The 72089-nt window shown below is 41.0% G+C and overlaps 2 protein-coding genes across 3 annotated transcripts; one reads left to right on the top strand and one right to left on the bottom strand.

Annotated features, from left to right (window-relative positions):
* Positions 1-21998: 21998 nt before the first annotated feature.
* LOC111223737 (cytochrome b561) lies at positions 21999-32362 on the top strand. 2 transcript variants are annotated; one of them, XM_022747994.1, is made up of 6 exons: positions 21999-22057; positions 23754-23961; positions 28162-28260; positions 28493-28596; positions 29117-29274; positions 29388-32362. In XM_022747994.1, the coding sequence occupies exons 2-6, from the start codon at positions 23757-23759 to the stop codon at positions 29578-29580; spliced, it is 759 nt and encodes a 252-aa protein (XP_022603715.1). In that variant the 5' UTR covers positions 21999-22057; positions 23754-23756; the 3' UTR covers positions 29581-32362. The 2 variants fall into 2 exon arrangements, with proteins under 2 accessions (XP_022603715.1, XP_022603714.1); XM_022747993.1 differs by lacking the exon at positions 28493-28596.
* Positions 32363-34499: 2137 nt separating this feature from the next.
* On the bottom strand, positions 34500-50349 carry LOC111223729 (protein TANC2-like). Its single transcript, XM_022747978.1, has 22 exons — positions 50333-50349; positions 49883-50025; positions 49196-49427; positions 48930-49102; positions 46366-46446; positions 46067-46267; positions 45845-45979; positions 45468-45664; positions 45266-45374; positions 44027-44149; positions 43790-43927; positions 43571-43669; positions 42996-43187; positions 42769-42862; positions 41727-41857; positions 41451-41577; positions 41025-41200; positions 40752-40884; positions 39836-39927; positions 39539-39673; positions 39168-39268; positions 34500-38510 (listed from the first exon to the last, which is right to left on the bottom strand). Exons 2-22 carry the CDS (start codon positions 49925-49927, stop codon positions 36632-36634), a joined length of 4593 nt encoding a protein of 1530 aa, XP_022603699.1. The 5' UTR covers positions 49928-50025; positions 50333-50349; the 3' UTR covers positions 34500-36631.
* Between the last annotated feature and the right edge of the window lie 21740 nt (positions 50350-72089).

A 72089-nucleotide genomic window follows, 5' to 3' on the forward strand; every position in this document is an offset into this window, starting at 1 on the left:
GCTGAGATGTGATGGAAGGGATCGGTTCAAGAGCGGGAGCCGCTGCAGCCTCTTCGCTGCTTCCCACAGCTCACAGCACAACAAAAATACAGAGATGAGGAGAAGCCGAATTCCCCTGCTCTTGGTGCATCAAAGGATCCTCATGCTGTTCTCCTCCTGGCCGACGAGAGGGAGAGGAGAGGAGAGGAGGAGGAGGAGGAAGAGGAGGAGGAGGAGGAGGAGGAGGAGGAGAGGCAAGGACGTAAATAGCTTTGGGAGAGCGTTCCCCGAGGTTCCATGCTTCCAAAATTAGAACGAAGAGCTGAGAGAATGACAGTGAGAGGGAAATGGAAGGAAGGAGGGAGAGGGAGAGAGCAGTATTATAAAGAAAAAAAAAAAAAAAAAGAGGAAATGTGAGGAGAGGAAGGCTGAGCTGGAGAAGACGAGCAGCGCGTTCGAATCCTTCCTCCAAGAAAAATGAACAGCACAGGGATCACACGTTGTCCTCCTATCCCTTTGCTTGAAAACACACAAAGAGGACGAGACGGGCGACCAGAAACAGCTGCTGGTCAGAAAGCTAATATTCACTGTCTCAGAGTCACTGGCAGGTTTGTGTGTGTCTCTGTGTGTGTCTGTGTGTGTGTGTGTGTGTGTGCGGGCGTGTGTCTGTGACGCTGTTTGAGCTGCTGAATGAATGCCGAGAGAGAGAGAGAGAGAGAGAGAGAGAGAGAGAGAGAGGAGACAGAGGGAGGAGGGTGAGCGAGCGAGAGAGACTGAAAGTAGATCACTGGGTGGAAAGGAAGTTAGACGGATGAAGAGAAAGTCAACAACAGCTCATTTAATTTTAGTAAGTGTCACAACATCAGCAATGAAAGAGAAGGAGTGTGGACACTCCCTCCACGACCATCCCTCCATTCACCTTTTTTTTTTTTTTTTTCCTGCATGCTACTGATGTGACATTGGCTGCTTTCTTTAAAGATTAAAAGAGAAGAGAAGAAAAGAGAAGCATTTACTAAGGCAGGAGATGGGGGGTTAATGGAGGGACTAGAGCTGAAAATAGCCTGCCAGGGAGGAGGAGGAGCCACAGATAAAAATAGACAGAGCGAGAGGGAGAGCAAGAGCAGTAAGCCTACAGCTCTTGGGTGGGGTGGCGGAGGTGTAGGGGGAAGGGGGAGGGGGGAGGGGGAGGCTTTCAGCGCTGTCATGTTTCTGTATTGCACTTCACCAGAGATCATCTGTCAGTCAAACAGCGTGGGCGGTTTCACCAGATCGACATTCATGGTCCCCGGTGAAGTTTCCGCCTCACGCCATCATCACATCTAATGTTATATTAGTCCAACACTACCTGCAAAACTAATGACATTCCCATCAGCCTCAGCTGCACTTTGTGTTCACTGCTAGGATGCTAATGTTAACATGCTTACATGCTAAACTAAGACTGTGAGTAGCGCTGGGTATTGCCACTGATTTCCTGAATTGATTCAATTGGATATCGACTCAGAGATATTTCAGTCACAATACCAATTTTGCTCAGATATGAGTGAGATTATCAGAGAACCAATAATGCAAATTGTACCTAGAACCTGGTGCATTTTTTTTTAAATATTCACAATTATTAACATTGCTATCAGAGTATTAATGTAAGCAGTTTACACTAATGCACTTTTTAATTTAACGTGCACAACAGTTCAGAAAACACAGCTCAAGAAATAATAGGTAGGTCAGTAAAGTGCGTTGCTAACGTACCCTGGTGCAACGGCTACAGCGTGTACCAACAGGGATACACAGTTTCTTCTTGTATCAGCTTCTTCTTGCACATCTTGCATATAGCTTTACTTTTGTCCAGCTCTTCGCTGTCTTTATAGTTTTTAAATCCGAAATGCAATCACACTTCTACCTTTATACCAGCGACTTCACCGGAGCCACATCTGTTATTGTAGCACGTGACCAGATCTCATTGCATGAGACTAACGGGATTACAGCTTCACAAATCCACGGGAGACCATAAAAGATACATATATTAAAGGATCGATCTCAGGATTTATGAATCGATATCAGTTATTCAAAATGAAGATCGATTATTTTCAACCCAGCCCTCATTGTGAGCATGGTAAACTTCATGCCTGCTAAACATCAGCCTGATAATGTCACTGTGAGGTTGTTATCATGCTGAAGTTGGCATTTATCTTAAAACAATGCTGCGCTTTGTGCAGGCTCACAGGGTTGCGAGTCTTATTCATTTTGTAGCTCGATCAATAATGGATTTTTGTGGCCAATATCTGGGAGGGAACAGATACTGATATATTAAGCGATAGCATTTTTTTTAACTACATATATAAACGTAAAGAAAAAATCTTGATGCAGATCACTCAGATTTTTTTTCTACTTTAGTTAAGACTAAGCTTCATATTGACAAGAACATTTTAGTTCAGTGTTCTCTGATGGACAAACTATGAAATGGTGACACTGTTTCTAAATTATCTCTAGTTTGATTTTTCTTCACAACACTTTCTCTTTGCTTATTGGCTGACATATACATTGGTACTGATATTTCTGCAATAAGGCAATATCATGACATGTCATATGACGTGACATATCAGTTTATTTAATTACTAGAAGAAATCAAACCTTGTAAACAGTAACTCTTGTCTCTTCGCGGGCATCTGTACAAGAACGTCGCCTGAACAAAATGCATACTAAAAACTAGCAAGAGCCTTTTTTCATTAAGAAGAATATCAAAGAATATTAAAGAAGAATACTGATGCCAGTGAGCATTCATTCATTCAGCTCTCAGTCATAACTAAAGGTCTGCTCTCTTTGGAGGTTGCTGAAACCAGTATTCAGCTCTCAAATTTGTTTGGTACCAAAATGTTTATGTAATGTAATATAGCAAATTTTAAAAGGAAATTCAACAAACAAATCATTCTTAAATAAAAATAACTAAATGGAGTATCTGTGTTTGCTTCAACTAGTGAAATGAGAATAAAGGTACTCCATCACATTCATTCAGAAATTGGTCACAACTCATTAACTGGCAACACTGCAATGACAGATACTGAAGTGGAAGCTTGCTCTTTTCAAATGGCTGATTTTACATCAAACATCTATATCGTCTCACAGCAGATTCTGTCATATCACACAACCCGAACATGCGGGATGGCAACTTGTGTGTTTTTTTTTTTTATGGAATATTATACGATACGATATGACACGATCGACACAACACGACATGATACGATACGATACGATGCAACGCTTCCTAGCTTGGATTAGCATAATGACTGGGAACAGAGGGAAACATGTAGCTTAGTTCCATCAGATGGTAACAAACTCCGCCTACCACAGCCTCTAAAGCTCAGTGATTAATATGTTATATCTTGTTATTTTAATCAACCCTAAGATATAAAAACCAGTTTCCGCTCATGGTGATGACAAAACTCCAAGTACTGACTGTAAGTGAGCGTCGGCACACAATTTGTGCATAAAAAAAATGGAGCAGAAACCTCAGAAATTCTAAAAAAGAAAATACTGCAAATGGCAACTGACTGGAGACTTAGCACTATTAGCTGTTCATCTTGATGCCTGCAAGTCCTAGTATTCACATAATGGTGAAACCTGCATTACTTTGCTTTTCTTTTTCAAATTTTCTGCAAAACTTATCTTGTTTCCGGCACAACACGTAACCCTCAGTATAACCATGTGTCATTTTTTTACTCTTCAGAGGCAGCTCTCATCCAACAGCAGCATTTTAGAGATGCATTTCACCTGGGAAATGTCATGGAGAATCACAGAAAGGTAATTTTTTTTAACCAAAAGCTGCACTGCTCACTTTCGTGTGGATATTATTAATTGAAACTGCTGGCTGCTATTTATAGGAGTTGTTTATTCCATTCAGCAGCTCAGTCCTAAGTGTAGCTGTACAGAATAGGTTCCAGTGTTTTAACAGAGTGTAAAGGATGTCTCCGACTGCTGGCAAACCCAGCAAGCATGGATAACAAAAAAACTAAGGCTCAGAATGAATCAGGCTTCGTGTAACTGATGGTAATGCATTAAAAAATGTCTTGAATGGCTCCAGTGGATCAACTCAGGACAAATCTAATTCATTTTATAAGGTGGACGATTTGGACTCCTCTGTATCCATCAGCTTTTTGTTGCTGCCGCTATGACAGTTTCCTTTCCAGGAATGATAACATTTCATTGAATCATTTTATCATCACCTTTCATCCCACCTCCTCTTCATCACCTACATCACCCTCATCATCCTCACCTCCCCTCCTGTGTAACCAGCTCTGTGTGTCCTCAAGCAGATTTAGTGCTGCCTCAGTGTGACTCACAAGCACAAAGACTAAATAGATAGAAGGGAAAAAATGTAAATACTGAAAACTGGCCAAGCGTCATGGGACTGGCCAGGCAACATCTTAATGGTCTCACATACTAAACACATCTGCATCTGCTAAAGGTGTGTGTGTGTGGTGTGTGTGTGTGTGTGTGTGTGTGTGTGTGTGTGTGTGTGTACTGCAGTAGCTCAGTGGATGACTCATCTCTGCGTTTCTATTTGAGGCGCATCAAACCCTGGAGTCACACTGCTGTCTGTGTGTCTGTGTGTGCGTGTGTATGTGTGTAAGTGTGTGTGTGTGTGTGTGTATCATGTACTATATCTGTATCCATGACAACCAAATTACAGGCAGTCATTCAAACACTCAGTCTGAGACAAAGTTGTCAAAAATATACCTGAGGTAGCCTTAAAGGTATCTTGTTACCCAGTTAATTAATGTGCCATTCATTGATTGTCTACACACACACACACACACACACACACACACACACACACACACACACAGTACAGTACATAATGCATACATTACATGTTGATGTTACATGAGCTAAAAGAGAGTGAATTTTGGACTTATATTCGCCAAGTGGCCAGAAACACGAGTCTAAACAAATGTTAATGTTGCTCTGCAACTGCTGGATGTGTTAGAAGGTGATGATATGTCAATGTTGTGTTCACAACTTATTTTCTGCTGCCTGCAAGTAGTCAAAAAAAAACAGCAATTACAGATATAAGGTATATATAACTCTCATTGCATCCTCAACAACAGACAAACAGCTCCATTGGTTCCAAAGTTAAAGCCATGAGCATGCCAACATTATTACACCAACAGTTGTGTCAGAAATCCCTCCAGTGTCTGAATTCTGAGAGTGAAATTTAGCTTAAGTGCCATGAAAATTACAGAAATGTCAAAAAAGAAATTTGTCCACGTAATGGACTGCCACTAATGTCGCAATCCAGTGTGTCACATTTTATAAATGACAAAATTCTTGTGGTACAACAACAAAATTGTGAGTGAGCAGAAACTGATGACCACTCATGCATGACTAAATTTTTTTAAATAATAAATTCAATTAGTTAGCTGTGAGTACATAGTTTCCTTAGAATGGAGAATCAGATTAAAAGGAAAAGTTTAGAATTTAAAACTCTATAGACCTATAGAGCTAAATTATGGAAAAAATATTAATTAAAACATTTTCTGCTTCTATTTTCTGTTTGTATTCTAGTAGCATCTAGCAGGCAGAGTTGGTCAGTCCACCACTTTGGTCCAGACTGAAACATCTCAACAACTATGAGATTTGGTACAGACAATCATTCATATTATGACATAAATTATGTAGTTGCATACACCATAAAGACAAAAAAAACTACAGAAGACTGCCCACCACCAACATCAACACCAGTCAGACGCTCAGACTCGGCTGTGTTTGTAGCACCAGTATAAACCATGAGAACACGTGTCTCACTCCAGTTACACCACATCAGCTGTTTGAGATAGAGAGACAAATTGAGACTCACCTGAGGTGTGTGGTGAATTCATGAAGGTTGAAGCTGGATGTCTCTCCCCAATCCTTCCACTGTGTGATTGTGTGCGTTAAAGTGGGTCGTCTGTGTCAGCCATGTGTTGGAGGACAGACGATGAACAGGCAATGTTGGTTTTTCTGCAAAAGAGAAAAATTATATTATATTTTTTTAGCACTTAGTATTCACCTTTTTATATTTTCTTTCTTTTATTTTTATTCTATTTCCTTCCTTGTACTTATACTATTCTCTAAACCCCTGCTCCACACAGCACAATTGTCCAATCGTAGTTTAACAAGCATAACTTGGCACCACACGTCTGTCAAGCTTTGGATTTATGGGATGCTACTATACTGTGTCAGAATTTATACTGATGTTAGCAGCTCTGTCCTTCTCTTTCCACTAAAAGTTACCTGGTGCCTTCTCCTTAGTGTATATCGTTGTTTTGCCGTCTTGTGCAATTAAATTATGTAGGTGCTTTATCAATGACCTGCCTTCTATTGATGAGTCCAACTTAATTACAAATTAATTTACAGTTGCTTACATTTCTAAGTTAGCATTCTTACAATAGATTTTCACTTTCCTGCATCTACCCAATATACACTTGTCTACTATTAAATTATGAGCCTCATATTCAAACCATGTGTGTACCATGTATGTGCTGCACATGCATAGAAAACACATTTCTACAATGTCAGAATAGCTTATATACAGACATTTTCACTATTAAAAAATTAGGTGGCTCACTGGAAACCCATGAAAGTGCAGTTCGTGTATAGTGTATTTAGTATTCATACTTAAACCTACATACCCATACTGATATTATAAGCTTGCCATCAAGGCTGCTGGAGCTGAAGCACTGAATTTCTGGATTTCTTTCACACAAATATTTACACAATTAACTTATATATTCAAAGGTAGGAGTTGGCAATTAGGTTCAACAATCGGCCAGTTTTACCGTATTTTTGAAAAACAGATTTATAAAACCAGTTGTTGCAGGACTGTATCACAGGGCACACACATTAGTGAATTTGGACCAGCAGAGTTACAGAAGCTCATGTTGATATTCATTTGTCAAAAAATGATATGTTGTGAATCTGTATGTTGTGTCCTGAACCATCAGGAACTACATTAACGAAACAAGCTGTACCCTATTGCATAATGTGGCTGCCTGGTCCTCTGGCGCCACCAACTGGTCTTATATTGGCAAAGTGTACTTCATGTGCAATCGAGTATCAGCGAAAGGGGAACAGAATACACAGAGAAACATCACGCACTCCGACATCCTGAGTAACTATCTTGAATGAATATTAGAGGGGCTTTGTGTGTGTGGGTGTCTGTGTGTCATGAGTGAGCCAGTAAATTACCTCCATACAAGCATTTGTGGATGGTTAGCAGGGTTATATTCTCAATGTTTGTGCACTCGAGGTAACAGGGAGTTCAACAGCATTCTATCCGACTCAAATCCAGAATCAACTCCACAAACTGAATGTGAATCCTTTTGAATCCCTTATCTAATCTCATTAGGTTTACTGTTCAACATTAAGTGACTAAAAACCAAGATGTATAATCACCTTTTATTCGCTGCGGAGGCGGAAACACTGCAGTTTTTAGTGGCAGCCTAATTACAGCTCACATACTGAAAAAGAGGTGAGCAGCAAGTGTCTGGTGGCCGGGCCTTGACCCATGGGGCCTGGTCGGGTACAGTCCAAGGAAATCACATAGAGCTGCCAACCCGTAGGCTCCCCACCTACAGGGAGAGACATTGGTAGTCAGGTGCAGTGGAAGCCAGGTGGCAGGCAAAGGCGGGGAGGTAGGCGTGCCAAGCCCTGGCACTGTAGCTCTATGGATACTATGGATACTAAGAAGAATTTTGAAATACTATAAGTCTCCCTGTTCCTTTCACCAGGCCATAGTGACATTTTAAAGCTCCAACAATAATAATACAATACAATTTTTACCAAACAAACTTTTTAATTAGAAAGTAAATAACACCCCTAAAACAATGAGTCAGGTGACACATTAAACCTTCCCTAAAAACTCTGCAGCACAACAATGCTTCAGTCTACACAGCCTCTCCATTTTCACCATTTGAAGAGCCAAGTGTGTCAAAGAGTTTTTCTGCATCCTCACAGGTAATCTAACTATATACTCACCAGACTGCCATAACTAATTGCTCTTTGCACACAATACACTAATCAGACATTTCACATTTACTTCCAAATGGAGTATTTTTTTTTAATCACTCAACAGCCGTAGAAACAGGAAACTTACTTATATCCCAACTCCATTCCTGTGGTCTTAACAACAGGCAGCACAGACTCTTCATTTCACAGGCCAGTAAATCAACAACAATACACTCATGAGTTTACCACTCATTGGAAAAGTCTCACTGTGAGCAATCACATAGTTTGAACTTAATTTGGGTACACCAGTATAACCAGCAGAGGGCACAAAACTCTGTAAGGTCCTCATTCAGGTTTATACCCTCAAGTCACAATCAGTCTTCTGGTTGTATAGAAAAGTGCATTGACAGGCTGAAATACTACAGAGGAGGGTAAAATACTGATTTCAATCATTTCTGACCAAAATGTAGAGTTTTGTCCATAAAAGACAAAAGTGTAGATTTCTTTTCTTTTGTTGCATGTGGCCGGTCCAACTATGGAGAGAGCTCTGGGACTTGAGAAGGTTCGAAACGGAACGCAACATTCAGTTGGCGTTATTTCTACAAGATCAGTAAGTAACAAAACCGGCCCACTTATTAATACAACCAGGTGTTTTAATCTGCCTTTATCATGGCACCGGGAATGAGGTTTCAAGTTAAAATTGGGATTCTTACAGTTGTTTCATGCTTTGGACAGCAGCTAGGCCTAGAGCGGCAGCCATGTTGCTAACACTACCACTGATAATCTAAAAAATAACACATTTCCTGGTTGTGACCTTTATAAAAAGGGCAGTGGTGAAATGTACTATATTCTTCTTTACAAAAGTGGCGCTAACATTAATACCAGTTGGAAAGTTTTCTATTGCTACTTTAACCCATTACTCTCCATATTTTCATAAAACATTACTCACATGTAATTTCATGTGTGTCACAAGACTAATGCAAACTCGTGTCTAGCCTGAAAACGTTTTACTTTTGATGTTACTTTGGAGAGAGTAAATAGGTATTTATAGGTATTGCAAAACTGACATATTGAGGGTAACACTCATATTTTCTGAATCAAATACCCAACAGAACAGCTGTGCACGCCCTGAAATCAGCCATTAGCTGTGTCTCAATTCAGGTGCCACATCCTCAGAGGGACGCAGTCTACAAAGACGTGGCCCCTGAAGCCCACAGATGCCGAACCAAAATGGGACAGTCTGGTCTACGAAGAATTTCCTATTTATCCTCAGCCACTGTTTTATTCGTAGAATCCACTTTTGTCTCTTTTTGAAAAGTGAAGGATCCACCCATTTCGATCCTTTGTTGGCAAAGAAACAAAGGATGAAGGACCAACGTCAAGATGTAAAAATGCCATCACCAATAAGAGAGCAAGATTTAATATGCAAGAATATGCAGTCCATTGATATTTTTGCAGGAAAGGGGTTTCGGGATCTCATGGGTTGTACAGTTAATAAAGTACGAAACAACAAAAATAATGTGTTGTTTTCTGTATCACTTCAAATATGTTCGAACTTGAGCCGTAAGACTAACCAGCAGGCCAGCTACTGTATTAGCCTAATGACACGCACATAAACCCGCCCAAAGAAAGAAAGAGAAAGCATCTTTGAATACAAAACAGAACAAGCTACCACCTCAGTCATGTGTCTCAATGTTTCCAAAGCATCAAGAAATAAAAATCTCTCTTTCTCTTTCTCTCTCTTTGCCGCCTCCTCCTCCTCCTCTTCACACCATCATTTCCTAAAATACCTGGGCCCTCCCATTCTGGAGAGGAGCAGGAAGTGCTGCCTGGCAACCAGGGAGCTGGCTGCCGTGGTAACGGTTCACCTGAGCACCTCTTCCCTAAACAAACAGCAAGTGTGAGCAAGTGAGAGAGCGATGTGAAGTCAGTCATAGAAACTCTCCTACAATATTTGTTTATAGTCTCTTTTTTCTTGCTCGCTCGAACTTGTCCGTCACATAAACACAAACACACACATGCATGCATGCACACACACACACACGCGCGCACACATACACACACACAAAATCAGTCCTCTCTCAGACTGAAGGAGAAAGGAGACAAACATATATTCCAAGAAATACATGCAGATACATAATAGCTGTCCTCTAAGAGTTGACTTTAAAATTGTGTACAATAAAATTTATTTGCATATAATAAAAAATTACTGGAAAGCTGCATTGATTATTCAATTAATCAGCAAATTAACCTGTTACTATTTTGATAATCAATTAATCATTTAAGTCGTTTTTCAAGCAAGTATGACAAATCATCTGGTTTCTCCAATAGCTTCTCAAATGTGAGCATGTACTGCTTTTGCATGTTTTAAAATTAGAGTAAATTGAATTTCAAAATGAGAAAGGGCAGATCCTGATCAGCTTCATATAAGTAAATCATTTTCTTCAAGTGGGAGCAAGCAATGTGTGTTGCTTCATCAGGTTCCCTTGTCAATCAGGAGGATAAATCACAGGCAGTGATTGGGACACCCACAAGGGGTCACGGACTCACGTGACGGTCTTTGCCTCATTTTTTGTAAATTACTGTCTAACTTTATTTCGTCAGGGCTCTGAAAATGATTGTGTTCTTTTAAATTGATATGGTGATCATGTTAGCAAACACTTTACACATAAAGCAGTTACAGAGCAACATCATCATTCATTTGGAGTCCAGTTTCTGTCCACCCAATATATGAAAGTCCAATATTCACTCTCTTTTAGCTTTGTTTTGTTCTATATCAACTCCTGAGGGTAGTACCTGGCTTTTAGTATGTGTTTTTTTTTTTTAGATGAAAACAACCGTAGGTTAATTGCTGTTTTCACATTTTCATTTGATAGATTATAATTATATAGATACTGATTATAGCTGCTTTAAATAAGACAAAGACAAAAAGTATGGGACCTAAAATGAATCATGCAGCCACTACCTGTCCTGATTTATTTAGGCAGAAATATTGAAGTTACAGGTACAATATTCTCATACCATTTATTTTTGTTTTAAGAGTTATTAGTGGCTGTAATCATTCCTCCTGTCCATACTGGCCGTGAACTAATCCCTTACTGTAACTGGAGAGACAAAATTCCTAATCTTTTACGAATGCATTCAAGTTTAGCCAAAGCTAATATGAAGCTTCAGTAGTCTGAGCAAAATCAAATGGGTATCTTCGTGCACTGAAAGGAAGGAAGGAAGGAAGGAAGGAAGGAAGGAAGGAAGGAAGGAAGGAAGGAAGGAGAGGAGGAGGAAGGAAATTTAAATATAAATTTGAAGATGGAAGGACAAAGGAGAATTAAAGGATTAAAGGGTGAGGAGAGCCAGAATGCTGTGAACAAACAGCTATAAGAAGTATGAGATCATCTTGACCCGTTTGCTGTGATTCATTGCAGCATTTAAAATGAATCAGTCATTAAGTCTCACCTACTGAAATCAACATGTTCCGTAACTGAACATCTGCAAACATGCAAACCTTATATCAAGCAAAGAGATGTCTTTACATCTGGATTCATATTGCAAAAAAAAAAAAATTAAAAATCAGGAGATGGGCCTATCGAGATAAACAGCTGGTGGCGCTAATTCTTCAGTGGCGTGTCATTTAATCACTGCAGAAGAAGAGGACACAAGGAGATTATGTAATGAAAAGAGTGCCAATCAAAACCTCAGAGGGTGGAAAAGGATGTAGAAAACATGATGGAAATATGGCACTTCTCTCTCTTCAGTGGAGGTTTAAGTCACATTATTCATGTCTGCCATGATTTATTTGCTAATTCTGCAGCGTTTTGTTTTTATTGATACACCAACTCTCTTCTACCTCAGTCCAGTCAAACCTTTCTGTGATATTTGGACTTATTGTCAAATTTCGTGCATTTCAACTTTTTTATGGTGCCAATTGAAAATGCACATAAACACAGATATATATATATATAAACACACTTATTGATAGCACCTGCACTATGTGTCAGACTACTGCACTGAAACACTAAATAAAAGATCACAGACCAAGTCTGAGAGCGGCAGGGATGGAGTCTTAACATTGCTGTTAATAATGGCAAAGAACAGGTTCATATTCTGCGATGAGAGAGATGGTATAAGTACCGACTTCAAAATAAATCAACATGTCATCATTTTGAATCTATGTGAACCTCCAGGAAAAAGGAATATTAAGTTTGCCATAAACAAGATTCACAGCCTGTTGTAAAGAGCTGAGGATAAAAAAACACCAACAGCAACCAAAGTCTACAAAAAACATCCAAACATGTCCACACTAGTGCAGAAAAATATAAATAGGTTTTCAGTCACTATAAACCCACACTTTCCACCACTGAGCAATTCAGAAACACTCTCTCAAATGGACAAATAAAACTGATCTTGATCTCAGCTTGCCAGAAGTAACAGCCTCTGGAAGGAGAATATAAACTGTGCACATTTTTGATTTTATATGTACATGCTAAAATTTTCATCAAACGATGGGAAACTGAAAATGGGTGGCCTTCAGCTGGTACATGACGTACATAATTACATAATACATACTAAACTGATTTTTGTTGAAGTACCAGCTTCCATCACTACAGAGTTCTTGATGTTAGCAAGTTAGCAAGTAAACTAACATTTATTCATATGGCACTTTTCTGATCTGACATCACAAAGCACAATAGGAGATAAAGCTCTTTAGTTTTGCACCTGGAACGAGATCTATCTTAGAGACCTACTGGTGACACAAAGCTGCAGTAGACAGTCATGCAGGGCTCTTTAAGTAATCACAAGAAAGTGTGCTGCACCTCCAGAGCGGCACGTTGTGTGTAGGAAAAGGTATCTATATCCTCCCACTTATGTACAAATAGAGAATGTAGTATTAGTATAGTAAATAAGTACTGAAATCCCTACCAAGTTGTCATCTGCTGACTCCACAAGTTAGCCTGTTAATGCCACACTATCAGCTTCAACACAACCAGCCCACAGCAGCATCCTGGAGGTTTTTAGGGAAACTGCTGCAGCTGCACTGCTAATCATCATCAGAGGAATCTCTTACAGTCTGGGACAAACCTGAAGACGAGCTGAAACCTACAAAGTCTGGACAAACCAAACACAATCACTGTTTCCACCAGTGTGCACAGATGTTTTAGTCTTTCAGTCTGTCAGTCAGGACAGAGCATAAACTTTACAACTGAGTAAAAATACTAGACAACACACTGGACGACTTGTTAGTAACCACTGGAGTTCTGGTGGTAGATGACCCTGCAAATCTCACAAGAAGGCCAACTGCAGGTGAGTGTGAACTTTGCAAAACACAGCTAACTTCAGGTTCAGCGATGTCACTTTATTAACAGACATCGCTGGTCACAAATATCAAAACATGATTAGAGAAATCTCTTTGAGAACAACTGGCTGTAACTGGACATTAGAATCTTTTTATTGCACACTACATAGTTTTATCCGTCCGCTGTCAACACCAGTAGACCCAGACTGGCACAGACACTGCCCAACTAAGTCAGATCAGTCCTCGCATCCAAATCATATTCATAATCGACTCAACATTCCCCTTCACCGAATGTCCCATCTCCCATATTCCAATTCCCCAGGACTCTGGTTCTCCTGAGCCCGCGTTTTAGCTGCTAGACAAGCTATGGTGGATAAACTCTTACAGTGCTAAAAGTCAATTAACCGATCGACAGAAAATGAATCAGCAACTATTTTGACGAACAATAAATCATTTAATTTATTTTTAAAGCAAAAGTGAGAAACATTCCCAAGATCCAGCTTCTCAATTGTGAGGATTTTCTGCTTTTCTTTGTCAAGTGAAATACACAGAATCTATCTTTAGGTTCTGGACTGTTTGGCAGAGAAGACATTAGAAGGCATCACCTTGTACCTTAGGAAGCTGGGATGAGCATTTTTTCCCCATTTTCTGACATTCTATTGACCATAAAGAAGACTCAATTAATCAATCAATAATGAAAGTAATTGTTAGTTGCAGCCATAAACTGTGTGCATGACTGACTCTGGATGATGTGGATGTAGTCAATTTTATATTTCTTACTGATATAACAATTTGCATTAGCTACTAGCTGTTTTTCGCTAATACAAGGGGAAGTTGGATTTTAAGTGCAAGATCCATCCTGCTATGCATATTTAGTCTGATCTAATGGCCCTTTTTAACTGGCCCAGTTTAGCATGCTTTAGCCATGTATTTAATTCAATCAATATTTTCATGTAACTTACTTATGTTTATTTTTCTCGTTTTGTTGTTTTCATTCCCCTTTTTCTTTCAGTAAAGCACTTTGTAACTTTGTTAAGAAAAGTGCTATATAAAGTTTATTATTACTATAATTATTATTATAATTACCATTATTATAAGTCCTGATTTTAGGTGGATAACAGTGCTGAACCGAAAATTTGCAGGGCCAAACCTTGACACTTTTTCAGTACAAAACAGTTGTATTGTCAAGTAAGGACAATAAAGTCATTAGAGTCAGTTTTGTTGTTTGGGTTTCTTTGACAGTCGAGTTGCCTCAATCCTTAGCGGCAACTAGCAACCCAGATAAGTGTCAAGTGCCCGACAACATTGCAACAAAACGTACACAAAATGTAGATATTTTTAATGTCATAAAGTAAGAGGTTTCCATATTTCATGCTGAGCACTAAATTGCTCATTTGGAAAAGGCTTCTGTCGCTCACTGACTTTACAACTGCAAATGCAAGATTAGCAACATGGGAGAAATGTACACATATGTCCGTTTCCAATAAGGAACCTCATTCATAAATGTAAGTGTAACTTGGACAAGTTAAAGCATAACATCATACTACATTTGTTTATAGTCACTTTTCAAGCTTACAGAGAATGAGCTCTGGTATATACTTGCTACCAGTGGTAGCTGTCGTGTTACTGGTTATTTGGTTGGATGTTCTACACTGGCAGCCAGTGGTCATCCACTAACCATCAGTGTAGAGGGTTAACTACTTTCCTCTGTTAGCTTTGGGCTTGCACAGTAGATGGCTGGTAACCTTTTGGTTGTCAGTTGCACCCTTGTTAGTTGCTAGCTAGTAACTTAACTCCTGGGTCAAAAACTTAATGTACAAAGGTAGCTGCTGTGTGGAAGCAGGTAGTAGCTGTTACCTGTGTGGTAGCGAGTAAACTGTTGTAACTGTCAGGTGTCATCTCACGTCCTTTGGCTAGCTATAGCAAGTATGGTAACTTCCAAGTTAGCTGGTGTGTCAACTGTACAGTATAGTAAGTGGAGGCAAATGCTTAGCAAGCACAAAAATTCACCTCCTCTCGCCCTGCGACCATTCTTCACGAAACCTTTAACTGCCTGTCGGTAGGTAAATCCCTCTCGGACGGTCACGCACACACGCACCCAGGCACCCTCTCCCTCTCTCTCGCTCCCTCTCCCATAAACCTCACGGTACCGTGGACGTCGGCGGGTCCTCCTGGAACGCGTATTTTCGCAGAGGTCGCTTCCTTCCCCGGCTTCGGTTTCCGCCGAGGCTCGGTGTGTCCCCCGTAGCGCTCCCGTGCTCTTTTATTTTAACATGAAAACGTTTAATTTAATAAGAGGGACGGGTCTTACCTCCTACCGTTTCACCTCCTCCATATTTACAGTCTGCCTCTCTCCCTCTCCCCCTCTCTCACACTCTCTCTCTCTCTTTCGCTCTCTCTCTCCCACCACCAACAACAACATTATTGACGTCCTCCTCCTGCCACGTGACCAGTCTGCTGGGGCTAAAAATAGACTCAATAGAAACCAATGGAGGCGGACAGACCAGGCAGAGATAGACAGGCAGGCAGACAGATGTACAGTTTAGTTTGTCTTCCTTGCCTACTTAACCTTACTTTCCTATGTTTGCTACACACATGGGGCCTCAGTACATACAACAGAGCTGCAGGGTTCAACTAATTGCTCTTGCTAACTGCTAACGAGGAGGACTACACACTGGAAGACTTAAAGACCCCCCCCCCCATTAGCTGTGCAATGTACGCAATGAAGAAACTATCAAAAGGAATAAACTAACTATAAACTATTTCTATGATTAATATTCAGCTTTTTATTTTGCATAATGTCCATCATCATGCTTTCCATTCTCCCCATAATTTAGCTCCATATTTTTGCATCTTATATATATAATTGCATTCCTGTCACAGAGATCCAGAGGTATTTAGGGTATTTCCAGAACCCTCAAATTATCCTCTAATAATGTGGATTAAAAATAAACAATTTAATCTGATGCACGATTGATATAATAATAATAATTTTTACTAGCTTCTCAAGTTGTAACTGTATTTCCTGTCCAGGTAGCCAAAAACGACTTATGCTCTATGCTCCCATTGCTCTTTTTGTAAAACATGAGCAAAATATTAATATGAATGAAAACCTAAAATACTGGACAAACACATCAATATGCATATCAGCCAATCATGTGGCAGCAGTGCAATACATACAATAATGCAGATACAGGTCTGTAGCTTCAGTTCATGTTGTGAAACAGCCGATCTCCAGGGATTTTCACACACAATAGCCCCTAGAGTTTTTTACTCAGAATGGAACTAAAATCATCCACAGAGCAGCAGCTCTGTGGACAGAAACACCTTGTTGATAAGAGAGGTCAGAGGAGAATGGACAGAGTGGTTGGAGCTGACAGAAAGGCTACAGTAACTCAGATAACCACGCTTTATAACTGTGGTGAGCAGAGAACACATTCAACCATGAAGCGGATGGACTACAACAGCAGAAGACCACGTCAGCGTCAACTTTTGTCAGTCAGAAATCTAATGATGCAGTGGGCAGAGGCTCACCAAAACTGGACACTTGTAGGCCTCCAGTGGCCTGCAAAAGCCCCATATTCACTGTGTGACAATTGATTTTAGTGGATGAGTGTCCACTAAAGCTCAATACCAAGACAATGACAAGATAAGGGACTCATGGAGGGACGTGCTTTATTAACTGATCTTTTGACTCTGTCCTTTGTGAAAATGCAATGGGCATTTTTAATGTTTTTTTGAGACTAAATAATCATTAAAAAATGTCAATAATGAAAGCACAGTACAAACCTGTGTCTAGATAGAAACCTACAATATGCATTTAAATGACACATTAGCTTGACCACTGAGCTGCCTGTTTTGATCCCCTTCGAAACGCAAAGAAGAAGCTAAGAAGATTAAATTATAACTATAACTATATACTGCACTTTGTTCTGGGTCCAGATTTGCAGCTCAAAAAATTAAAAAGTCAGCTGGTGACAGTGTTTTTACCCAAATCTTTGATTTTTTGTGTTTGCGTTAGCATTAGCATTAGCATTATCGTACACTGACTAGCTATACCTAACTAAAACTGCTAGTGACAGTTGTCATTTCAGCCAACAAAATCCATGATTGCTGACTAGAAATGAAAAGTCTGGTGCCCTCTATGTTACCATTACTTCGAATGTCAACTGATAAATCTGCTACTGTTCTCTTTGTAAACCGCATAAGTCCTTTGCTATGGAAAGCTCGAGAAGTGTAGTTACAGTAATTAAAGAGTGCAGGGCAAAAGGTCAGTTGTCGTAACTTTACACTTACGGAACCAATGAAAATATGTTATGTTGTATTTCCTATAGGACTTTCAAGGATCATAATGGATGCTGGATTTCCATGTCTTTATGATAATTTTTCTGTTACACCACTTTAGCATTTGCAACTCCCAGATGGGTGTCAATCTTACTCCACTGCATCATCGCAAGCATCTGTGTTCAAAACAAATCTGGTCGATGGGTACAAACGGTGCACCACATAAGTTAAAGTCAGCCACAAGTTTTAGCTCCAAAACAAAAATACAAAATACACTTCAAGAATACAGAGAACAGAGTCTAGCATTAACAGAAGCACGGTGGGACGATTAAAAAAATTAACATAAAAAGGTTGATGTATGATCCAGTGGCCGGCGTCAACGTATATATGTCTATGTGGGGATAGTATTATATGTAGCAATTATAGGGAACTAAAAAATATGTATAAACTCCAAAGGTCCTACAAGAAAACAAGTGAAGTACATATAATAATGTCTTCGAGGGTGGGAGTGGATGAATCTGGTTAAACAGTAACCGCCCGTAAGGGACGTTGTAAGAATTGAAGCGAATGTGTCCGCAATGAGGCAGTGATGATTTCATTGGTCAGCGTGGACTCTGGCGTCATACCTAACCTTGACTGGGGAATTGTGACAGGGTCATTGCACAAAAATCCAAGAGTGAAAGCAGAAATCTGAGAGCAGGAATTTCGCGAGCGCACTGAAGCAGCCTCAATGTGAGGAGAGGGGCTCAAACTGAAGCACAGGACACACTCTTGAATATAGATAGGAAAGAAACCAGGGGTGGAGGAGGAGATTGGGTGAAAAAAGGGCAGGAAGAAGATAGGAGAATGTGACTGAGCAGAGAGGTTAAAGAAAAAATGAAGGAAAGGAGAGAAACAGGAACAGAGATGAAGGAAGGAAAGGAAGTTAGGGGGTTGAAGGAAGGGGGAAGAGGAACGATGAAGGGAAACAGGATATATTCTGCATGAACAGGAAAAATAAGCTAGAAAACAGAAAGCAGGAGGTGGAATGAAAGGAAGGAAAGAGTGAGAGACAGAAATAGAGAGAAAGAGAGAGAGAAAGAGCTATTCTGGTAATGATGTTGTTGCCATGGAGACGTTGTCCTCAGTCAGACTACTCCACAGGTGCCTCGTGGGTATTTTTAAAGGACTTCACTGATTGGTAGAGGTCTTTGGAACAGAAGGCTATTGACTGGTTGACATAAATGAAAGTGAAAGGTCATCCCATTACATCTCATTACCCTCTGAAAGCTTCTCTTCACAGCCTTCTCCTTTTCTTTTATTTCCTCCTCCTTGCTTATTCCTCTCAATAGTCATGAAATTAATAAAGTTATACCTGCACACTGTGTGTTCTATTTAAAGCAAAGCCATTATTAACCTATCTATGTTCAATGAAGAGCAATAGTAACGGATACATTAAAGTGGCTGTAATCAATATGTTTGTATCATCAGTGATCATTTGACTACTTGTTTTGGTTTTTCTGGTGTGCTACCCAGCACCAGCCCACAGACAGACAAAGTTAGCAGTTAGCTGGGGAACTTCGTGGAGCATTTAGGAGCTGAAGAGCCACCGGTATAGAGACCACAAACAAAGCAACAAAAGAATGAATACTGGACTTCCATTCATTAAGTCCCAAGTAGGACAAGTCCAAATGAAAACTATTGTGGCTCCATATCATCTGTAAATAGGCTAAATTAAGGCTAAACAAGTTCTCCATATGAATTTAAAAGGTAATCATAGGGTTGTACTGTTATTATAGCCTCTTTCCCCTGCCCCGACATTGGCCAAAAAATCTATTATTGTAGGTTTAAAAAACATATTAAAGGGACTATTTGTAAGTTTTCTCTCTCTCTCTCTCTCTCTCTCTCTATATATATATATATATATATATACATATATATATATATATATATATATATGTATGTGTGTGTGTGTGTGTGTGTGTGTGTGTGTGTGTGTGTGTGTGTGTGTGTGTGTATAAACCAGACATAAATAAATAGACATTTGAAATCACATAAATCAAAATTACTCTATGTTCCAGCCTGAAATCAATGTTTCTTTAATTGTGACCTCATGTTGCACCAGTGGGTGGATGTAAAATCTCAGACTAATAGAAGCGTCACAGGTTCAAACCTACACAGGTAGAAATGTGTCCAGTCATAGTGAAGCAGGGACAAACACTTCATCATTACACTGGGATGAAGATGTGAAAATGGGCTCAGTGGTGTCATTAAAAGTTATTAGACAATAGAAGATGAAAAGAGAGAGAGAAAGAGAGATAATGATGAGAAAAGATGAACGGATAACATGTCAATATGTAGCTCAGACACACGCACACACACACACACACACACACACACACACACACTCAAACACACTCAAACACACACTGCAAAAGGAGCAGTGATGAGTCAGCCTCCTGTGAGTCACCGGTGAAATCAGAAATGTCAGACAGAAAAAAGAGAACACAAACGCACACACGCACACACACGCACACACACACACACGCACACACATATATGACTAGCCAGTTTCTGACATTAATGAAGATAGCCTTGGAAACTGATCTGACACATGCACATACACACACACACACACACACACACACACACACACACACACATACACATACAGAGCTCCCATTCTGCATGACTTTTAAACTTGTTAAACCCATATATACAATTTCCAAACATGCTTCTTCCTATTTAAAATCAAAGCCAAGTTTCATGGATTTAATAAAACTGAAACAGAAATTTTACCTGATTCAATTTTAGGAGGACTTCTGATTCTGCATCTTCCTGTGTTGCTCTCTGAGACCTCAAGTCCCCCAGCAGGTCCCCGGACCACGGGGTGAACACCACTGATCCTGCTGCTTTACTAAATGCTGCACATCAGTGTAACCATGAACTGAACTGACCAAGACTGCAGTGCCCTCTAGAGGAGAGGAAGGATGGTGCATGGACGTTCACGAACAGTTATTGCTGTATTACTCTAACTACCCTTACAAAGATTAATTTACTTGAGTAAATGTTCTTAATTACTATATTTAGGTAAAATACTGACGTACTTGTACTTTTAATGCTTCTTTAATTCTACTTCACTACATTTCTCTAGAAAACATTATACAGTTTACTCTTTTATATTTATATACAATATTAGCCTTTATTCGCAGTTTATTGATATTTATAAAACTGACATACTGAACTTCACATATAAATATAAAGCCTCTCAATTTATTATACAATTTTTGTAATATGCTTTTAATGACATGTGGTGTTGAAATTACATTGCAAAAAATGCAGACAAAACTTATGATGTGCACAAAGTTGAAGTAAAAAATCTGTTTCCCTTTTTTTTTAATTATTCACAACTGTATGATTCTCATTATTTAATTAAAAATATGTAAATACTCCCTGTAAAGATTCTGCAGACACTGCCGCGTTTATTTTGCTCTATCCAGATGAAACGCGGTTTGGAGATTTTCTTAAAATAAAAAATAGTCATTGCTTAAAAATTTAATTTCACTTAATAAACTTTATAAACTGTCCAACTCATAAAATATGAGTTAGACAACCTGTAACTGTGTATCAACAGCTGATCAATTACCGTTAAATCCAGTTGTGTCGAAAGACTTAAATAATGCATTAAGGTACCAACTGCTTGATCCGTGCGTAAAATTACGCACTGGAGACTGCAGATGTAAAGCACATATTGTCAATGCTGATGGATCTGTGGAAAAGAGCTGTAGCCTATACATTATAACAGTAGGTGACAACATGAAGGGAGCTTTTGCCTCCAAATTTGCATGTAGGCCTATGACACTCCAGTGTTAATGGTAGTAGCAGAAGTAGTTCAGGTAGTAATGGTAGTATGGTATTAGGTGTTGTATACCGTGTATAGGTACCGTGTATTTGCCTGCTTCCCCTCTAATGAGGAGCTATTCACTGACAAACACTCCCATCCTCCTTCTCCTCCTCCCTCTCCTCTGCACACCTCCTCTCCTCCCTCCTCCATCCCCTTTCTCCACTGTTGTCAAGGCAACAAACCTTTACACTGGAGCTGTTAGTCATCAATCCACGCAGCCCACCCCCCCAACCCCCACCCCTCTCTCTTGATGGTACTGTGACGTTAGCCTAAATCACGAGTCAAATTCAATTCAAGTCACTTCCTGTTCATCATAACAATGTTTTACTGTAAGAACATAATTTCATATAAGATGTAGCAACATATTAAAAAACATAATAAAAGGCCAATAATGATAATAATGATAATAATAATAATAATAATAATAGTAGTAGTATAATATTTGTAGTAGTATATATTTAGTAGTATATTTCCTCCCCACAGTCATGGGTTGGGCTTGTTTGGAAGTGCACCCAACACACACACACACACACACACACACACACACACACACACACACACACACGGTCAGAGGGAGGAGGAAGGCGGATCTCCAAGTCCAGACTCCAGGACTTCCTCAGCAGAGCGGAGCCCGCGGCGCAGTAAGTATTTAACACCACCCGCTGTTTATGATCCCTGTTTATTTCTCCAGGTGGAAACTGCTTTTTAATGTTAGTGTCATCATCTGAGCACAAATTAAATGATATCCTATCACTGGAGAAAAATATACTGTAGAGTCATGTTAAATCTTAACACAGTGCCAGGTAACAGGTGACAACTCACTGCTGGCGCTGAAGCTGTACAGTAGCCTCTAATTCTCCTGTAATTTTGTGTAACATCCCTGTAGTTGTGGCGGTGTGTGTCTGTGTGGTAACGGCATTAAAGACGTGTCTGGAGCGGAAGGGATAATTAACTTTGCTGAGGTTGTAATAATGGGTTTTAGCTGCGATAATGAAGCGAGCAGGCAGAAAAACCATTTGGTTTTGGCTCAATTCTGCTGCCTCCTGTAAATCCCGTCAGCTCGGTGCGACACTTCCTGCTCTGTCTTCTTAACGGCATGTTTACATTGTTTGACTCCGCGGCTGATAGAAAATGTGATAAAAAAAAAGTGTAGAGTTATATCCTGAGTAAGCTCTGTGCTGCGTAGCAGCTTTACAGTCAATTATGCACTCGTATATTCAAAGAGCTGAGGATTTTATCGTGAAAGTATTTACTCCTGTCAACTGAATAGTATTATTAACAATAATATTTCATATTTACATTTTTTTTCAAAATATTTTATTCAATAATTGAAAATCAAACTCGATTTGTAGCTTATAACATCTTATATAGGTCAATAGAGATCAGAGTGCAACTAACGACGTATTTACTCAGGTAACTAATTTGAATTTTATACTACTTTATACTCACATTTCACTTCATATCAATAGGTCTATATCGTACTTTTTACTACAGCTGCTAATATTTTACATATAAAATACATGATAATAAATATCACATATTGTTGTAGATTAAACTATCCTACATTGTATAAAAAAATCAAAATTAGCTCCACCTTAACCAATTACAACATTACAATGCTACTTACATGTTAATGCACCAGTAATAATTAGGGTTGAATAATATGCAAAAAAAAAAAAGTATATGGATTGATGAATGAATGGAAAGCAAACAAGTAAAGGGTGCATTGAGTTGCAAATAGGCAAACAGGAAAAAAACAGGAGACTGGGTTTGATAAGTCGTATGATAATAGTACAAGTTGTCCAGCAATGAGTTCTACAGACTGAGGATGAAGCATTTTCTGAGGCATTTAAGTGATGCGCCAGTGCCATGGTGTCACATCGATTGCTGTGTTCATCCAGAAACACGTGAAAGGGGTGATAGGTACTGACCATGATGCTCATTAGCCTGAGCATCCTCCTCTCCGACACCTCCACCAGAGAATCGTGTCACAAGAGCTTGTTGATCCTGTAGGTTTGTGCTGCTGGATTTGTCTCTGGATCTCAGTAATGTTTTTTTTTATTTATTTATTTTTTTTTTATGGTTTAGTGTATGAAAACTTGAAATCCAGATTTTCTGTCATGTCATGGGTTCATTTGTTGGGGGGCAAAAGTTTGCTCTTGGGTGCTCTCTGGCCCTGTCTTTGATGCAGGGACCACGGAGTAAAAGAATATGAATATGTCAAATATGTTTTTTGTCCACTCAAAAGATTCTAATTGAATCCATTTTGATTTAGTTCAATAAATGATACAGCCCAAGGCATCATCTGTACTCACTAATCTGTTTTCTCCCTTTCAGATCATGGATGATTCTTCTCCTCGTCCTGTTCGCTCCATGTTTGCGTGGCTGGTGGGAGCGTCGCAGGTGCTGGGCTTGGCGTCTGTGGTGCTGACCGGTGTGTGGATGGGTCACTACCGCGGGGGCTTCGCTTGGAATGGCTCAGCGCAGGAGTTCAACCTGCACCCTCTGTGCATGGTGCTGGGGCTGGTCTTCCTGCACGGCGATGGTGAGTCCACGATTCAGTGGTGGGTCAGGGGTTGTTGTCACTGAGATTACAGGCAGAAACATATCTGGATACTTCACTTTGAATCAAAGTGTGGAACCAACCGACTCTCCATAGTTGCCTTCTCTGGAGAACCAGGCTGAACTTTCCAAATCTAGTTAAGAACCATGTCAAACTAACTGGTCTGCTCTGTAAAACCACATTCACTGAAAACACCTTTCAATTCAAACTGTAAGCAGAACAACACACAAACAGACGGTTGAGGAGAAACAGGGCTGAGGGTCTGCAGCCATGCTAGCACTTCTGTAAGGCTGTAGGCACAGGGGTGAGGCTAACATGACTCATCATCAGTGACAATGCTAACATGCTAATGTTTAGTAGTGATGTGCAAAGCTGTTCTACTATATGCTACTCTTGAGGAAGGAATTATTGAACAATTTATTCGTGAAAAACACTACACTAATGTTTAGCAGGTCTAGAGATCCTAAATCCTGACATCTGAGCCTTTGTTCCACCAGCTTCTACTTATAACTCAATGCTATCACTCATTCAGCATTTCTTTCATTTGTCTCTCTAAAAACACAACAAAGTGGTTTTTTTGGTTTTACTTTCCATATATTCAGGGACAGATTGGCTCCACTGCAGAGCTCTCCATTAGAAATATAAATATTTGTGACTTTAAGTTGAACAATTTAAATGTTTTTTTAACAATGATTATTGTGTGAGGTTACAAAAAAACTAGAGATCCTATGTAAAGCTACCGATGCAGGCACTTGGTTTTATCCTTAACCATAATATTTGTCAACACTTTATTCTAAAGTAGTTTCCTCAATTTAATCTCAGTAATCTCTGCTGTCCAAAAATCTCTACACCATTTGTATGTAACAAATGTCATGGCAATTCATTCTGGACCAAAGCTGTGGACCCACCTACAGACCAACATTACCAGAGCCACCACTAGCTAAACTGGAGTCAGGACGTAAAGCGTTTCCATCTGCTGACACCAGGGACATCTTCAGACAAACTCAGCTGGTCTTACATCAAGTTCGTAGTCATGGTTACGATAAGTTATTTTTGGATAATATTCTGTAAATTGAGTGAAACAGGAAGTAGGTCAGCAAAATGTGGATGCTGTATTTCAGCCAGCCTGAGAGTGTGTGTCTTTTGTAAGCGAGTGTGCGCCTCAGGCAGTGTGTTGCTGACCTGATGCATTACGCTAACACTAACCAGACAGCCATCAACTCCCCCATCACCCCAGAAATTCTGATTTTGGTTTTGGTAATATTTCCAGTGAAGCTTTGACAGAGTGGCTCATCCGGGAATTGAACCAAAGGCACAGAAAACCTCAGTCAGCAAACTGAGCAGCATCTAGCTAGAGTCACTCCTTCTGGCTTTTTACAAGTCAAATGCTTAAATGAAACACTTTAAGAAACTGTGTATGGTCAATGTGGCGAAATTGAGAAGGTGGTTGAAAACTGTGGTGCAACCACTGTAAACAACTACCTGTAAATGCCCCCCCCCAAAAAAAAAAAAATTGGAGGAAGCTATCATAGCCACTTTTATTTAACCTCTTGTCAGAGTATAAACTGCTTCACAAAAATCCAATGAGCTGCAATTAAACAAGATACAAACAGGTCTTGAATAAACTGCGAACCTGTTGTCCCAGTAGTGATTGACAACAAGCTAGGTTATCTGACTATCAGCAAACAGTTAGTATGCTGACATGAGGAGATTTTTGTCCCTCCTCTTAAACAAACAACAAAATTACAGGGAAATTAAACAGCATAGTACAGAGAAAATAGAAGAAAGTGGAAGAGCTATTGTGACTGGCATTTAGCTTGCCAGCTGCAGTAGCTCACTAGCTAGCTCTGCGAGTTAGCTGGTGAGTCACCAAGCTACTAGAAAGAAACATTTCACGAAGACGAGTGGATAAAATTCACTGCCACTTTTGTGACAGGTGTATGTGCTCCCTTTAATCATTAGTCACACATCCACTTTCATTATTTTTTGATTGTGCAACACTGTAAATGCCTTCAAGAAGAGATTGTCCAAAAGTGTGCACTGTTCAGTATTTCAACAATTACGTTTTGCCTCTTTATGATGGCAAGCTTTCCCCTCCGTGTTCCACTGTTCTCAACTCATCGTTCTCACCTGTCTCAACAGTTTTGCCCTCAGACATGCTCACACCCATTGTACAAACTAGTTAATTCAAGCGTTGGCCTATCATGCAGATGGCATTCCACCATATTAAAATGACTGTGTTATGATAACAGGGAATGTTTAGCTAATAAATTAGGGGACATTTAAGTTTAGGTTCCCAAAGCATTTTGTTTGAGGCATCCACACTCTTAATTTCCAGCATGCGTCTCCCTCTGGTCATGTATCCTCCACCTGAGCGTCTCTTCTCAGTTGTTAAAAAACTATGGTATGAGCAAAGAAAAGATAGAAGCCCCTCAATGCGGCGTTGTTTCTAGAGCAACAATGCATGAAGCTATCATGACATCATCTTCAATGTGATACAACCACAAACAATGGAGGATATCAAAGGGACACCAAACAGAGAAACATCTACACCTCCTAAATTGACCATGGCAGTTAATTGCAGGTTGCCATATAGAAGTATAGCACAGGAACTAACAGAAATATAACATACATGGTGTACAGTTGCTTAGCAGGTTGACGCAGTAGTGATAATTGCCTCTGACCAATCAAGTAGTATGTAGTGTTCTCACGTCACCTTTTGGAGGTGATATCAAAAAAGTACTATCTACAACTGGATGGAAAATGGGGCAAGGTGCTGCCTGCTCACAATGCAGCAAATCCTGGTGATGTCTCTGAAAAAGACAAAGTGAGATGAAGCTGTTTTTTTTCCTCTTCTTCGTTTTCAGCCCTGGGTACTGCTGCTAATGAGAGTAACCACATTAGTTCAACTGTTTCAGCTGTCTGTTACAGCACTAGATTACATTAGTGCAATAAAAGCAAAGGTCAGCTGGATATTAGATGGGGACTGAGAAGGATGGTTAATAAGAGATGGAAACACCCTGGGGGGTCCTCACACACACACACACACACACACACACACACCTTAGTGCTGATTCACTGTGATATCTGCTTTTGTTGCCTCAGGCCACGTCCACACTAATGCTAGATACATTCAGCAACACATCCTTTTTTCGCTTTAATCTGTATTCATACTTAATCAGAGCAGAACTTTTCTCAAAGCCTCACATACAGTATGACTCACATTTCATGCTCACTCTGCAAACAGCAAATGGCGCTTTGAAAAAAAAAGTGCGAAGCTGCTTAGTGGAAATGGTACAAAGCAGCTGGCTCAGGTGGCCAAAAGAAAGGATTTAAACTGAACACAATTAGCAATTGTGTTCAGTTGAATGTTTGCTGGAGACGCAGTTTCTGCAGGACGCACATGTACAGTATGTTGACCTCTCAGCACATCTTTGCAGCTTCTGTGCTCCGAAGATCACTTCTCAAATGTTCATGTCCATATTTTTGTAGTATTTATCTGGAAAATATATATACATTTGTATATTTTTTTAATTCAATTATTTGAAATTAAATCTGAATTATTTAATTGCTATTTATTATGTCTTGCATTTTCAAATTTGCTGCTTTTTTACTCTTTTAAACTGGTTCTTTATACTTTTTTCTTCTTGGTTGACATTTTAATTATGTCCCTAGGTTTGACATTTTGATCATGTCTGCTTCTTTAGTATATTGATAATTATTTGATGTCCTTGTTTGATGTTTTGATTATCTATTTCATGATTTCTTGGCCTCATTCTGTCTTCTTAATATTTCATGAAACAACTGCTTAAATGATGGTTACCTTCATTATTAGTGCATTGACATTGAAATTTCTACTTGAAGTATTGACTTGATATTGTGTTTGATATTATTATATTCAGTGGTATAAATAGTGTCTTTTTTCTGTTGATATTTTCCTCATTAATGGATTTGTTTTTCTTTAAGGTTAGAAAGTTATTCCCAGTCTGATTTGGACTTTTTTGTCTCATTTGAAAGATAGTTTATCAGTAATTGATATGGTAATTGCATGGCGTGTTTTGAGATGTTGGCTGATACAACCTGTGAAACCTGTAAAAAAAAGAAAGAAAAGTAGTTAATTTAATATTTAATAATAAAGCTCCACCTCTCTCTCTCTCTGTGTCTCTCTTTCTGTGTCTACAGCCATCCTGGTCTACAGAGTATTTCGTAATGAGGCGAAGAGGAACGTAAAACTGCTTCATGGCATCATTCACCTGCTCGCCCTCATCATCAGCATCATAGGTGAGCAAGACAGTGAAGTGACTGTGTAAAAGTAAAGATGTTAATACCACTGTGTGTGTGTGTGTGTGTGTGTGTGTGTGAGAGAGAGAGAGAGAGAGAGAGAGAGAGAGAGAGAGAGAGAGAGAGTACTTAATTATTTGCCTTTTCCAGACACCAGTAGATGTTTCCTTACGTGTGTGTGTAACTCACTGTGTGTGTGTATGTGTGTGTGTGTGTGTGTGTGTGTGTGTAGGTTTTCTCGCTGTGTTTGACTTCCACAAAGCAGCAAAGTTCCCAGACATGTACTCTCTACACAGCTGGTGCGGCATGGCTACCATAGTCCTGTTCTGCTTACAGGTACACACACACTAACATCGATATATGCACTCGCTGAGCACTTTATTGGGAACACCATACTAACACCGGGTAGTTCCTCCCTTTGCTCTCAAACAGCCTCAGTTCTTCATGTCACTGATTCTGGAAGATTTTGTAAACTTTCCTCTGAGACTCTGCTCCATGTCGACATGACAGCATCACATAATTTCCGCTGCACATTCATCCCGAAGGTGTTCTACTGGATTCAGATCTGAAGACACGGGAGGACACTGAATTCACTGAACCTAACACTGAACTGAACAATACTCAGACAGGCGGCGACAAACGACGATTGATTAGTATTAAGGTGCCCAAAGAGTGCCAAGAAAACATTGCCCACACCATTACACCACCAGCAGCACCTACAGTCACTGAGATCACATTGTGATGTTTCTGTATCTGCTTCACTGTTTTCTCTGCTCTGCTGACACACGATTGGCTCAAGTGTGATGAGGATTAAAACAGTAACACTCACTTTTAAAACCTCTCTCATTTCTCCTAGTGGGTGATGGGTTTGCTGTTCTTCCTGTTTCCGGTCGCATCATCAGGGCTACGGGCCTCGTACCTCCCCATCCATGTGTTCTGTGGTCTGGTGCTGCTGGTTATGGCCATAGGGAGCAGTCTGCTCGGCATCACGGAGAAACTCCTCTTCAGCATCATGTACGTCTGTCTCTGACTGTATCTGTCCGTGTCTCCATTCATCTACTCACTCATCATTAGATGTCTGTCTCTACCTCCTCCTCCCGAATCCCTCTCTGTCTCTCCTGTTCCAGGCCGACCTACTCCCTGTTCGACCCAGAGGGGGTGCTGGCCAACATTTTGGGGATCGTGCTGGTGTGTTTTGGGGTGCTGCTTGGCTACTTGATCACCAGGGAAGACTACAGACGCCCGCCCAACCCAGAGGAAGAGTCTCTGTCTGTCCACTTCAAGACCCTGATTGAGGGGGGGTCACCCACCAGGCCCTGACCTCTAGTCTGTAACCTCCACTTCACTTGGATACAAGCAGTTTTGTGCCTACAGACTGTCTGTTCTACCAGTCTTCTAATGCCTAGTTAAAGAGTCATCAGTTCAAACACAAATTGCCATGAGCGTGGTCAGACAAGACAAAAGTTTATGTTTCGGTGAAGTCACTAAACGGACAGGAAGCATAAAAGTGTTTCTCTCTCTCCTGTCTCTTCAATCAACTTCCAACCAAAATGATTTATGTCTTTTATTGCGATAATTAATAGGAAAAAAATAGTAAATGTAAATGTTAACTGCAGTAAAAGAAAAATATTATCACACCCATCAAATTCAGTTTATACAGTGTATAGAAAATTAACAAGACTTCTGATTGTTGTATGGCTTCAAATAGGAACACAAGCAGCCCAAGGTAACCAATCACAGCTGTCGTCACATGGCATCTCCATAGCCGCTGTGGTGTTGACATGTCGTGACCTTTTTTGAGTGGGCAAACGTCACCTACGGTATATCTACAGCAGCTGTGTGCGAAATTAATGCTAATGTATAACTGCACTTACGTGTATCTCAGACAGCTCAGAAACTGTTTTCCCTGGAGTAACTGGATTTACAAATGTACTCCTACAGTATCTATGACTTCTGCAAGTCAACTGAGACCCAAACCCAGGCCTTACTCCTAAATCTAACAGTCGACTGAACATGACTTGTATTACCAAATGTGAGATTCAAACTTAACCTGGAGCTTTATTTTTCACTGGCAGTTCAACAGGCTAACGCAACCAGTCACTACTCCTTTTCTCACCCCACTGGGCACTGGGAGAGACTGACGGCCATTTCTCAATAGATTACATTTGAACAGAGACCAAAGCATTACACAACAGAAAAGGTTTGAACCCAAGCCAGAACCTGATGCTTTGTCTGGAGCCATCTGGTCAGGTAGCAGAACTCTGTCTCTCACTAATCTAGTAGTGTAGTCCTGCAAAGTGACCAGATGTTACCACTAGAGCAGTGGTTCCCAACCTTTTCCAACTCATGGCCCATGTCAAAATCTCAAAAATGTCCACATACGACCCCAAAACAAAACTTTTTGGTTGACGGGGGGTTTCACCATCTGTGTCTTGACTCTCTTTCCTTTTAATTCTTTCTGTTGCTAACCGACTACCCATTGTGATTCTCCACTTTTTGCCATGGATGTAATCTTTTAGTGTGCAATCAGACTGAGATAGCAAACAAGTATAGTAATTGGTCCAGCTTGTGACAACATTAGAGTTTTTCAACTTTATATTTTTAATTATATATATATCTCTTCACCAAAATTGGACTGTTTTGCTAATGAGTTGTCAGCACACTTGCAATACCTTTGCAGCCCACCAGTGGGTTGGGAGCCACTGCACTAGAGATACCTGATATCAGGGCTGATCTGAACATTTTTAATCTATACATCTCTCTCTTATCTCTCATTAGCAGCGTACAAAACATCCAGATAGCAGCTTCTCACTTTTAGCCTGCACTAAGCGTCACTTTCTAAAATTAAACATCATATCAGCTGTCGCTAATTAACGTCAATTCTGTGAGTGACTTGATGTTGTCAGGTTCATGTGTCTATACTCAGCCAAACATCTGTAACACCACTGTCCAATCAGAGTGGACCGAATGTTTTTTAGTCCCAACAAAATCATTGGAGTGATATGACCTCTATAGTAAAATTATCTAGCTGATCACAGCATTCTCCCACTTTCACTTTCATTCATATCAAATCAATAATTAAAGCTTATAAACTTATAAAGATGTGCCAAATTTACTCTTCTATATCTGTTATTTGAATATCTTCTGCTGCTATGTATATAATTACTTTTACTGTGTATATTAAGCATTTCTTTCGGCAGCTGTGTCATTTTGAATCAGATTTGGTATCAATTCTTGATCAGGACATTTCCTAGTTAGTGCTCTTGGACAGTTTGATTTTGTTGAAAGTCAAACAGTGCGCCCACATTTAACCTTCTCATTGATCTACGCATTTCATTTAGAACCACTCATGTGCCCTCTTGATTTCGTACATTTGTTTTTTATTCCTTAAGCATAATTACAAATAAATACATAGACTAAATATTAATACATTTGTTTTTTTTTTGAAGAGGACAAAACAAAAATCTGCAAAATCCACTCCTTTGCACATCCAATTGTAAAGCTGCAGCTGGACCTGTGCCAAGTGATCATCCTTCGTCTTCATTAAACTAATAGATAATGCTGCCAATAATGATAATATTCATAATTTGTGAAAATGACTCACACACTACAGCGCCACAATATCCACTGTCCTACAGTATCTGTACCTGTCCGAGATCCAAGTTGTAAGAAGCCAAGTCAGTACTATTTGTCCACAAAGAAATAATGTATTAACAAAATGTTTTCCTGTGTCCACTAGTAAGCTGTTTGTATTCAAATGAACTGTCATTTAAGAAAAATATGTCTGTTCAGTGTGTATTAATTCATGTATGTTCTTCAGCTTTGGCTTGTTGATACGTTTACCTTAATATGTTAAATTCATATATTTGAATGTTGAACCAAATTTAAAAAAAATGTAGCTACAGTACTTTTTGCTTTTTGCCTTGACTTCAGGAATCAGCCCCAGTGCCTAATGCAAAGCTTTTACAGAAAACTGGCCGATTTACATTAGTGGGTGTTGTTTGTCTTTACGTACTTACAGTATATAGACGTTGTCACTTTTCAATAGCAAATTTAAATGTCACTGGGACAACCTGAAATGAATAAAACAATGTGTGTGAAACTGCTGCATTTTTTTGGTTGAGTTGAGTTTTTCACAAATACCTATTTATTTCAAAGCGATCATCAAAAGAGGCAGATACTAAAAATACTCCTTCCCCCACCAGCCTAGTAAACCTGCAATGAGGACAAGGTCATAGTCTCTTGTCATCTTAACAAATTCCCGTAAGAACACTTGACACTATGCACAACTCAGAGAAGAGACGTTGGAATCAAATGCTGCAATGAGCCTTGTAAGTTATCATAAAAGCCAGTTTAACAGAGATTATTCATGTGCATTTAAGTAAATTTTACCACAGTACTTAACCACAATTTTATACACATTTACACTATATTTATCTGAGAGATTTAGTCACTGGTTTTGTTACAAACCAGCTTGTTTGGGGAAAAGGGAAGCAACATAAAACCAGTTGGGAGTGGTAATGCAAATTTATTAAATAGCAAGGCGGGTAAATAAGTAAATAAAGCTACAACCAAGGTGAGAGGGTGACTGAAAGAGGGGAACAAGGCAAAACGGATAAAATCAATACCATATTTACAAGTCTTGTCACTTAACAACTGAGTAATCGTTAAAAAATGTACTTCTAGTTGTAAAAAACTCAAATGACATTCAGTTTTTAGAGTCATCTGTCAACAGTCGCTTGTCAAGTCAGTTTCAATCGTAGCACTTGGATGAGAGGAAGGGATTTTTGGAGTACAGCCTTTTTGTCAGTGGAAAACCACCATAATGGTATGAAAAGTAACCCCCTCCCCAAGAGATACACTACACATCTGCCTTTCATTCAGCTTTATTTCTCATTGTAATTTTACCTCAGCAGTCAATACTATTACATGAGCTGATTAAAAACACATTGTTTGATATTGATGTAATTATTGATGTAACAGTCCTGGGTTTTAAATATTAACAGTATCTTACAGAGAAAAAGCCGTGTTCCAACATGGTGTTTAAAACCTTGGGCTTGAATTCTACATATACAGCACAACACACCGTTTTATTGACAGACTACCCATCTGTCATCCGGCTCATCAAGGATTTAAAACAACAGCAGCCAATCGAATTGCTAACAATATACTTTGTTATATTCTAACTGGCCAGAATTACATCCTTTATTTTCTAGCAGTCAGGCTATGAAAATGGCTTGTGAACCAAGGTGATTAAGTTTTACCACATCTTCTCATGGCTGGAGACTCCTGAGCAGTAAGAACAAAGGGCAGTGGTCAGAAAGACTGACAGAGAGGTCAGAGGTCACAGGATAAAGCACCAGCAGCTCAGAAACCAAGCTGCTGATTCATTGGAAACATAAAAAGAAATGTACAAAAAAATTCATTCATTCATGTGCATAAAACACATTAAAAATAAATAAATTAAGGTTTAGGCCCTTGTTCTAAAAACCTTCTGTTAATCAACCAGTTCTGGACTGACTGTTAGATTGTTAGTTAACTCCCTCCCCTTGTTACTCTTTCTACGCCTTTTGTTTTAATAATTTGTAAACAATGGCTTCTTGATTTCAGACAGAGATAAACAATAGCAGGCCTCCAGAGGTGTAGAGCTTTTTGAGCACACCAATGAAGAGCATGCAGGTGTGCACGCGCACAGTTATGTTGTGGCTTGTTTTGAAGGTTATGGTGGCAAGTTTACACCAAATGTTAGACTGACTTTATGAATAATTACATCATTGTGGGAATATTACGCATCAGTAGTAGTATTACACAACAGATGCAGTAGGTTGTAATTCGTGTGGCATTAAAGGTAGATATCCATGTCCAAAGCAGGTCTAGGTTCTATATTAATACTGTGAAAGTATCAAAGCCTCAGTCCACAGAGAAATGCACACAGTCTGTATTCAGAAACTGAGCCTTAAAATGAGCCGTCAGGACTTCTGTAACTTTGTGATGTCACAACAAAGCAGTCGAGGCATGCCCCAAGCCCCGCCAACCTGGATTTTGTTTCTCTGAGTGTTTACCATATATCTGCTATATTTTTATTCAGTCACTCAGAAAGCAGTAAGCCAATCAGAAAAGAGGCTCAGAGCTTCCTCTCTTCTGATTGGCTCACTGACCTGTTACTAGATCTCCAGAGAGAAGCCCGAAACAGGAGATGTAGAACTACATTGAGATGGTTTTTGGTTCTTCAAACCACAAATATATCTTCTTATGGATCAACACTTAAATATAAAAAACATAGGAAGCAATATAGACGAATGAACACAGTATTTTTGTGTTATGAATTATTTCATTTACTTATGCCGAGCTTGTGAAATTTGTGAAACTGCATTCGAAACATCCACTCGGCTCGTTATTTCATTCTAACATACTCTTTTTATTGATTTAGCTTATAATTGTTCATATTTTCAAATCATATGTTTTCACCTTTAGCGTTACAGGACTTTGGCTAATGTACAGTAATGTACAGTAATGTACAGCTAACAAGTTTGGCCTGAGTTGGTAGAATGTAAGCTTCATGTAAAATAAAGAGCAGAACAGAAACGCAAATGTTAGCATTAACTTGAGCGAGACAAGCTGTTTGTTTCCTGAGGACCAACAAACTACTGTAGTCGGCTAATGATACGCTTCTTGGCCTTGAAAAGCAACACTTGGTCATCACTGTAGGCAGTGAGCTAGTTAGCCAGACATGCTAATGATTGTAGCTTAGAGCAGATAAACACAAAGACATTTTATGTTATATCCATTTCTTACTTTTTTGATTTTGTGTTTTTGAAAAGGCTAAAACAAAACGACATCAAACATCTTTCAATGCAGAGGATTGAGTTTATTACAGCTCCATGCACACCGCTTTAACATGGCGGAGAAATATAGACCTTGACAGGCTATGCTTAGTTGCTAAGCTGAGACTGGGCAATCACTGTTCAGGGGAGGGATTTAGTGAATGGCTAATTGACTTTTTGACTGAATTACTGGCAGTAGGAGGAGCCAATTGCCAACACATAGGACATTAAGTTTCCATGGCAACGAGTGTAAAGGGCTCCTGGTATGATTGGGAACCATGTGGTTTGCATTAATTAGAACGAATAGGACTACAGAATACAAAAGACCTTCATAGAAAAGAAACAAAAATAAAAAAATCTACCTGGAGTAAAAACATAGTTAAAAGGCATTTTTGCGGGTGTTCATTGTAGAGTGATGTCATCGTAAACAAGCAGGAATGGATGTTAACCCAGAACTGAGCAAAGCTGAACTTCAATGTAGCTGGAAAAGAAGGTTTTCATGTCTATGTTCTGAGTGAAACCCCTCAAAAAGATAAAAAGGCAAATTCAAAAGGAATACACAGTTTGAAAAGAAACAACATTTTTTACATTTTAACACAGACATAACTTAAAAAAGATAAATATCACTTACTTTTGTTTTATAAACAGCAAGTTAGTGCTCATTCAATAAGAGCATCATCCTAGTTTCTCAAACTATGGCTTAAGACTGGGTCACTGACCTGCACCTGCTCAGCACAGGTCACAGAGCCTGGATGTATCCAGGGTTTCCAGTCATTGTATCATTTAAGCGCTTCAAACTTGAAATGTAAATTTTCATTAAAGGCGTCAACAGCACACAAAGGTAATAGTGGTGATTTTTGTGTCCCTCCTGTTGCATACATCAACTCGGCAGAAAAACTCTACAGCAGTGTAACATGGGCATCCAGAGACATCAGTTTTAAAATGCACTGTAAGCCAGAGATGACCAGGGAAGGAAGGAGGGATTTTTCAGTGACATCTTTTTGTATTTATTCATTTATTTATTTCACCAAACATCCTCTTCCTCATTGTGCTTTGTGATGCCAGGAGCTGCCACTTGCTTCAGAACGAAAGATCAAGTTCTTCAAAACTTGCAGTTTTCTCTTTCTGTTCGTCCTTGCTTCTTTTCTGTCTCTGACACACCTGACCTGTTACAGGCAATGTTTTCTTCTTCTGCACAGTAAAAGAGTCAGTATGCTTCACATGGAGTTCACTGAAACTGACAATCTGACAGGCATTCACGCAGCAACTGCTGACAACATAACCTTTCCTCTCAAGCTCTCTTTTGTGCGTCAAAGTACATGAACAAACTACTTCAATCACTTTTCATGTGTACTACAGAGTGTGTACAACCAACAACTCTTATTGCATCCCCTCTCAATCTCGTACAAACTACTCGTCATACCGTATCTTACCGTAACAATTCCACAGCCCCAGTTAAACTTGGAATATACAGGTACACTGACTTCTTTTTAAACACTCTACATTAACCCTCCTCCCTTGTGTCTGACTTATCATTTAAACTTTCTCTATACATTGGACTCAACAAAGGGTCTTTTTGGTTTGACAGGAGAGGTAGGTCCTGTCTTCCTCTCAGACGGTCTGTCTGAGCAGCTGTGAATCACTGGCAGTGTTCGGGCGAGCTTCACGTCCACGTAAGAGGGATTGTTACTGACTTCACCCTGAGGGCCGCTGCCCGGCAGCACCTCGTAGCAGTCGAGCAGGTTGTCGTGGAGGAGGTGACCGTTGTGGGCATTGTTGTTGCTACGGTTGTGGTATGCGATGGAGGAGGGCTGCGCGTGACTGAAACCTCCTTGATTGGTGGGGGTTTTGCTCGGCGAGGTGACAACCGTGTCTACTGAAGACACAGCCCAGGATCGGGAGGGGCTGAGACACGATGAGGAACTGGAAGGAGCTTGTTGCTGATACTGCTGGTGCACCCTCACTTTCTTGTCAGTAACACCCATAAAAGGAGTGCTCCGAGATGACCGGCCCACCTCTCCAGGATAAGTCCCGCCTCCTACCATGCCCATTTCTGACTGGGGGGAGGAGATCAGAAAGAGATCATCATGGTAACCAGTGACTCCTCCCACAGAGGCCAGATCTGAGGGTAAGTCCATGTGCTGGGTGGAGGCTGAGGTCCTGAAGCTTGAGCCATGATTGGTTGGCTGCCCGCCGGCAAGGCTGCCACTGCTGGTGGAGAAGCGGACGCTGACACTCTGGATGACAGGCCTGGGGGCGGAAGCCGAGGAGGAGGTTGGGTGCGCACTGAGTGGGCGTCGTAGCCCACCCTGGTGGTGGTATTGATAATCATGCAATGGTGGAAGGCTATCAGGGGGTTCCATCGTAGCCTCTGTGACTTCCATGGGATAGTAAGCTGCTTTGGACTGGTTGCGGCTGAACTGATGGGCCTGAGCAAACCGGCTTTTCCCCACTCTCTCCCCTCCTGCTCCTCTCCCATAGGCAGATCTTGACTGGCAAACCAAGTCAACATCCACATCATCTGGTGGATACGAAGCTCCAGGATTCAGACCAGCCTGGACCTGCAGGCTAGGCCTGACATCTAGGGGACTGGAGTGAATTCCTTCCCCCAGTTCCGCCAATTCTTGGGGCAGATGAGCAAACTGCGAGTAAGCAGAACTTCCCAAAACCATGCTGGAGTGGGATGAAGAACTCGGCTGACTGGTTCTGACAACCTGGACTTTGGCTGGTTGGAGCCACTGGTTCTGCTTCTGAAAGGATCTCTGATCCGACAGGTAGTGGTGCTGCTGCACTCCCTGTTTCTGGTCTGAGTGGAGAAGGGCTGAGATGGACTGTGGGTAGTGGTGCAGACCTCCAGATCCTGACAATGCGGGGATGCCTTCCGATATCGGGCCTTGCTGCTGATGTTGCATTGGGGAGGGAGGAGGGCTGAATTGGTGATAGGAAGAGGAGGGAGGAGGAGGAGCAGAATGACAGGGTGAAGAGGAAGAGGGGGAGTGGACGGGACTCGGGATGTGATGATACAAGTGAGTGGGGGAGAGTGAGGAGGATGATGGCACCCCAGGACGGCAGTGGGTGTCAAAACTTTGAACCACAGGTGGAGGGTGGAAGGAGGACAAGTGTGGTGGAGGATCTCCTTCTCTGTAACACCTCTCGTCTTCCTTCTCCTCTTCCTCCTCTTCCTTGGTAAGCCCCCCCCTGTCCTGCACCTGGAGAGAACCTGAATCTCTGCGCCTGGCCTCGTTGATGGACACATTCTGTTGATAAACATGGTGTGATGAAGGAGGGGGAGACTCTTGTTGCTGTTGTTGTTGCGCAACCTGCCGACACTCTTCCTTGACCCGGGACAGCAAACGCTGGATCTCCCGGTTGGATGGACACAGGCGACTGGCCTCAATCAGGTCCTCCAGAGCTGCATGGAACTGTCTGAAAGGTGACCGAGAGCGAAGGCAGAGACGGAAAGAAGATTTCAGAAGAGACAGTGCGGCAGAACTCTAGAAACTCTGCTAGACCCAAGCTTAAAATCCTACTTGCTCCGACATCTAGCTGCTTTATGGGTCAACACCTTGTGCAGTGCAGTACTCACAGCAGGTGCATTTCCATTAACTTGCTCAATGTGAAATTTGAAATTGCGAACTTAAAAACAAGTATGTTTCCATTACTTGTTTTTAAGTTTCGAAAATTTATGCACTAACATGAGGTGTTTTTTCAGACTATTCGATGAAGATAGATAAATAAATTTATATATATATTCAGGACAACCAGCATAATACACAAATGTAATATATGTACATATATTGAATTTCCATATATGAAATATATGCACATATAAAATAAAAACACATGTAAAATTATAATGAAACCTATTAGAAATTGGAACAATTTCATATATAACATATATATAAACTCACAGAAAAGACTCAACTATTAGATACAAACAAGTGTAGTAAGTTTAATTCTTTATGTGGTTATTTGGGACTTTAAATTATATATATAAAAATATTTTGATGCATTCAACATTTCATGATTTGCTTGTGTAGGTTAATTCCATTCAGCTACTCATCCTTCTATTGCTTTAATTACCTGCGGCTGCGTTTGGCCCGGGCTCTGGCATAAAAGGCCTCATAGGATTTTGCTTTTAGCTCTAGTGCTTTGGTAGCGAACTCCTCAGCAAGGCCAAAATCCTGAGAAGAAAAAAAAATTCAGGGTGGTACTCAGTGTGAGATTGAGGACAGAGGACTGTGAGAGATTCATTCCAAAATAAAATGAAAAAACAACTTTCTTTGCATGAAACTAAAACATGTCATTAGGTAGAATTAAATTAGAGTCAAGACTATAGATAATTCATATTGTTAAATGTTTTTCTCCAGTGTGTTGCTGTCTGTGTGTGTGTGTGTGTGTGTGTGTGTGTGTGTGTGTGTGTGTTTAGGAGTGAGAAATATACAGAGACTCACATTCATCTTGCGGCGGCAGCGTGACAGGTTGAGCAGCACACACACTCTCAGTTGTCTAAACGTCTTCAGCTCGTCTCCTGGAAACTTCTGGAGTGCTGACTGATAGGAGTGAGCAGCCTCCCTCACTTTACCTTGCTACAAATTCACACACGCACACGCACACGCACACACACACACACACACACACACACACACACACACACACACACACACACACACACACACACAAAGTCCTTACAATATCAAATAAGGGTATGTGTGTCTGGTTTGTTATTAAATCTGCTTGTGCCATGTTACCTTGTACAGTTTGTCTCCCTCTTGGATCAATTTACTGAGCAGAACCATTAGGATGTCTGGTTTAGAGGTTGCCATGGCCCATGTCGCTGGTCCTACACACACACACACACACACACACACACTGAAATATTAACATGCCGAACAGGTTGTGTGTTTCACTCCTATTTGTTCGTTTGTACCTATTTGCCAACAGTAATGTGAACCCTTCATCCCATCAGCCTCAGCTGCACTTTGTGTTTAGTGCTGATGAGCATATGTTAGCATGCTAACGCACTAAGCTAAGATTGTCAACATGCACTTAGGACAATCTGAACATTTAAGTGGCTTCTAACAAAAAAAGTGGGTTTCTTAAGTGCTTTTCTATGGAGGACCAGTGATGTCACAGGAAAAGTAATAAGGCATTTCCTTCATTTCATATTTTTAATAAGCATTAAAATTAGGAATTGTAAAAAGAATTTATAAATGGATTAATTTACATAAACAGCATAAAACACCATTTAGAAAACTATGAATATCAGAGCAAAAACCATGAGGAGGAAGGAACTGCCTGCAGAGTATCTCTCTCTCAAATTAAATCGAAGGCAACTGGACTTGTATTTGTCTGTGGAAGACGTTTCGCCTCTTATCCAAGCGGCTTCATCAGTTCTTATGTATTGGTCTCTCTAGTCCACACTAGTCTGATGAAGCCGCTTGGATAAGAGGCGAAACGTCTTCCACAGACAAATACAAGTCCAGTTGCCTTCGATTTAATTTGAGAGAGAGATAACAATGACTTGGACGAATGAGAACATTCACAGACTGCCCGCAGAGTAGTACTTATAAACTTCTCATTTCCCATATTTGTATCTTATAAGTTGATAAAAACCATTGTGACCCAGATTTGTTTGGGTTAATGAGGAACTGTAGATGTCGCTACCTATCTTGGCTCCCTGTTTGAGCAGAGCGATGACAGCTGAAGTGTTTCTGCAGCCGACTGCTCGGTCCAGAGGACGCATCCCGCTGCAATCCACATGCTCCACCGACGCGCCATGTTCCACCAGGAACTGCACCTAACACACAGAGAAGGACACACACGGGTCTGTCTCAGAATATAGACATGAATGGACGCTGCAGGACAGATTAAGCAGGGACAGACATACTTTTTGTAAAATATGGCAAATACAATGAGAAATGCGTCTGTTTTACTGACCACTTCTGGGTCACCGCGAAATGCAGCCAGATCCAGAGGTGTACGTCCACTGCGGTCAGCATGAGTTGTGGCTGCACCTCTTTCCACCAGCTCTCTGACCAATAGGAGCTGTCCTTTCAGACAAGCCCAGCTCAGCGCCGTTAACCCCTCCCTGTCGCTCTGGTCCAGAGAGGCTCCTGGAAACAGAGAAAGTGAATTCATCTCAAAGACAAAGTTGGGGTCAGAAATCTGCACCAAGAAATGTTGAAATGTAATGTATTAACAGCAAATATTGGAATTGGAACAGATCAGAAAACTGGGGCTTTTTACTAAAATATCATGAAATATACCTGAAAAACAAAAATCAGGTACCTGAAAAAAAACTGAGTTTCGGGTCATTTGTTTACATACGAGCTGTGTTGTTGTTACTATGGCAAGGTGGGTTACCATGATCCAACAGCAGCTGGGCTGTGGGCATATGTCCCTCTGAGGCTGCCGTCATCAGAGCTGTTCGGCCCTGCTGGTCGACCATGTTCACCTCCACCCCGTGATTCAGTAACAACTCCACCACCTGACCGAGACACAGAGGGAGACACACACTCTGCATTTCTACTGCAGCAATCAAAATGAATGTGTTTACTCTGTGTGTGTGTGTGTGTGTGTGAGTCTGTGTGTGTCCCCGTGTGTATGTGTGTATGTGTTTTGTGTGTTTTACTGTTGTTGCCAGTGGCCTCGTCTCACAGCGCTGAAGAGCGGAGCCACACCTCGTCTGTTGCCTTGCTCAACAGCCGCCCCCTGATCCAACAACAGCCTGCACACAGACAGACGGCCACCTCCTGCTGCTGCTGTCAGAGCTGAGAGAGAGAGAGAGAGAGACAGAGACAGAAAGAGAGAGAGAGATGTGTTTCTAACAGCTTCAATCAGCAGTTGGGCACCAATGGCAACCTGATGATTTTCAGCACGTATTTGCACAGGTCCGTGGTGAAGTCTGTGAAATTTTAACCAAACCAGAGGAACACTTCTATAAATGATGTGAGGTGAAGCACAGGTTACCATGGTGATCTATCCCCATTAAAAGTAAGCCATCTTTGTGATACCACAAAACCTGAGAGAAGCCCGCAGATATCTTGATAACCCACTAAATCTCTCGTGTGTTACAGGGCCCTGGTAAATGATTTGTGCAGTAGTACACAGTTTCCTCCACTAGAGGTCAGTGATGTGCAGCACAGCAGCTACTTCCTGTTCACAAACTCTCTCCTACTTACTATTTGGTAGGACTTTTAGCAACACTAATGGAGCCCAAATGACAACAATGAGTCAGCAAACATGCTTCATGTAAATGACCCTTTACCCTACAGCCATTTAGCTCATCATGTAAAATGCACATAACATGTAACAGAACATATAACTTCAGCTTTGATTCAGTTGACTTTGAGTGAAGCACAAGGGGTCCTACACAATTAGCATTAGCAGTGCCAGTTTCAATAACAGCAGCATTACAGTAGAGCAGTAGGACCTGCAGTATAGTCATTTTATGTATTTTTGTCATATTATCTTCAACCATAATTTTTATGATTTAAAAAAAATTAAATACAAATTATCAAATTGCTAAAAATACAGATAAAACCTGTAGTATTAGTGCAGTATTAGCAGAAGTCCCGGGGTATAAAAAGACTTGCAGTGGCAAAGTATTAGTAGAAAGGACTAGTACAGTATCATGCAGTATGATTATTTGTTGTGTAGTTGCATTAGACAGATTTTGTACCTGTCTCTCCCCAGAGACTGTCAAATGTGTTGATCTCAGGTCTCTCCTCCTCTTCCTCGTCTTCTTCCGGAAGATCCAGTAGGTATGACACTATCTACACACACACATGCACACAATAAAGAAAATTAATATATTTAAATACACACAATATTATAAAGATATATGTGTGTGTGTGTGTGTGTGTGTGTGTGTGTGTTTGTGTGTGTGTGGGGGGGGGTGTAGTTCACCTCTGTGTGGCCCATGCTGGCTGCTGCAATCAGAGCTTGCTGCACTGCCTGGCTCTTGCTCGCCCCTCTCTGGCTGCAGCAGGAAGTGCAGCTCCAGTCTGCCTGCTTCAACAGGAAGTGCAGCACCTTGAGGTGGCCTCGATGAACCGCGTGCACCAACACGCACTGACCTGAGCTGTCCACATGACCCACCTGAGTACACAGGGAAACAGAGACTTACAGGCAGTGTCCTGTGCATCCTGGGGCACTGCAAAGCACACAGGCAATGGTAAACAGGATAAATAGTATTTGTTAGCAACTTTAGCCTAATCTCAACACACACACAGACACACACACACACACACACACACACACACACACACACACACACACACACACACACACACACACACACACCCTGCGTTCCACATTCAACATCCAAACAAATGCATTTTTTTTTGTTGATATTTTATGGCTGTGATTATTTAAGAAAAAACAAGACTAGGTATAAAAACCTGGTGCATGGCTGGACTGCCTATGGTCAAAAGGTTTTGAATTTGAGAGAAAATGTTGCAGGCCCGCAGGTAGAGGGGTACCTTAGCTTGGTGCTGACTCAGCATGATGACTATGTCCAGATGTCCAGCTGCAGCAGCAAATCCCAGCGCCGTCAAACCATCCCGTGACTGAGCATCCACCTAGAAATACATCACAGAAGCTGCAGGTTTGGTTGCAGGGAATGGCACAATCTTCCAAATAAAAAACCAGCACAATGTTTCCCCAAAGTCCGGTACTGAAAATAAATATCAAGTCTTTACCTGAGCGCCATGGTCGAGCAGCAGCGCCACGGCATCATTGTGGCCCAGGTGGGAGTGGACACACAGCAGGGGGGCGTTGTTAAGGACATCACTACGGTAATCCACATCAGCCCCACCCATTATCAGCAACCTGCTCACCTGGACAGGTAGAGAGGCAAGTTACAGCCCACCTGCATTAGCAGGGTATGTGTGTGTGTGTGTCTTTGTGTGTGTGTGTGTGTGTGTGCAGTATGCTACCTTGATGTTAGGGGTGTAGAGGTTGCGCAGAGATGAGAGAACGGGGCTCAGGTTCTCTGTGCTGTATGAAAGCCACAGCCCCTGCAGAACTGAGGAGGAAACCCCAAGCTTCTTACTCAGACCCTGTAGATAGAACAGACACCACAGAAACAAACAGGCATCGGTCATGGTCAGGTAGATAATACTGAGCCATTGTTTTAGACTTTAGACTCTGTTTTCATGGTGGTGCACCGACCACGCAGCACTCTGACATTGACATCTTAAATGCGTGTTTCAGCTTTACTTCACCACATTTCAGACAAGAATATTGTAGTTTTTACTGCACTACATTTGGCTCACACCGCGAGTTACTCTCCACATCAGGATTTTTCATAAAAACATATAAGCTCATGAAATACAACACTGTTAACTAGAATTACCGCTTCATGGTCGTCTGCCTCTGCCACTCAGACTAGGTTCAGATTACATTCCCGATTATCTAGAGTCTTATGAAATATTTACCATTTGTGTGAAATTTTGTCATATTTGCTGTGTGTCTTGAGTAATGGCTAAAAAGTGTTTTGTGCAGTCACACTGACCTTGACCTTTGACCTTTGACCACCAAAATCTAATCAGTTCATCCTTAAGTGCCAGTGGAGTGAAGTGAAGGGATTCCCTTAAAGAGTTCCAGAGATATTGCATTCACAAGGCCGAAATGTGTATGTAGGTATGCATATAAAAACGTTGGTATTTGTTTATATGTTTATGTAATTTATCATCATTATTGTTGTCATAAACGCTTATGGCTGTCAGTTCATGGGTGAGAGGCTGGGACGGAGGGAGGGAAGTTGTTTCAAGGAAGACTTGAAAGATATATCCAAACCACTCTGGAAATGTGATGTATAATGTTCAAAATCAATAAAGATAAGTGATACAAAAAGGAATGTCTGTAAATGAGTCTGCAATTATCTATGAGTGAATTCTTCTTCCTGTTATCCACAGCTGCTTTATACTGTATAAAAAGCTTCTACCACCATTTACCACTTGAGATACAGTAGAACTAAGACTGATGAGATCATATACATGTGTATATGATGAAATGTGTTCAGGTTGTGTTGCTCTACATGATCCAGAAACCAGTATGGTTTCCTGAAGAAACATCTTTCCATTTGTTGCTCCTGGAGATGCAAACACAGGCCCTGCACCAAAGACCTGCCACTTTGTGTTGTCACGCTTGTGCCTTTGTGTGTGTGAGCTAACCTTGTAGATATGAGCCTTCAGGATGTGATGTCCCAGCTCCAGTGTCTGCTGTCGATTCAGCTTCCCGTCCTGTCTGCAGAGCCAGAAGGCCAGCAGCGTGTGACCACTCCTGAAACAGATGGACAGTGAGATCAGTGAAAACTTCTCTTTCTTTCTCTCTCTGTGGTTTTCACTCTTTCTTTCCTGCTGCTTGTCAATGTACCTGGGGTCACAGAGGAACCTGTCATCCTGCCCCTCCTCCCTCCAAACCAGCCACTCTCTGAAGGAGGCGTGGTTTAGCATCCAGCTGCCGTCGCTCCGCCTCAAAAGAAAAGACGAGAGCTGCTCCAACCGCTGCACAAACTCAGCCCACTGCAGAGACCCCCCAGTCAGAGCGCCTGCATTCACCACCTCAAACAGCTGGAGGAGGACAGGAGAGGAACAGCGTCTGGTTATTCGTTAGCAGGATTACGCAAAAAGTGCTGAACCGATTTGCACTGAACTTGTACACATACACACACACACACACACACACACACACACACACACACACACACACACACACACACACACACACACACACACACACACGGTGTGTACCTGCTGCTCGGTCAGTGGGTGCAGTGATGCCACAGTGATGTTGAGCAGTGGCAGGACTCTCTCAAAAGACGACTGGGTGGGAAACCTCATGTTGAGCTGCAGCAGGTAGACCTCTGCTAGACTCACAGGAACCACCTGCACACACACACACACACGGTGGAAAACTGTCATTTTCTGTTGAAATTAATAACTAATTAATTGTTTCCTATTTCCTTTCCCCACCTTGAAGCTGGAGCTCTTTAGGACCAGGTATCCTCCCTCTATCAGGTCCAGGGTCAGTTTCAGGTAGAGGTATGAGCCTCTGCTCAGGCTCTTCAGGTGGCTGATCAGTTTGGTGAGGGCCGTGTTGTCAAGGCGACCATTGCTCAGTGACACGTTGCTCTGGATCTCACCACTGCTGTGGATACGCTGCATCAGGTAACCCTGAGGAAGAACAGAGATGCATAAGGATGAATGAACAGACAGACAGACAGACAGACAGACAGACAGACAGACAGACAGACAGACTGTGTGCATGTTACCTGCAGGTCCTGGTCGATGGCGTTGTTCTCCTCCATCTTGTCTAGAGAGATGCGGTGAAAAGGTAGAGAACGAGTGGTTTCCTGATTGATTAAATAGACAGAGAAAGAGATTCCTTTAGTTCAAAACAAGTTTTCTCAGCAAAGCCACTCCCAATCTGTGTTTTGTTCACTGTGGTCTGGCAGCACCGTTCGTATATTTGCCTCAGACAGATGTTATTTCAAGCAGGCTTAACCCTTCTTACATCTGAGTGGGTATACACACTCTTTGCTGTGCTCTGACTCTCCATTCCCCGAGCCCTTAGTCACTTTTACTTTACACTGATAACAACTGCAGATTTACCATTACGGGTCTCTGTGGTTTTGTAAACCATCCAGACAGAGGTAGAACAAAGCATACTTCTTGTTTCAAGCCAGCAACCATCCGCTGTGAGATAAAAGCTGTCGTTGACAGATTTCATCAGCTGTAGCTTGAGAGCTTATTAAGTGTCTGGCTGACTTTTTAATCTTCCAGTTGACTTATCTTAAAATAAAAACCCAATGGGAGGGGTCTTAAACATGCACTTGATGTAGTGTCCTAGTGTATGACAAGGAAAAGGACTCTTATTTTGTTCCAACATGAACCTGTTTGGCTGTTTACCTTACATTCTTGTTTTTATTTTCTATACAAAAATATGTTTCGCTTCAAATGGTCAATAGCTTTTAGGATGAAGACTAACTGATATGTTTGACATGTATGTTGTCTTGGGTAATGTTGGCTGGACTGTACAGTTTTCCAAATCCAATAAAAGAGCCACAGATATTATCCTTCCAACATTTTACTAAATAAACTTATGTTCTCAAACTGCTCATTTTGTAACAAGGAAAAAAATGCACTTATTCTATAAATACCCTACTTCGTATTACCCACTTCTAGACAGAGATCTCACTACTTCACTGCCTTCTCTTAACTCATTAAACTTAAGGAATCTGTGGTCGTGTTTGTAGATTGTTATACTGGAAACTCTTTATTGGAGGAGTCCATCAAACTTCTATGGATTCTTGGAAAATTCCACATTCATAAATCATGATTAATTTACTTCTTGCCAAATAGCAGGCTGTTTTTGGTTGACCATAAAAAGTTCTTTCATTCCTTTAACAAAACACGAGTAGAAAAGCACCCAGAACATCCCTAATTTTGAATAAAATGCACTCTTTAATGGCAGACCAGATTTTTATTTTATTATGATTCTGTTTTTGTTTTTCAAAACTCAGTAAATTGATATTTATGTTTATTTATTTGTTTATTTGTGTAAGGTTTAGATGTTAATTCATAATGTAAATGTGAGTTAATTTACTGTACTATATGTACAGTGTCAATACAGTTAACTATTCACATATTTATGTTTATTAAATTATTATTTACATATTTAAAAGTTTACTATTTACCTCAGTTTAAGTCCTTCTAGTTTCTGATTGGTTAGTTTAGCAACATGTGACTTAGAGCCAGGAAGTGTTGTGGAGCGGCGAACTGTGGAGGAAAATAAAGGTGCTGCTTGAAAAGTTGATCCGTCTCCATCCAGCTGTTTCTTTTATCAAGAGTGATCCAAACCACCACATATTGAACCCTCATGTTACATTTGTAATCATTTTTTCCCCCTCTTTCAGTTGTTATTGCTGTTATTTATCCCTGCATGTGTCTTCTGTGTTTGATGTCATTTGTTTATTTTGTCTGATAGCATCTGGAACCAATGTTAGTTACACTTTTGCTCGTTGATATCGGTTTAGTTTTTTTTTGCTCTTTGTGTTGTGCTTTAGTTTTGGAGAGGTTAAAAACTCTTGTTGAGAAACACAAAGCTTGACAGGGGCCTTGAACCGATTCTCAAACTACCTAAACAAGAATGCTCTTTTTTTTTAAATAAATGTGAATTTCTTGAATTCAAACACAAACTTTTCTTGAGCAAAGTGTGCTTTTTGCTGTTGACAAAGGCAGCCATAAATTGTCAGATTTTTGAAGGGAGTTTGGTGATATGGATGCTGCTGATGATCAAAACATAGATTTTATTGAAAATGTAACAGCTTTAGTAGCTTTAAAGTGGCTATTTGTAAGTTTCCTTTGCCGCCGGTTTCTTGCCGGGAGCGGATAATGGTGATTGTCTCTTTGACAAGAGCTCCAGCCACTGTGGCGTTTATAATACCAGAGGTTATAATATGCACTCTGAGCCGCGCTTCTTCTTCAGGGCAGAATGGAGGCCACAGTGAGTCGCTATCGGAAAGTGACGAGTGGGCTGTGGCTCACTCGTTAGCATGCTAACTTCAGTAGAAAAGAAATACGTCATAGAGACAAAAGTTAACATTCTTTCCACCAGTGGAGACGGCTGTTGGTGAGTAAAGGAATGAAGTTTGATGCTGAAGTCACAACGTTTCTTCTAAAACAGCTGTTTTGCTAACGTTAACTATGTAGCAATAGCAAAACTTACAAATAGTTAATTTACATCCAACACCTGAATAAAAAAAAGTTACGTTTTGTTCTGTGAAGTTTTGTTTCCTGAAGTCTGACTTGCTTGTTTGAGTGTGTGTGTGTGTACCTGCTGACTGGTCCTGACTGTGGTGATGACCTTCAACCAGGATGGAAATTTCTGAATGTTTCTGGACAGGAAGGAAGTGAGTGTGTCGCCGTAGTCCGGCCGGTGGAATTCAGCCTCGTTCAACCCGTCAATCAGTACAATAAGCCCCGCCCTTTCCACGTGCAACTTCCTCTCTGGAAAACAACAATGTCGTCCATCACTAGGAAATACTGTCCCTTGGCTTAGCAGAAGAGAAGCTAGCAGAATGCAGTAGAATCTGTTTGTACCTCTGTAGAGAGCATCCAGCGGCTCCAGTATTCCTCTCTGGAGGGCAGAGCTCGGATCCTGGATGCAGGAGCGCAGACTGAGCGTGCTCTGTAGCTGCGGTGACCGGTGTAGCAGCTCCCGATAGGCCAACAGCTGAGGGGCGTCACTTAGCATAGCGGCCATGTTGTGGACGAACTCCGGAACCAGACAGGTGTGACAGTTATCAGACTGACAGAAATGATATGAGACTACCTGCAAAGACAGACAGTTTTGCTGGCGATTATGCACCGGACTATTTTATGGCTGGAAGAAAATTTCAACAGAGTAGCCGAGGACCCGCATAATGCTGCTTGCAGCTTCAATTTTATGATGTTGTTATGAAATGGCCCAATCTGTAAACTACTACTAAAGGAATAGTTAGACATTCTTGCTGAGATTCAGATGAGAAGATTGATGCTGTTATCACGCCTGTATTGTAAATATAAAGCAACTGGCCAGCAGTTGTTTGGCTCAGTCCAGATCAAAATCTGCCTTTTAGCAGCACTAAAGCTCACTGATTACCATGTTAAGTCCTCTTTGTTTAATCTGTACCCTAATTTGCAAATTAACCACTGATTAGAACTGAGATATAAATGCAATGGAGTAAAAACTCTAGTAATCTATTGTGTGATACAGCAGATCTACATTAAGTAATGTGGGGATACTACCTGTCCTGCAAGCTTCCTCAGCGCCTCCTTCTGTCTCCTCCTCATCTCTGGAGTTCCTGGACAGCTTCCCCCATCTCCTTCATCGACTCTTCCTCCTCCTCTTCCCAGGGAATCGTTGGAAAAAGAAACTGTAGGCGCTACATCTGGATTGAGGATGCAGGAAAAAATATCTTACTTTAAAAGTCAGTACAGATGTAAACACACAAACCACCTCTCTCTTTCCATGTGGTTGTTGTTGTTCTGGAGACTGGCTCAGCTATGTGTCTGGGTCTTGATTGTGAGGCTGGCTGATTTTATTAGGTTGTGCATGATGACTCAGCTGTTTCATACAGAGTGAATAAGTTTGTCTTCATGGCTGGAATAACTCACTGGGGGTCCTTTGGCAAGCATGTGATATGGGCTTCCTGCCAAAAATCTACTACATGTCCAAATAGTGGAGATTGTGCTTACGCTTGGGGATGGTCTGGCTTCCAGCAGCAGTTGGCCACATTCGGTTTCCGTGACAACTGAGCGCCACCAGACGGGCGATGATGGCCGTTTTGCCAAAGCCCATGTTGCCAATGATCACCACGCCCTGGCTGGTCGAAGGGTCATCCCTGGAGAGACAGGTGTCCACTTCCTGAAAGAGCCACTCCCTGCCGGTGAACAGCCAATCAGACGAGAGGCCAGGAATCTCAAAGTGGAGGGGCTTCAGGTTGAGAGAGGGAGTGAAACGAACTGCGGGGAAAGAGGGAATGAGTCAAGTATTATAATACTGCTTGTTAAAATAACAATGTGTATTTGTGTGTGTTTGATAGTGTGTGTGTGTGTTTACCTCTGTGGTCCTGACTACAACTCCCAGAATTCTGTCTGGGCATTCTGAGGGACGTCCTCGAAGGGATGTGTCTCTGCTGGTCATCCAGATAGGCCAGATCTTCAAGGTGGGCGGAGCTAGTGGCTACAGAGAGGGAATTGAGGTAAGAAATTGAGCCTTAAAACGATCTGTCAGGACTTCTGTAACTTTGTGATGTCTCAACAAAGAAGTCACCTCCCTCAGCCATGCCCCAAGCCCCGCCCACCTGGACCCCCCCATCCAACCTTGCAGGATTTGGTTTCTCTGAAGTTTTACCTGAAATCTTCTATATTCTTATTGGATCACTCAGAAAACAGTCAGCCAATCAGAAGAGAAGCTCAGAGCCTCCTCTCTTCTGATTGGCTCACTGACATGTTGTTACTAGAGCTTCAGAAAGAAGCCTGAGAGAGGAGATGTAAAACTACATTGAGATGGTTTTTGGTTCTTAAAACCATAAATATATCTTCTTATGGATCAACACTTCAAATAAAACACAAGAGAAGTGTGAAACATGGGACCTTTACAACTGCAATAACTTTTGCCACTTGGGTGGCAGCAGAAACAAAATGTTATCACCATTTAAGGTTTGGGCATACTTTCCATTTGCAATCAGTCTTAAAAGATTTAACATTCATAAATATTCAAAAGTTGTTATCCTGAACTGTACAGGTGGAAAAGAATGTAAAAGCTAACAACACTCAACACTGGTAGAGTGGTAGAATATAATAGTGGACACATAATTATCATGGAATTATTACCAAGTCTTTGTTTACTTACTATCACTGGTAAGCTCACTGTAGTCGAGAAAGAATGATGTGTTTCCTTCCTAACAGGAAAGAGTGTGTGGGAGCGCACTCAAGGACTGGAGACATCTTGATTCACACACACACACGCACACGCACACACACACACACACACAGACACACACACACACACACACACACACACACACCCCCAAACACATCATCCATTTGCCATTTTACCTGCCACTGAATTAGGGCGGGGCATGAGGTAGAGAGGTATGGAGTGGGTGGAGCCTGAAGAGCGGGCAGCGCCAGGACCTCGGTCTGGGTGGAGTTTGTTGAGGCTGTAAGTGGAGGCAGCCATGTTGTCATCCACCCTGTACAGAAAGCCGTCATTCGGATTTCCTGTTGCTACCATACAGGAAGAGGAGGTTGAGGCCACCACCGTCCGGCCCCCCTGCTGCCAGAGGTTGAGGCTGCTCCCATGGTAACCATCGCCTGAGTATTTGGCGCTGTTGTCCTGCTCTGCCGCCGACTCTGCAGAGTAGCTGGTCAAGGTGGCTGAAAGAAAAAGCGAAGGGATGACAGAAAAAGTTAATAACTTAGCAGTGTAAGGGTTTCTTTAAAAAAAAAAGAAAAAAAAGTGTATCTTCTGTATCTCACCTATGATACCGCTGTCTCTGCTTTCCAGTGTTGAGGTGGGGGAGGTGACAGAGGCGTGGGTGGAGGAGGCATGCTTGTTGTTGTTGTTGCCCTCTTCTCCAGCAGGGCGCTGCAGTGTGGAACAGGGGGAGGTGCTGCTGCTGGCCAGACTGGAGGACGGAGAGATCCTCTGTGGGAAAGACAACAGACTGTATCATTAAACATAACCAGTAACTACTGAAAAATTACAAATCTGAATGTGCAAAAGGACACTTACATTTTCTGTTTTACAAGTTAACAGCACTAAAGACAATCTAGATACGTGTTAGGCCTCAATTATACTACAGACAACACAGACGCATAGCTGTTGTGATCATACTTCTTTGTAGTCCAGAGGCTGCATGGACTGGGACGGATAAGTCCACGCTGAAACAACAAATTGGAGGGCACAGAGCTTCACATAAACCCTCTGTTGATGAAATTTACATCACACAGACCCTAGTTGACCCTTACGTAGTCATGTATGCAGAAAGTATAACGCAAGTATGCATCTGTGAGTGAGTTGTCTACCTGTCCATCGTCCTGGGCGTGGTAAGGGGACCCCGGCTCTCCACCGATTATCTTGTCCCCCAGCAGGAAGCCCAACCTGGTCATCAGAGCATCAGCCGCCTCATCCACTGAGGGGGGAGGTCCCAACTCCTCTTCCTCACCTGGAGAGTTACAAAGTGAAATAAAGGTGAATAGAGGTCCATTACATTTTTGATATGTCGCAGACACCATATTCCTTGACATATACCACATACCATATACCTGTGTACCACGTCCCATGGTGGAGGAACATGAAATGACAAATTGTGATTTTAGTGGGTGTTGTGCGTTGGATTATTTCTTTCTATTTCTACTAGCTGGGCGCAGTAACTTCCTGGAGACAGACAAATTGTACAATTTCAGCTTTAGAAGTGTTGATAGGGAGCTGACCAGCTGCTGGTGGCAGCTTCATATTTCTCCATCTTGAGAGTGGTATCTTCTCATTTAATTCTCGGCAACAAAAGCAAATTAATAAATTATCCCTTTAATACATAGACTGTGTATAAAGATGAACGTAGCCTCCATGACGTCACCCGCAGGTTTCTGAAGAGCGGTTTTGAAGCTCAGAGTGAGCTGCCTCACCATCGCCATCTTGGCAGTGCCTGACTTGGCAGTGCCTTAACTGTAGAGACCAAAACCATTTTTTGTACCAGGCTGTAAACATGTTTATCCCTGCTGTAAAGTTGGACATTTAAACATGGGAGTCTATGGGGATTGACTCACTTTTGGAGCCAGACTCAAGTGGCCGTTAAGGAACTGCAGTTTTTAGCACTTCCACGTTGGCTTCATTTTTCAGTCCTGGAAGTTGCTGCTTGCTTTAATATCAACTTTGACAATGTATTACTGTCCAGGAAAGCCTTTCTGTCAAGTAACAGCACAGTCAAATTCAAACTGAGACACATAATTTAAATGTGCAGTGGTGGAGACAGACTGACAGAAACACAGACTGACCACTGGAACAACCTAGGAAGTCATCCAACATATACTGTTCTCTGGGTCTTTTCTATTATCCTGGCGACCTGGAGCCCCCTCCACACGCTATGAAAATGGATTTGTCCAGTCAGGAAGAAAAAAAAGGTATAAATCTGTCCAATCAGAGGAGATTATGAAAATAGAACACATCATAAGAGAACTTTAAACACATTCACACAAAAGGCATCAACACAAAGCCCACTGGGAAGACTGTGTGTGTGTGTGTGTGTGTAAACCAGTAATGTCCATATTAATATATTCACTTTCATGACCTAAATATGCCAAGAGTAGAGGAGTAGACACACACATATACAGTACATACACACACATACACACAAGAATGTAAGCCACAGCATGAAAGCTCATACTCTGTGTCTTTCTCTGACAGACTGTAATTATGGCTATAAATTGCCGACTGTTGGACTAAATACTAGAGAAGAATCGCAGACTGAAAATAAAACCAACTAAACACAAAGCAAACTGGGAAGACTGAGTGTGTGTGTGTGTGTGTGTGTGAGAGAGTGTATGCACGCACATACATGCGTGTGTGTGTGGTCAGCCAATGACAGGGTGTGCGAGTCGTTTTTAGAAGAAGAAAAATAAAATGGAAAGATCAGATACAGAAAGCGCAGACTTTTCCATTTCTGTATCATTAACTACTATAACTTCGGATTCCTTCTGTCTGTCCCTCTTTTCTGCATTCATTCCCTCCTCTCTCATCTATCAATCCTTCTTCCTTCTTTCCTCCCTTCTTTTCTTCCTTTTTTCCTCCCCGTCTTAGTTTTCCTTCCTTCTTTCTTAATATCCTAATTATTTTTTCTGTCTTCCCTTCATTCTTTTTTCCCTTCTTGTTGTCATTTCTTCCTGTCATCCTTTCTGCCTTCCTCTTTCATTTGTTATCTCCTTACCTTCCCTCCCCTCTTCCTTCCCTCCTCTCTCCATCTTCCTTTCTTTTTTATTTTATAACTTCCTACCTTTCTTCCTCTTCTTCCTGCTCTTTCCTCAGTGTACAGTTCTGTTGTAAACATGTGTCTGTACAAAGTGTAGACAGTTACAGACAGGATTCGAACCCACAGCCTTTAACATTAACCAGCTGAGCTATCACAACTTTGTGCCTCCACATGATTCAACTGAACTGCTGACTGGCTGGTGGAAAAGTGTGTCTGAAATCCCCTCCCCCCACACTCTCTGACGCTGGGATCGGAGGGGGGCAGCATCTGACAATGTCTGTAACTCTTGAACCAACAATACCACGCTGACACCAGCTTCACACAGTGAAACGTCAGGTGTGGGAAGATGAGAAAGTAAACAGGGTTTGAAGTTGTCTCTTCTTTCATCGTCCTTCGCACGGCTACTTCCTTGATCTTTCCTGAGTACAAGACTACGAACGCCTTCAAGGAAAGATTGTGCGCCATTATCCCCATATATGAGTTCTTATCATGTCACATCGTTCTCTATGACGGCAGGTTTCTCACCCCACCTTCGAGCATGGTTATTCAGAGCAGCTATAAACTGCTTCAGACAGTTGTTCAGACAGCATGTTCTACAACCTTGTTTGTTTCATGCAAACTCCAGTGTGGTTGTTTCCAAGACTATTTTAAGTTAGTCGAGCAAACATTGAGCACCAAAGCGAAGATGTGGTTTCAAACCATAGCCGGTATGTGACAAAGAAATGTGTTGTTTGCAAGATGTCACGAGAACCGATACTTAGGTACCAAGTCAATGCCCAAATTCTGATGGTACTTGTTTTTCAACAGTACCATAGATACTGCAGATGTTGTAGGTACTGAAGATGCGGCACTTGACCAAATGACGGGGCAGTACTTTCCCATTGTGGAAACAATTCATATATCAATGAATTCAATATCACTAATAGAGGCGGGTTGATTTCCGGTTTTGCGGTCTGTTCCAGTTTAGGAGCTTAAACCGGTTTGATTTTGTGTAAACCAGCTGTACGGACATTTGTCATTAAGACAAGTTCTGGCAAATTAAGAAGTAGCCTAAGCTGACAGCGTCAAGCGCTAAATCCAACTTGTATTGCATTAGTAATAAGCAATATGACAATCTGATTTGAATATTATGTTTGTTTATAAACGGACTAATGGAGCCACTAGTGTCAAGTTTACAGGTTTACGGGCATTTCTGCCAACAAGTGGACTGGAGTCGCTACACTCTTATTCATGGGCTCTCTCAGTTTCAGTATTTTCCGCTTGTCTTCTGTCTCTATGCTAAAAGGCTTTATAGTGAACATAGGAAACAAAACCTGGTGGAGATGAAGGTTCATGGGACAGGAAACAAAATCACTTCCTCTCAGAATAAATGTGGCAAAAGTATTTGAATTTTTGAAGATAACTTTAGTTTTCTGTGTTAGTGTTTATTTTATTTTATTGATGTATTCCCTTAGATCAATTAAATGATTAAAGTAAAGGCAAGAATAACAAACATCATGTCTGGTTTTCCATGGGAAGCAACACCTCTTCACAGCCATCAGAGATTTATGTTGTATTTCAGGCAAGGACAATGTCCCCTGATGCCTGCTGAGCCTACATTTCATATTTATGTAGACAGGTTATCTCCCAGCCTTGGAGGAGTGTGGCTTTCCTGTTGTGGCAGTAAGCTGATGGATCAATATATATAGAATAAAATAATGATTGTCATCAAGGCCAGCAATGTCAACCAGGCAAGACAACATGACTAACATCTAGAGCTGACAGTGCTGTTAACCTTAGAGGGAACGCACGATGGCCGACAAGGACAAATGCGCTGCAACGGCCCAAAACAGTTCCATTAGGAGAAACGAGATGCAGATTCAAAAACACAAAACGAATACAAAAACGGATATGTGCTGCAAATGAAAAGAAAAAAACAAAGACATTAACAGCAAACACGCTGCAAATACAGAAACGATGCAAAAACAATAAATACGCAAACCCCCAAAACAAATGCAACAGAAAAAATGCTGCATATCCAACCAACACAACAGAGATTCTCCAGACCTCTAGGGGGAGCTGTAAGTGGAACAGCTGGAACATAAGCTTGAGTAGGGTTTTCACCTTCTATGTGAAGAAATAAGGGATGTATAGCAGTGCTGTTTAGCACAGGTCGGAAATCAAAGCCACCTCTGATAAGATCTGAAATATGAATGTATATTCAAAGCTACCAGATATTTCAACTAAGTACACTACACTGTTCATCCACTAATTAGTTTGAATAGACAGAAACTGAATGTCGGCTTGCTAGTTTATCCGCTCTGGCTTGCGTCCTTTGTGAAGATAACAGCCTGATATCTGCAGATCTGGCTTGCTAGCTACCCAGCACCAAAGGACAGAGACTGAACAATGTTCAATCCATTCTTATGGCTTCACAGCTCACAACTAGAGATGATGCCTTGTCAACAAACACAAAGAGAGAAAGCAGACCAGTTCAGTCTTGCATCTTCTCATAGATGAGATCATTAGATTCACTACGAGTTACTTGCAACTGGGGAGCATCGATGACCAGGGGAAAAATATGGAGTAAATCTAAGTTGAATGAATATGATTTATGTAGGGAAAATAAACAAACAAGAGTTTGCTGGTGTTATTGTGCTGACTGTGCTGATTGTGCTCTATTTCACTAAAATTCAACATCAATCTTTTTTTATTAGTTGTTTCCCCAATCATTGTTGATGATGGATAAAAAATTGCTGGGTGTGGGTGAGGGGGCAAAGTCATGACAGTCCCAGGGTGAACATGTAGTGTGACAATTTACATCAAAGGGACTTGAAGGCACTGTTGTTGTCATGCAGACATCTCACAATGTAAAAATGTTATTTTAACAATGTAGATCTTTTTCCACATGATGCAAACAACCTTTATTCTTTACCACAGAGTCTTTGTAGGTCTATGTCAGTTCTACCCCCACTAATGAAAATGCTATCCAGTTGCAAAAGGGAAAAATGTAGGAATAACCAGAATACCAGAGAACATGCTAGTGAAACAGAAGCTAACAGAGGACTACAACCAAGACAGTTGATTTTTTCCCCAGGTAGAAACCTGCCTGCTGAAACCTTGCGACAGAGAAAAGACACCTTCACTCTCACCTTCCTCCTCTCTTCTTCCTCCTCCTCCTCCTCTCTGTGCTCCATTGACAGGATGAGCCACCCAATCTCGGCACAGCTCAGGGCTGTCCTCGTGGGACAGACAACAGCAGACAAAAAACAGCAAGCGCCGCAGGAGGGAGGAGGTGTGGCTCACTACGTCATCCACTTCCATGATATCTCGGCCGCAACCGCAGCCGTGCAGCAGTCTCCATGGGCGACGAGTGGAGGACCGCTCATTCCGACACCACTTGGTTCTGGAGCAGATGCATGGTTTCAAAATAGTCGCTGTGCAGTCCATAGCTAGCTGGTTTCTGATTGGTTCAAAGCGGTTCCATGTAGAAGGCGGAGTCAACTGAGTCAATTGCCATCGCGCTGCTTGTACCTAATGCACATTATAACATCACTCCCCAGTCCTCTTCTCTTTGGTCCTGAGCTCCTCCTTCTCCAGAGTACACAAAGAGAGAGGGACAAAAAGATGAAGGAGGTAGGAATGAAGAGATAAAAAGAGGAAGAGCCTCTCCAGAAAAAGAAACACCAGAGGTACTCCAACTTCTGAAGCAGAATGACTGCAGTTAATAAGCAGTAAAACGTATGAACACAGTGGTAACAGCCAAACTCCTCATATGTTCAGGAAAGGTACTTTGTTACTTCAGGCAGTAAAACCGGAATGCTCACGCTTTTAAACCTCTCCGCAACTCACACAGCAGATTTGGACAATGTATCCCTCTGGTTATTGTCCTTTTCAGCCAAGAAAAAAGCACTCCTTTTCATTCACAGGTAGATCCTCTTCAAAACTAAGCAAAGAAAGGTAACAACAACTACAGCATGAAGTGGAAAGAGTAAATCTTCTCCTAGATGATGTCCTCTTTGGTTAGAAAGTAAAACAAGTAAAGTTTCAGAGTGTTAGAAGAGTTTTTCTTTCAACTGCTGAGCCTCCATATCTGGTCAGAAAGGCGACCTCCCTCGTCTGACTGCACTGCAAATCAAAACCTCCTCCTCCCTCCCTCCCTCCTCCAACCCCCCCACCCCCCTCTAAAAAAACAACACACACACACACACACGCACACGCACACGCACACACACACACACTCACACACACACACACACACACACAGGAGAGACAGGGTAAGACTGCAGGAGGAGGTGAGTGGAGAGAGTACATGTTGAAAAGTGCAAGCAAAGTTTAGAAAGGCAGCTCAGTTTTCTGTCTGGTAACAGAAGAAAAGCACGGCCAGAGCGAGAAAGACTGAAGGAAGACTCGGAGGAAGGTTGACAGAGCAAAGACAGGCTGCAATTAAAGTGAAACTCCTTTTTCCAAGATCAGAAGAGTGTCTGAAGACAAATCACAGTGACGAAAAACTGCAATCCAGTTTAGCCCCAACATTTTTTTTAAATGTACAAAGAAACATACTGAATGAAGAGCTTGAATCAAACATCAATGATGTTTAGATGTTTAGCTGATGTTTAAATCTACATCTGGAGAGGATTATCATCCACTGGATGTTTTTGAACATGATTAAATGTTCATTTTTTTCGAAAATCCCTTTCAAAAATCTGAGTTGTTTTTGATCAGAAGAAAAACCTTTTCAATGATGAGGCAGGGGGAAAGACAGGATTAGGGATAAGACTTGAAGAGCTGGAGTGAGTGTTACAGTCATGTTGTCAATAAAAATACAAGTTAGTGAATGAGCAAAAATTGAGAAAAAAAAGGTTCTAGGCTAGCTATAACCTAAAATTAGGATACTGCACTATTTTAACGCTTGGAAAAAATGCAGTGTCTACCAACAAAATATGTACTTTCAGCTTTCATGTACATTTAAACTATAGTATGTATAAGAAAAGAAATTAAATATTACAATCAGCAGCTAATATGAATTAAATGTATCCCTGTTTTGCAAGGAACCCAGAGCCATCTGGCTGTAAGACAGTAGCTAAGCACTGAGCTAACATGAAACCCCTGATACTATTGATATTTGTATTGAAATTAATATAATAAATTCATACAATTTACAATTAAATTACAACAGTTTACATATACAATTGCAAGCACCATTTGTTGAGAACCAAACATCAGACAGACACAGTTTGCTAGCTCGTGAACAATGTGCTACATATCTCTCTCACGATTTGGTGGAGACAAAAGACAAAGTTAAAAGAGAATTACATTAAATTCGATTTACATGGACTTACATCCACCAGGTGGCCAGAAACACATGACCCTAAATGAAACCTAATGTTTCTCCATAATTGCTGTAAGCAAGCTTTGCTAACAAGATCCCTGTATAAATTCAAAAGGTGATGATATTCAGTGTTCACAGCTAGTTTCTGCTGCTTGAGGGTTTAAGTATGTGATTAAAAGGAAGCATAATCTCATCAAACTATATGAATCCCCACAGCAGCGACTGGGATCTGCTAAGCTAGTTAGCTTTAGCGAGAGTTTAGCTTCTGCATCATGACTGGATTTAGCTACTGCCTCATTTTATGTTATGTATAAGAAATTGAATGACTGAGAAGTCAGTTCATTAAATTAGATATTTGTAAATTACAGGTAGGTTAATGGTGGAACAAGTAGACTTCACGTTAGTTTTAGCTAATGCTATCTCAGCAACTAGCTCTAACCTGGTTAATGGTAACTACACAGCCTGAGAAGCCTACTGTTACTGTTACTGGTTTTTAGCTTGTTTTCACAGAAATTATACATTTCTATGACAAAGTTGTTTATACAGAAAAACAGATGTTAAAAAGTTTGAATCAGGTCATCGCTAAATTTTGACCAAATATGTGGTCACCGCAATATCTAGAGCATAAACGACAGAATTCAGAAGGAGGAAGAGGCTAAAAACAGAGAAGAGGAAAAGCAGTGAAGAAACTGAAATTAGAGCTTGTGTGTATGTGGGCATGGTGTACTGAAGTGAAAAAGTAAATTTTTTTGTTTTGACAGAAAGTGAGCGAGAGAGACACAGAGACACTCCAGAGAGAGAGACTCCACATGGTAATGTTTAGAAGAAGTGTGTCAAATCAACCCCGAGGAGGAGGAAGAGGAGGAGCAGGAGAGGAGAGGTTGGCAAGGGGTTGGGTTACATTTCTGCATTTTCTCTCTCACTAAGGCACCTAGGGACGATCAAATGTAGGGTCAAAGGTCAACCCCCTCGCTGCTGCCAGACACAGTGTAACAGGTCACAGCTGTGTCTGTGTGTATGAAAGAAAGGGGGAAAAAGAGAAACCAACCTAAAGCTGGTTCTGGTTTCTCCTCGACTCTCTCCTGCCTTGCAACCAGAACCTGGACTCCATTGGGGGGATATTCTGGCGCGACTAGCCGATAAAACGATGACACCACAATATAGGGACTAATCACCAAAGAATTCTCACATATCTCTTCAACTTTTCCACTTGCGACCGCTATTTTGAGACCTTTTTTCAACTGGTCTCCCCTGATTGAAATAAAAGGAGGCTGTGTTAAAACTGTTACACATTTTAAAGTGTGTTTGAGGTCTGTTTACTCCATAGTTGGTTTTATTTCACCACTGATAAGGTATAAGGGAAACATTTCTACATCGTTAAGACTTTCTTGTTGTCTATCGAGTCTGCTTGGGGGGTGGGCTCCTATTCCAGCTTTCTCAGTGTGGTTGTTTGGTCAGGTTAGACAGTTTTCACGCCACTGAAACTGTTCAAACTTTAACATAAAACTTTGCAGAACCCCAGCAATGACAGTAAGAAACAGACTGAGAAAATATATTTTCAGGGCCTTTAAAACTGTAGAGTCACGATCCAGTTTGAGCATAAATCCACTCCACACACTGTGGTGTTAATATTGGTCTGAACAAATGCTACAGCTGTCAGAGCAACCAATGCTCCAATCAGGTTCTGTCTGTGATCAGACTTTTTTTTTTTACAGTCACATTATAGCTATGTCCCAATTCAGGGTTCACATCCTTCAGAATGTCTGCATATGAAGACCGACTGACATTGTATTGTGAGTTTACATTCCTATATTTCACTTGGACAGATTGTTATACTACATGCAACTAAGTCAAACTAAAAGTCTTCTGAGGTAAAGTAGGTTTTGGTCCCTACCAGTTCTTTTGGCCAGCCGAAGGTTAAGGAGGGGAGAGGAGGGAAGAGAACGAGTGAATCCCTCTGTCATCCTGACCTCTGACCCCTCTGGCTCCATGCCACTGCCACCTGTTGAAAAAGAGAGAGGGAGTCATAGAGGGTTAGAGGTTGAAAGAGGTCGCTGTATGACCTGCCAACCTAATGAAGATAACCTAACGAAAGTAAAATGAAGATATATGGAGCTTCTAACATCACTGTATTTGTACAACCAGACTAGAGGCACACCTCATGAACATAACACAAGATACACAAAATACATAATGACACATAATGAGGTACTGACCACTGGTGTTCTTGCGGCCTTTGCCTCCCAGCAGCATCTTCAGGCTGTTTCGGAACATGATTTGACTTCCTGTTAACAGCCCCTGGGCAAAAAGAGACAGTCAGTGTATCACAGCTTATACAGTAGAATTATTCCTCACACACATGCACACATGCACACACACACACACACACACACTTCTTATTTCTTGATATAGTGTGACTTTTGAACACACCCTACTTGCTGGCTTGTAATCTTGTTGCTAGGCAACCGTCTGCCGTTGCTAAGCGATCCTTTAATGAAAATGTGCATTAGAATATAACCCTGTTGGTGCCGGTAGTGTGCGCTGACTACAGGACTGTATATGTGTGGGTCACTGTACTGTAACAGCAACTGACCAGAAGGTGATTTAATTAGAGACACAGAGTTTCCATGTGACTCTTACAGCCTCCACACCCTCCAACGACCACATCTTCACGTAACTGCTGTCTACCTATTTTTCTGTCATATATTACAGCTTTTAATTGAACTGATTTTGAGAGAAAACGTGTATGTGTGTGTGTGTGTGTGTGTGTGTGATCAGTCAGAGCAGTGAACAGATAGCATGTTAAAACAGTGCAGAGAGAGTTACTTCCTTGTTTCTCATTCACTCAGGGAAACGTTACACACATGCACATTTGAATACTTTTATTCAACAGAATGTAAAATACTACATAATGTTCCCAATATCATCATTTAGCCAAAATAAATGCAGACACAGCAGCATCTTGCAATCAACTTTTTCTTTTGCAACCATGACATCTGCAGACCTCTCACTACCAACCTACTGACAAGGCTTTACACACATGACCAGTGCACACTCATAGCCAAGCTGCTCAATACAGCATCTATTCAAGATGACAAAAAAAGTAAGGTCACTTCCTTCAACTGCCCCTTTTATCTTTATTTAACTATGTTTGATTTTTATAGACTGAGTTTTCCACACAGGATTTATATGATATTACAGCAATGTTGTTGGTAAACCAACAGCCATGGTTCAATCCCAAAGACTAGCTACATACTGTTTCTTGTGGTGAGTGAAGTGTGAAAGAAATACTCATGTAACATAAATAAATACTAAGCTAATTAAGTTAAATACTAAACTAACGGCTAAACCTGGCTGAATTTCGATAAAGTGCTCGGTAATATTAGGTTAATGAACTACAATGTAAAACTCTGTGTCATGATAAGGATGATAATATAATACTGTATGTATTCTGAAATTAACCTGGAAAAAAAATGTGTTATATGTGTCAATGTCAGTGTAGACCAAATAAGAATAGAAACGTCATCTCTCTCTCTCTCCCTCTAATTAAGTAAATTACTCACTGACCATCAGAGCGGAAAATTACTATTCTTCTACAGACACAGTCAAATCACTGAGAGAAGTGTTGAGCAAAAGTGCCTGTGTGTACGTGTGACAAAGAGAGTCAGTTAAGATACAAAGAGGCCTCAGTATGCATGTACATATGGTCTGACTGAGCCAAATATACAAGGGATAACATTGTCACTGAAAACACACAAGGTGTCACAGCGTGAGGAAGCACTGACCTCTGTCGCCCTCTGTCGGCCACTGGTGATTACAGCAGCATGTTTATTACTTTTCTCCTATCTCTGTTTGCTCTGTGTCCTCCAGAGGACCTTGTAGTAAATGCCCAGAGTGGGATTTCAAAATAAAAGATGTGTGGATGGAGAACAAATAAAGATCCTGAAACGTTACCTTCTCTGTGCGCTGTCTCTGTTACTGAATGACAAGAGGCAACTACAATTTTCCTGACAAAGCACAAGACACACAAGACATATTTGCTATGTAAGACAAATGAAGAAGACACAAGCTGTTATTCCCTATTCTATACGTCATTGCAATTCTGTGTGGGTTATGAGTGCGTCATGTGGTCGCACTACAAAAGTGACAAAATAAAAATGAAGGAAGTGGTTGAAAACTGGAACCGTAAATGACTGTCTGTAAATGTCACCCTGATGATATAATTAAAATTGTGCCAATTCATTTTGAAAGAGCAAGCGCCAATGGGAAAACTCAGAAACACTCGGCCATCGAACAATGGTATAACTTTATCACTCAGTCAGTCAGTGACAGACATTTGCATTTATAATGACCAACATGTAACACAGAAACATGACAGCACGTCGGCACCACAGACATCGATCCAGGCGTGTGACCCCATCCGCTGTCGGCTTAAATGTCCCCTCACTCCATGCATGTACCTTTTACACAGAGGCAGAATAAAGGCGCAACATTCCTGCCTTGAACAGGCTGTGTAAAAGGGGCTAGAAACTATCAGCACACCCTGAACCGGATCCAGCATCAGCTCCTTCCCAGCTGCAATCAGACTGCTTGCTTTGCACTGGTGTTAAGCACAGCGGAGAAAAATGGCGCTGGACACCACAGACTCATAAAACATCTGCAGCGTGGTGTAACAGACTTTGAAGGACCGGAGCCTCTGCAGGAAAAAGTGCTGACTCTGGCCCTTCCTGTAGAGAGCTGCAGAGTTCCTGGTCCAGTCAAGTTTACTGTCCAAGTGGACAGGCAGGTATTTAAACTCCTGTACTATCTCCACCATCCCCTCCTGGAGTCCTGGATCTCCTGAAGTCCACTACCAGCTCCTTTGTTTGTTTTGCTGATGCTGAGCTGCAGGTGTTTCAGCTTACACCAGACGACAAAACTGTCCACCACCCTCTGGTACGCTGACACATCCTCCCCCCTGTTGCTTCCAACACCTGCAGAGTCATCTGAGAACTGTTATACGGGGTGAAGAGGAAAGGGGACAGGACAGTCCCCTGTGGAGCTCAGGAAACAAATTTACAATAAATAATGGCAATTACATTTACAGCACCACCAGAGTGTAGGCTTGTTTTTCTGGGAGCCCACAACATGTATTGAGTTTAAATGGCTGTTTCAGGGTAAAGACTTTTTTTTTTTAGGGTCAGAGTTAGGTTAAGATTAGGTTTAAGATTAGGCATTCAGTTGTGATGATTAGATTAATCATAGACTGTAAATAAAGATGGATGTAGCCTCTGTGACATCACCCACAGGTTTCTGAAGAGCGGTTTTGAAGCTAAGCTTGAGCTGCTCCACCATCGCCATCTTGGCAGTGCCTGACTCCACCTAACTCCTGGCTAATGCAAAAATAGACAAAGAGGTGGAGACGTGTGTGGCGCTGAGACTTCAGTGCATGTAGGTTTGTGGCAAGCATACGCTCACCCACCTGTCACTCAAAGCAGCCATCCCTTCAATTATGCTGGACTTTAAATATTAATGAAATGTAAACAGGTGAGTTATATGAAAATTCACCCCTGCACAGTTGTCATGAAGGAGGAAATTAGCTCTACACCAAAACTGTTGTTTGTACCAGGCTGTAAATGTGTTTATTTCTGCTGCAAAGTTGGACATTTTAGATGGGAGTCAATGAGGATTGACTTGCTTTTCGAGCCAGACTCAAGTGGCCATTAGATGAACTGCAGTTTTTATCACTTCTTCATTTTTTTTTGGGCTTGGGAATACATTAGGGAATACAACATGGGTCTCCGTGAACAAAGTAAAACAAGGATGTTTGTGTTGCATGTGTGTGTGTGTGTGTGTGTGTGTGTGTGTCAGAAAAGCCCCTGCTGTCAGCAAACAATCATCACTTAAAATCAAACTTGATTTCTCACAGGAAGAGCCAATCTCCAGAGCTACTGCTCGCTTTTTTTCCAATCTCTCTGTATTAACATGATTGTGGATTGTAGCTCTTTATATTTCTCGACCTCAACAAGTAGTCACTCTTCATGCATTGTCCACACATGAGAGGCAGTGACAGACACAGGAAGAGGTGAGGAGAAGGAAGTTGAGATGATACGAGAGGGAAAAGAAAAAAGTGCGTTTTTCCAGGGGTAGCGAGGCTGGAAATAGGACAGTGGCACATTGACACGTACTTCCCCATGCCTACCCTCCCCACGGTGTGGGGATGGTACATAGAAAAATAATAGGGGTGACTGTTTTGACACAAGCCATCCATCTGCAGTGTGTTTTGACCTTATGTGTTTAAACAAATTCTTAAAGAAATACATATAATCTAAATTCTTTAAATAAGAGAAATATTAATTCCTGGTACAACCAGACTCAGCAGCAGATATCTCAAAACTATCTGCACAGCGAGTCGAGGAATAAACATAATCCTCGTCAGAGAAACAGTCCCTTGGAGTCGCAGCCAGATGTCGTCTATTCCTTAGATGTGATGTACACACAGCAGTGGCTAGCTTAGCCTTGCATATGCAATGTGTGTCAGTGTGCTAATCCTTAATGACAAGCATCCAGACATCCAGACACAGACACACACACACACACACACACACACACACACACACACACACACACACACACACAGTCTTGACTCAACTGCAGCACATATATTAAATTGTCAGTACAAGTTGGGTTTTTATGTAAATGAACTGAAGATAAATTAGACAGTGGCTGAAAAAATGGAGCAAAACTCCTTTGTGTCTGGCTGAGAGAGAGAGAGAGAGAGAGAGAGAGAGAGAGAGAGAGAGATAATATGTTACAGGTTTTTACAATCATTTTCACATTTGTCTCAACACCATGTCAGCCACATCAGTAGACTGTGTGAACTGAACTGAGCACCCTTTTGCATTAATTTGATATAAAAGGAATTCAATGACTCAAAATAAGTAAAAAGAACAATAATAATAATAACAATAATAATAATGATAATAATATTTTTTTCTATCTCAGTAATTGTGTATTTTGAAACAAATTTAAAAAATAAATTATTATCACCATTGAATTAATGTATATTAGCTGCTCAAAACTAATGTGCATTAATACTGTAATGTCAAAAGTGCAACAAATGGAAATTGAACTTGTGCACTCTTACATCATTTTATGAAGAAAGAAATAAAGCTTAGTAGACACAAAATTGAGGAGAGATGTGGGAAATGAAGAATCTGATGTGAGTTACTCATGATGGTCTGCTGCCAGGAACTGTGAGTCAGAGCTGACATGGTGAGAAGCTCATTCATGTGAGTGTTTGTCCATATGTGTGAAAGGCAGAAACAGAGATAAGTGTGGTGTTTGCGTGTCTCTCTCCCGCGCTCTCTCTCAAACACACACACACACACACACACACACACACACACACACACACACACACACACACACACACACACACTCACATCTTTGTGAGGCCTCCTATTGCCATAATGCATTAACCATCACAACTAAATGTTAACACCAAAACCAAGTCGTGAGAACCGGTCGAAATGTCCTCACTAAGGTCTATAACTTCAACAGGTCCTCACAATGATAGAAGTATACAAACAAACACACACACACACACACACACACACCATCTGTTGTCAGTTACTGCTCCATCTGACCTCCTCTAACTTTTTGTCTTAAACACACAAACACAGAAAAGCTTTGTCCAAATCTGAGAGCAGCATAAAAGACACAGAACAATAAGTTCAGTTAATCCTACATCTCGTGCTCAGCCTGATGCTGACATCAGGATACCGAACACCGTTTAGCACAGCTACCTGTTGATTCTACAAACCAAACCCCCAGCATTAACAAATAACACAGCGATCCTTTTACATTCTGCTAAAACAAAATATTAGCGTACAGTTCACACACTGTCCGGTTTAGGCACAGCAGCCATGTTGGAAGTTTGTTGACCTAAACTGGTCGCTAATTTCAGAAATTTGTTTGGGAAAAATCATGGTCCTCCACTGTATTATTCCTCTATTTTTAATATTCATGTGTAAATGTGTGTGGTACTGACAAGTTAAAATGATTAAACCCCATATAGTAAATTCCCATTATTCAGAAGTGTTGCAAACCAGATCACATGTAGACAGCACAGATGGACGACCCAGTTACTGCCCAACATTGTTTTCAGTATTAGCAACAGACATGTTATATAATTAGGCTACAATTGTCATTAAATACATAATTGTATAAACATTTATTTGAATGTATTTATTATTACAACTTAAAACAGTAATTCAGTAACTTAAAATTACAACTCACTGCAGAAATTACATGGGAAAATTTGTTTTGACAATTCCAATCACTTTTTCAAAGAAGGGTAGGCTATTGGTTTTTCATAAGTAAATGTAAAAAATTATTTACATTAATGCTCATTCTTTTTTAACCACAAAATACCCAGAAAGGACTTTTATGGAAATAAACTTTTATTTTGTGTTGAAAGAACATGTTGGCCACTTTAGTGTAGAGCTGATAAATGAGCCAGACTCATATACTGGCTGATATATCATTGCATATACAATATATTAATATCTGTATATATATGTCAGTTGATACATTACAACAAATTGACGTACTGAAATTCAATACAGAAATAGAAATGTTTTGAAGCAGTGTCACCATTCTATAGTTTGTCCACCAGATAGAGACAAGTTTATTTTTACACTGTAAATCCTGCTCAGTACATTTCTTGGTTACAACTGTTTTATGCTATAGATTATGTAGAGAAAATTTATATCAATCGATATATCTTTATTGGATATGTTAAACCCTGAAAAATCACCAAAAAATTCTCCTGAAACTCTCTAGCATTGCACATAAAAAGTCTTCCAAAATTGAGGAATAAAAAACATAGAAGTACAAATTTTGTGCTGAATTTTCTTCGGCCACCATCAGGTTGACAGTTTTTGGTTTTAATTGGTCAACTATTGGATGGATTGCCATGAAATTTTGTTATGTATATGATGTTCATGGTGCCGAGAGGATGGATCCTAGTTACTTTGCTTTTTTCACCTGATTTTCCTCAAACATCTCCAGCAGGTCCAAATTTTTACTGATCCAGTGAAATATCTCAACATCTACTTGATGGATTGGCACAAATTTTTACATTTAGACAGTCTTGTTCCCAGATGACGTATCGTGTTTCCTCTGGTGCCATCATTAATTTGCAAAACTAATAACAATCCCATCAGCTAATTAGCAAATGTTAGCATTGCTAACGCACTAACCTACGGTGGTGACAATGTTGAACATTATATGTGCTGAACATCTGCATGTTCACATTGTTATGATCAGCATGTTTGACATTGTCCAGAGTTGCTCATTCACACACGCAGCACACAACAGGTGATTGTTCCCGTCAGACGTGTCCTCACCCACTGGAAATACTGTGTTTGGTTTAGGTGATGGTTTGTTCCAGGGCAGAGCGTGCAGGAGGCAGGAGAGAAACATCATCAACACGCCCACTCGCTCGCTGTGCATGACCTGCTCTATTCACACATCAGCTAAGTCAGACTTTACACAAACTTTATACCAGGGAGCCTGCAGGGTGAGTCCATTTAATGTTCGGTCCGACTGATTCTGACATTTGCGCTCTCACATACAGCTCCTCCAGGTAATGTCTCGGTAAATACAGAGCTGCACTGTATGTGTGAAAGCACTATTAGTCTTGTTGCTCTACGGCGAGAACAAAAATAATCTGCAGTATGTTACTAAGACCTGTAGATGCATAATTCAAGAATGCAAATTACTGGTTAGTGCAGCTGTACTCAAAGTTCACAGTTAAAAATTTTGCTGATGCAAATTCAATTCAAACGATCCTACCTGTTCTACCTGTTCCTAGGTAAACTCTATTATTTGTCTATGTGTGTTTGTGCAGCAGAGCCAACTTCACTAGTTTCTCATGACGATTCTCAAATGATCCAAGGCATGTTTGGCCCTTCTCCCTGCTCCTCCTTCAGGTCAACCTGGGATTTACACTGACTGATTGGCCCCTTTTTCTTCAACACCTCAAAGGGATTTCCCCTTTTTACACAGCTTCAGTCACAGCTTCCTATAAGCAGAGGAAATCACGAGTATCACTCACACACCTTATTCAAAAGCACATACACACACACTGAACCCGGAGTACAGGACTGGTTTCCTTGACTAGGCTTGATTGTGTGTCTGCATGTGTATTTGTTATTAGCAACAGTGGAGTGCAGATGGCCTTGCCTTCAATTGAACCTACACAAATTCTTCACACACACACACACACACACACACACACACACACACACACACACACACACACACACACACACACACACACACACACACACCCCCTTATCTCTCTTCCCCAGAGAAGCCAGTCCCGACTTCCTGCAATCGCTCAGGACTCCCTCAACTTACCCACATACAGGAAGGGAGTGAGTGTATGTGTGTGTGAGAGGGTGTGTGGCCTCAAAAAAGAGCTTCCTGTAGATAAACAAACAAACAAACAAAGGGCTAACTGATATGCTCACCTTTTACCCTTTTTTCATGCTGTAAACGATTTTCACTTATACACTCTTTGAAGTGATTTAAAGCTTAATGAGCCGACTTCACACAGTAGCTACAAGTGGAAGTGTTTGAGATTTGAGGAACAACTCTATGTCACAACCACTATTGTTATTGTGCAATTTTATTAGTTGCATGTTGAATGAAATACTGATGTAAGCATTCCTAAATGCTGATGTTGCCATACGCACTGTTTCTTACTACTACAACTAATACAACTCTGTTCATAATGCAGACTCAGCATTTTCCTCCACCTGATTCAGACTATTATCTGGATCTGCACCAAATACAAACTCATAGATCTCAACACCATAAATATGTCTGATATTTTACATAAAGATCCAAACATTGTGTCCTGAGAAACTGATGAAAATGTGGGAAAATGCCCTATCCTGCAATGCCAACGAAATATGAAAAGGTGCTTCTGATATTTTGTCCACCTCATATCTTCACAAACTACAGCCACAACATCACCACAGAATCTGATCCGACTTCAATAACAATTAAAACATTCTACAGTTACACCACGAGAATCATTAAAATCATCATTATAAAACACTGTCCAGGGTTTTCTATTTCATTCATCAGCCTCCTAGTTTACAAAGTTAACATTGGACTGCAGTGTTTCATATTTCCTCTATATGCATGTACAGTGTATGTAAGTACAGAACACCGGGCTGACAGTGGATCTCTGCTGACAGATTGTGGTTCCTTGTGTATTTCCAGCTGTGTTTAAAACCTTTATCTCCATCCACAGTGGGATCATGGAAACTGCTCAGGGCTGCAAACAGCTAAAGGACAGGTTAAAAGAATCATCGGCACACACAGCACTATGATAGGTACATTAGGCACTGTAAAATGGGAAGCTCAAAAGATCATCAAGGACACCAGTCAGGTGGTCCACACTCACTCATCCTTGCTATATGGAAAATGATACCAGGGCATTAAATCATGCACTGCCCATTTCCAGGAAGTCCGAATGATGGACTGTGCTCACACACAGAGACTGCACCCTAGCACCATAGAGTATGTTCTGTAGGTTATCACACTACTTTGTGATAAATATCCTATCACTTATTTTTACTGTACTGTGTGTATTTAAGAATTTATTTTGGCATCTGAATGTAAGTGTCAGAATTAATCCTGAATTTGTGTAGAAAAAAAAACCCATTATAGTACATTACCATGACGAAGGTTTGTATTATTTTAATTAGCACTAGTGATGCTGTGGGAGTGATCTTATTAAACTAATGACTGACATGGTGGGGGGGCTTTTAATCAGAGTCGTGTTAAACCCAGACTACGAACTACAGGGTTAAGAAGATTAACATGAGATTACACCACAACTGTCTAGGAAAAGAAGCCAGAGAGAAGGAGAGGAGACAAAATATGGCAAAGAAACAACTTGGTCAGATGTTCAGTCCTTCTATATTTCATACCTTTATGAAGCCTTGCTTGCTTCCTACTGTAGCTAGACATGTAAGTAGCTAGCTAGCTAGTTACTCAGATATGTTGATAGATAAGTTATGATGCTAGGTAACCAGCTAGCTACATATCTGGCAGAACTGTTCCCCGTGTTGGTCACTTCTCACTGCTGCTGTCCTGAGTTGGACAC

The sequence above is a fragment of the Seriola dumerili genome, unplaced genomic scaffold, assembly GCF_002260705.1.
Source record: "Seriola dumerili isolate Sdu_G_001 unplaced genomic scaffold, Sdu_1.0 BDQW01000113.1, whole genome shotgun sequence".
NCBI lineage: Eukaryota > Metazoa > Chordata > Actinopteri > Carangiformes > Carangidae > Seriola > Seriola dumerili.

Excerpts from the sequence above, each read along its gene's own strand:
- LOC111223737 (XM_022747994.1), top strand. The coding sequence starts at position 23,757 with ATGGATGATTCTTCTCCTCGTCCTGTTCGCTCCATGTTTGCGTGGCTG. Across the intron at positions 23,962-28,161 it reads GGTCTTCCTGCACGGCGATG|CCATCCTGGTCTACAGAGTA; the intron begins GTGAGTCCACGA and ends CTGTGTCTACAG. Across the intron at positions 29,275-29,387 it reads AAACTCCTCTTCAGCATCAT|GCCGACCTACTCCCTGTTCG; the intron begins GTACGTCTGTCT and ends CTCCTGTTCCAG.
- LOC111223729 (XM_022747978.1), bottom strand. The coding sequence starts at position 49,927 with ATGAGGAGGAGACAGAAGGAGGCGCTGAGGAAGCTTGCAGGACAG. Across the intron at positions 49,428-49,882 it reads TGAGGAAGCTTGCAGGACAG|GTAGTCTCATATCATTTCTG; the intron begins GTAGTATCCCCA and ends CTGTCTTTGCAG. Across the intron at positions 46,268-46,365 it reads CCATCGACCAGGACCTGCAG|GGTTACCTGATGCAGCGTAT; the intron begins GTAACATGCACA and ends GTTCTTCCTCAG.